At 36.1% G+C, this 65,185-nt stretch overlaps 1 protein-coding gene across 2 annotated transcripts; it reads left to right on the plus strand.

The window, feature by feature from the left end:
- The first annotated feature begins 4,110 nt into the window (after positions 1 to 4,110).
- On the plus strand, positions 4,111 to 48,614 carry Snr1 (SWI/SNF related, matrix associated, actin dependent regulator of chromatin, subfamily b, member 1). 2 transcript variants are annotated; one of them, XM_081768839.1, is made up of 9 exons: positions 4,111 to 4,262; positions 8,315 to 8,420; positions 11,123 to 11,252; positions 26,624 to 26,758; positions 27,308 to 27,435; positions 30,832 to 30,998; positions 37,813 to 38,018; positions 39,928 to 40,059; positions 48,163 to 48,614. In XM_081768839.1, exons 1-9 carry the CDS (start codon positions 4,182 to 4,184, stop codon positions 48,200 to 48,202), a joined length of 1,125 nt encoding a protein of 374 aa, XP_081624965.1. In that variant the 5' UTR covers positions 4,111 to 4,181; the 3' UTR covers positions 48,203 to 48,614. The 2 variants fall into 2 exon arrangements, with proteins under 2 accessions (XP_081624965.1, XP_081624966.1); XM_081768840.1 differs by having other exon boundaries at positions 37,813 to 38,003.
- Positions 48,615 to 65,185: the final 16,571 nt, after the last annotated feature.

Genomic DNA, 65,185 nt, shown 5'->3' on the forward strand with positions numbered 1-65,185 from the left:
TTAAGTCAAAAATTAATGTTTTAGAGAAATCGCATTTGAAAGTTCAGACATAAATCCAAAATTCGGTTTTGGGAAAATGATTAGGTGTTGAAGCTCTTCATGTTAATAAAACTGTTTCTTTCGATTTTTGTCTGAAACCTAAAACCGAGTTTTTGGATTTATATTTGAACTTTCAAATGCAACTTCTCTAAAACACTAACTTTTGACTTAACGCACTTTACATACCCACCCGCCAATATAAGGCATCATTGAAAAGAAAATGCACCTCAACAGGCAATTACATAATAAAAGCAACCACACTTTGTTTATTTATATCGACGCTGTATCTCGCTACAGAAATTCATGTTCATCATCGATACACATCTCGACAACTGGAACATTTTTAATAACTCCATTTGTTGAATTGCTTTTAAGTTCAGTTTTGATGGGTACTTTATTGGTTTAAGATAATATTCCAAATAATCTAAATGTCTGAGCAGTCTATGTGGCCAGACTCTTTTTGATGAAGTCCGGGGTTCGAGTCCGGGCATGAAATGTTTGCGAACTTCAAATAAAAATGTTCTAAAACGGAAAAGGGCTAATAAATTACATCCAGAATTTCTAGTAACTACAATAACCCATAAATATCACAGTTAATAGTCCAATGTAATATATGAATACATTTATATCAGAGTAAATATGTTACTTTGCTGCAACTTTTTCTTTATTTTGAGACAACTTCTGACCAAGATGTACTTTAATAATATATTTCATCTCATGACAGTGTTGGGTAAGTTACTTGTAAAAATGTAACGCGTTACAAGTTACTTTACTTTCTCTTAAAATGTAACGCGTTAGTAACGCGTTACTTGCCCCAAAAAGTAACTGTTACTTTACTTCGAAAGTTACGCCTTACTAACTCGTTATTTTTAGGTCCGAAACTTTAAATATGTGAAAAAATTATTACTGCAATTTTCCGTACTACTATTACTACTATATTATTATTATTATTATTATTATTATTATTATTATTATTATTATTATTATTATTATTATTATTATTATTATTATTATTATAACAACACTGTATATAAACATGAAAGATAGGCGGTTTGTATTTGCATACTAAAAAACTAGTTGATTGCAAACCTCGGTAGTCGTGAAGTCTAGGAGTTAAGAACATTGTTCACGAGATTCTGAATTTGGGTTGAGGGTCTAGGTTGAGTATTCGAGCTCGAGCCAAATACTGTTAAAAGTTATAGGGCACTGGCCAAATATCTTCAAAACTGCTCGGCCCGGGTTTAGAATTGTCGACTACTCGAGCAGCTCGGCTCACAGCTCATCCACTATCGACCCGAACCGAGAAGTGAGCTGAGAAAACAGCTCACCCAACCGACTCGGCTAGAGCCCTCGGCTTGGTTGAGCCGAGCGGAGCTGAGCTTGTTATAAAAAAAATTCATGTGGTCTCGCTATCGAGACGAGACGAGATGCGAGCAGTGTCCCCTCTCGTGAGCAACACTAAAAATATTCCATATTACTGCTTAACTTACATTTCTTATCGCTTTCGCTTTGCAGTGTAATCAAGTCATGATTTCAAGACGAGTTAAAACGAACGAGCCATTTATCAAACTCGATTGGACTCGAAACTCGATGCAAAAAACTGAATCGGCTCGGAACTCGACGCGAGAATATTACATTTGACTTGACTCAAAACTCGACTTAAATTCGAGTCGAGTCGAGTTTTATCTTGACTCGTGCTCATCCTTGTGCGTTAGAAAAAATGGTTGCTTATTATTATTCTGCTAAACTAATAATAACAATGTTGTTATGTAAAATTAAAATACAGAATATAGAGAAACATTACACTACAACTAATAAAATAAGAACACATGAACTGGAGGTGAATCAAAGCTTGCCAGTAACTTTAAAATCAATACATGCTTTTTAAAGCTAGTTTCAAACTCTATAATCAACGGGACTCTAGGATAAGCAAACTGATCTGAAAGAACTCCAATATTACATACCATCATCAAACTATTTTCTAGTAATAAAGTAGGCCTGCTCATCAGAACAGTTTATTCATATTAACCCCTTACTGTATATCGTTAATTATGCACCCTAGTTGTTGATATTTTCCGCCGGGGCACTTCAGACACTTTGGGCCTTATGCAGAGTCGTTTTGACGTATGATTAGCGTCATACTAAAGGCCAGACTACTGCAGGAAACTTGTGTTAATCGAACTCTATAGTATGACACTAATCATTCATCAGAACGACTCTGCATAAGGCCCTTTACTTTTAAACACTGTCCAGCATCATCCTCAGCTCTTAAGAAACAAGTATTCTTTCAAATGTTCGAACGGTAAAATATTTTCGTTCTCCATCTTTATAAAAACAAGACAAATCAAAATAAAATAGACTACCGGTATCATTGCACTCCTAGTTCACTCACTGAATGTATTGATTTGGAGCTGTCAAAATCTTCCAGCTGCTTGCAATCAGTACACGTGATTTCCCTGAGGCTGTCCTCATCTTCCAAAAACAGCAAGTGGCACTACGAACTTATCTGCTTCTCTGTGTGTCGCTGACTATCGGTCACTGACATACGTAGTTCATGTTCGATTGTTTCATCCTGAGAAATTCACTTACAGGAAAGAAACATTTGTGTCCGAAAAAAAAAAAAACATATATTGTAGTTACTCATCCGAAATGTAACGCGAAAAAAGTAACGCAAACTAGGTACGTTACTTAAAAATTTTGTAACGCTTTACAGTTACAGTTACTTTGGGAAAAATGTCACGCGTTACTAGGAAACGTTACTTAAAAAGTAACGCGTTACTTGCGTTACGTTACTTCCCAAGACTGTCTCATGATAATATTTGATGTATTTGCTGAGAGACATTCCCACTATAAATGCAACATGTAGACAGAAAAGCACAAAATTGTACGTCTCGTAAATGTGGCTGGCAGCCATGTTGGATTGACCGCCATATTTGATGAAGCAAGTGTGGGAGAGGCACAATATTTTTATTTGCTGTTATACATATATCTTGGCGACTCTAGGTGTAAGTTTTCTGAAACAACAATTATACTCGGGTTTACCTGCCACCTATACTGGGTTTTAAGTGTGGTTTGCAGCCATTTTGGATTATCCGCCGTTTGGATGAAGCAAGTATCGGAGAGATGGGGACTTTTAAAATGTTGTTATACATACCGTAGGGACTCTGTGTGAAAAGTTTCAGAAATTCAACAATTATGTCCAGGTTCACATCCTAGCTATACTGGGCTAATACTGTTACAGAGAGGTGCACAAGCTGTTTCGTTTCTCTCTACTGGACTGGCAAACGACTGCGGTACCTCAAGGGTTGCGAAATCATCAGTGTCTACGAAAGCGAGAGGGATTGCGTTCTAAGCGTTAACGGCTGCCTTAGTATGTATTCACATTTGCGAAAATATAAACTAGTGCCATGAAAAGAAGATAATAAACTGTAAACGTATTATTTTAAATTTATTTATATGTTATATTAACTTTATTAATGTTGCAGGACTACCACCGCCATAGCCTCGGTTGCCCATAAAATACGCCACTGCTATATGTTGAGTAATGAAATTTTCAGAGCTTACAGATATTAGATGCACCTACATATCGTGCACATTAAATTATTTCATGTTATCTCGTTTTCGTTATATAGTCATATAAACGTTAATCTAACCCCCCCCAAAAAAAAAGTACGACAAAATACGCACTTTTTCATTAATTTCAATTTTTTTTCTCAGTACACAGTACAAAGAAAATTTTTATGTCTTAAGTATTGAAAAGACAACAATTCTAAGGAAATACGACAATGCAATATAAGTTTTAAGTGACCGTCAGGGTAGCACCGCGGACCTATCTTTATGAAATGGATAGTAAAGTCAATCCTCAACCAATAATCCAAGTCCTGCCTTAAGAAACACTATGTAATACACTGAAAATAAAACTGCCATGAAAAAAGTAAATATGTTATGATTCTAATGTGTACCTAAACCAGGACTACATGTTTAGACGTATTTCTGCTTCTATTTCTAGACTAGATGGCGATTTCAAATCGTATGATTCTCTTGCAGTGTTGGTAGAGAAAAGTTTCAAGTACAACTCATATAAGCAACACTGTGGTGGAGTCAAACAACCAGTCACCCATATCCAGACCACAACAACAAAGATGGCCATCAGAACTTATGGTGATAAACCGATTAGCTTTCAAGTTGAAGAAAATGGAGAATATTACTGTATTGGTTCAGAGGTATGAAAATACAGATACGAAAACCAGATATTTTCTCTCTCGAGGTTTGGAAAATAGATAATTAGTATGAACACTACATAAGCGTACTCTAAAGACCGGTTCATTTATTGAGACATTAATAAACATTTGAATAATTTATTTCTGAACATTATTAGGACAATTTTTTGTGCAGATTGATAATTGTTAGCAGGGAAGATTTGACGCAAGAATAGTTTTGTGTGTGAGAAAGTATTTTTACGTACACAATGCTTAACTATCAACGAGTTCATACACCTACTGCAGAAATTAGTACCGGTAGTTTTGCAAAAGTATAATGCCTACATTTTTTTTTTTTTTTTTCAAGAGTGGTAAGAACATAGGAATGCACATTTTATTATCAGTTTTACATTTATACATCCATCGTTCTTCAGTGTCCATATTTCATAGTTTGGGGGACACCTTTAATAAGCTAAATAAACTTAATGATGACTTGTTATTTTAAAGGCAAAATTAGTTCCTAACGCCATCAAATGCATTATATTACTGACTTTGTCTTATAATAAGTATACTTGCACCAAGGGTTTTCTTTTGTACCCTACTGGAAAGTGTAGAAGCCAAAGAAGATTGATGTGTCGAGTAGCTGATGGTTAGAGAAGGAAATAGTGTTCGCAGTTATAGTACAATGTATGGGTTAAGTACCGACGATATGCCGTAAAGACTGAAACTAACCTAACTCAGTAACAGAGGAACATAACGTAAACTAGATGGGCCTACTCAGTAGTATAAAGGCCCGATATAGCAGGGTTCTTAAAAGTTCAGCCCAGTATGTTTTATGGTTAAAATTAGATTTTATTAAGTCTTGTACGTATATTTAAAGCCGTGTATTTAAGCATTCATATACAGGGTCCTAGGACACAAGTCGCTCTTTCTATTTAGCTGTAATAAAGACAGAAAACAACGTGCCCTGCGGGGCTCTAACCCGCCTTCACTCGCTAACGCTCGCTTGGCAATACTATGTGACTTAAATATTGAAGTTTGGTACAGAAACTAAGAACCTAGCTACAAATCAATATAGGGGGACCTGTGTTCTAGAACCTTCCCGCATTTATATTCTGTTGTACGCATGAAAATGGAATACCCTTGTGGGGCCGCGGTGGCTCACATCTGACGCAAGCTTGTGGTTCGATCCTAACTTCCGCCAACTAAGTTTTGTGGTGGACAAACACCGAGTGACAGATTTTCTCGAGATTCTCCCATTTCTTCCCAATTTCGTCATGGCACCATTATTATTCATTATCACCGTGTCGCTTAGCTTCGGTGCATTAAACTTAGAAAAAAGTGACACAAGGGAATCCATGAAGCCCCATCTGCTTTTGGTATAACACGCTTTGCATTATTGATACGCGCTTATATTTCGATTGCTAGAAAGACAATTTTGAAAGTAACAAAGAGGTCGGTAACTCTTTATAACAAAGAGTAAGAATAAAATCCTTTACACTTAGGATTCAAATCCGTGAGTTACCCGTCCTGATTGAAGATTTCTTTAGTTTGCCTCAGACTACACCAGGCAAATAATGGGATAGTACTTCAAGTTAAGAAGCCGGCTTTATTAAATAGACGTTTTTTTTAATAAAAAGTCGCGTTTTTATTTTTTTATTCTTATTTCCAGTTGCTAGTTTGCTTTTTTACAATAGATTTTACGATTAAGAGGTCATTTAATACACGGCAATTGTACTATGCGTCACGTACTCCACACTTCACCAGATAGGCAAGAATAAGTCGAAAGTTTCACGAACTAATTAATTGCCGTTAATATTGAGAAGATACAAGTACATTATGTAGTGTTCTTTTTTTCAGTGAAGCGTTTTCGATTTGTAATTAATTGACATATGGAAAAAGACATATATTATTATTTGTTTGTAGACCTACTAATATGCATGTATGTACTACAAAAACAAAGGGAATATAATCGGCATTGCTTTTTGTGCTAGACTAATTAAAACGCTCGCTCTTTGGACGGAGTGACGGGGCGGGACTCGAAGTTTTGAAGTATATTTTTTTTTATCGGGGGGGGGGGAGTATATTGTGGTAAATGCCGCCGGATTCCACGTTAAGAGTCTTCATCCCGGCGAAATTAAAATACTGCTAATTTTACAGTAATTATGTGAGATCTTCAAATAGATAAAAGATAATCGAAATGTGGAACAAGAGCGCCCTAGACAGTATTATTTTACATGAGAAACCGTTATCACGACTCACTTATCTGCTTTCGATTTCGAGCCATTTTGAAAATCGGCATTTATTTTCGCGTTTGTAGCTAGGTGACATGTGATAACGGTACCTCACACAAAATAATATTGTCTAGGGCGCTCTTGTTCCATATTTCAATCATCTTTTATCTATTTGAAGATATCACATAATTACTGTAAAATTAGCGGTATTTTAATTTCGCCGAGATGAAGACTCTTAAGCTGTAGATCCATGTCTCATATAACCTCGGTGCTACACGGAATGCTAAACTCAAATTAAATAAAGCTTGCGCCAAGTGAACTTTGTGGAGGACAAACACCATGTGCGTGGGTTTTCTCGAAGTTCTCCCACTTTCTTCATTCCATCATTTCATTAATTTATCATCACCACCTTGTCCTCCAGCCTAGCCGGCATAACAATGGGGCGTAAACCGTAAAGATTTCTTTTCATTTTCAAATTAAAAAAAAAAAATCAAACCAAAGAGGGAGGGATTCAAAATTTATGACGAAAATGAGAATACGGTTAAACCTTTTAAAAATGAAATTTTAAACGTGAGTTAACCTGGGTATTTATCATTAGCTCTACACTAGAATTGAAATACGTATTCGGGAGTGGGAAGATAGATTTTTCACAAACAATAAAGGGCGTGGAATTTTTTTTTTTTTTTTTTTTTAAGATAACACTTGAGTCAAGTTGATTTTCTATCTTTTTGTTTCGAGTTAAATACTCATCCTAAGGAAGAGGAAAGGATGATTGAAATATACACGTACATACTTACTGGTTGGTGGTACAGCTCTTGAAGGGCCTGGCCTCTCTAACCACTCTTCTCCATTGTTCCCGATTCTCTGTTTTTCTTCTCCAGCCCCGAATTTATAATTTCTGTACATCCTCTTCTGGGCCTGCTTCTTCTCTTTCGACTGTCTGGTTTCTCTTATCTGTATCTGCATATGCTGTTGTATTTAATATGTTTCTTTCTGGGTTAATAAGGAGTTATTGTATTATGTTTTCTAACGCTATGTTAAAAGTAATAATTATAACCCTCTCTTAACTTCAGATTCTTCGATCAAGTCTTGTTCTATTTTTACTTTACACTTAGTAGTATTTAAATTCGTTTTGATTAGGTGGACTAGTTTCTTTGAAATTCCACATTCTTCCATTATTTCGAATATCTTGTTTCTATACAGACTGTCATATGCTTGCTTAAAATTACGTACTTCTGGTACAGTGGCTTGTCATATTCATAGAATTACTCTAGTATTTGATGTAATGTGAATATTTGTCGGTAGTATCTTGCGAAACAATTCGTATGCTATATTTAATAATGTTATTCCTCTATTATTTCGGTAGTCTGCCTTATCTCGTTTCCTATGTATCAAATACATTATCCCCATTCCATCCATCAGGCATTTTCTATTTTCCCCACCCCTCCATTATTATATCATGTAATTGTTCTTCTCTGCCTCCCTTCAGTAGTTCTGGTCCCGTTCCATCTTCTCTGGGCGCTTTGTTATTTTTTAACTTTAGTATTTCCTTCTGCACTTTTTCTAGTGATGGGTACCTTGGTATGGATTGCGTTTTCATAACCATCCATGTAATATATTGACTCAAAGTACAAGCCAAATGACTGTCAATTCAGCTTCGGTATGTATAAATATAACTCTATGTCATCAAAGATCATTAAATTTTACTTGCGTTTATTATAATATAATAGTACAGAAAACACAAAGAAATTCACCATAAAGTCGGAACTCGGTAGCATTAAAAGAATATGTGTATCCCTGTTTGTTTAACACAGTTTTGTAAGTTGTTTTGCTTTATTTCAGGTGGGGAACTACCTCCGATTATTCCGTGGATCTTTATACAAAAAGTATCCTGGTATGTTCAGACGAAGTATTACAAATGAGGAAAGGAAGAAATTAGTGGAATTAGGTGAGTTCAGTTCACAAGTACTATTATCTTATTCCTGATGCAGGCACTCAGAAAAATTACACTTGGTTAGCTATTTGTTTCTGTACTTTTCCTTGCCTTTTCAGCACATTATTTCAGCTGCTGTAATTTTGGCTGAAATTTTGATGCCCCTTTACTTTCAATATGATGTGCTCTTTAATCAAAGTAACACAATAAATAAATAATAGTAATAAACTATGTTCCAAAATTCATTTCAAACTGTTCAACCGTTTCCCCGTGATGCAATCACAAACAACAGGCAACTTCGCTTTCAATGGAAACAAAAGAATTATGGAAAATCACCTCACCTCCTCCCCCTAAACGCATCCAGAAAAACGTTGCAACACATTCCAACTTATTTTTAATGAGGAGTTTATATACCAAGTTTCATTTTACTAACTTTGCGGACTCGTGTTCGATTCCCGGTGGGGGTACTCGGTCGAAAATGTGTAAAACGCTTTTTCAGGCCAGCCACTCTAAATAAGTTTTTCCTGGGTTTTTCTCTTTCACGCCAGGCAAATGCCGGGTGTTACCTAACTTATAGGTCCCAGGCCGCTTCCTTCACCAAATTTTTCTTCCTTCCCTTTCCCGGGACAGTGTGCTCGCCGAGGAACGTCATCCCTCAAACGGGACTGTTGTATGTTAAAAATTCATTTCAAACTGCTTAACCGTTTCCTCGTGTGATGTGATCAGAAACAACAGACATCATCTCTTTCAAATTATAGAAAATGCTTCCCTTCCCCACTTAAAATGGAAATTCTCAAAAACACTGGGACATGGGTCCACTTTTAATGGGAAGTTTACATAAAAAATGAGATCTTCCTAACTTGACAGAATCAAGAGATATTAAAAGTTTCGCATAGATTTTCACCCCCCCCCCTCCCCCCATAGAACACGCATTTTAATCAAAGTAACCTGATTAAAAACCTAGTCTGAGGTACGTCATAACTATATCCAAAAATTTTCCAAACGTTTGAACCGTTTTCCCCTGTTGCGCGCACAAACAAGATTTTCATTTTTATATAATATATTACAATTGAACAGTGTTACACAGAATTTGATCGAGCGCAAACAAAATTTATTAAGGATGATTGCCAGACCTTTTTTCTGTTTTCAATATTATTTGGTTCTGGTGGTAAGTACTTAATTTAATCCAATTTTGAAACTAGGCATACTCTAAGAAGTACGATTAAAGAAAGAAATGATAATCATATTAAGATGATTCTTTCAATCCAAGTTTTGAAGTACATTCTTGAAGGTGGGCCTCTTTTTGGGTTTTATTGTGGGTTGCCCCCCCCCCCAAAAAAAAACGGGATTTTTGGGCTAGGGAAAATTCCAACAACCCTGTTAATAAGTGTCCATTAATGAAACGCTCTGGGTATTAAATATTTCTAATTATAAGTGACATGCAAAATCTATAATGCCCCCATATCATGACTCGTCTATGGTTTTCATTTGGCAGATCATATGTAAAATATATATATATATATATAACCACCAAGGGTATGACTTTTGCTTATTTTTCTCTTAATCACCAAGCAAGTAAGATGTTTGATTTTACTTGATAGGCTGTGATCACAATGTTTGTAAGCTTGTTCTTTGATAACTTGTGGAGTTTGTTTATCTAAAACTCTATACAGAACATTTAAAGCAGGGTTCGATTTGCATTGGAGACAAAAATTTCCTGTGATGCTATATTTGGTAATATTATTTGCTTTTTGCTGTGTTTTGTTAAAGAAATGTTTTTGGCTCCTCTGCGTAAGCTCTGAGTTAGAAAGTTGAAATAGTTGGGTAAGTTAAAAATAAAATATAAATAAATAAACTATTCTGTAAGAACATTCCATAATATTGTTATTGCTCAACTTATTGTACAATTATTGTTTGATATTGCTTGCGTGATAGGATCACCAGAAAATGCTTATTCTGTAGTCTGAGATAGTTGGTTGATCGAGTGACTTCTGTTTACGTTCTTTGTCTAAACCAGTGTAGTCCGTTCTTTGCTCCCTCACAGGGTATCAAACCCGGAATCTCGTGCACCAGAATCACGCACTCTAGCCACTAGGCTAGCTGAAGGACAGTAGAGCTAAGTATGATTCTAGTTGTGCTTTTGGCGAACTCCGCTGTAACGATATGCGAACTTTTGTAGGTATCACTGACTGTCTAAGATTTGACCATTTTATTTATTTATTTATTGCTGTATCCGCCGGTGTAGTAGCTAGTGCAGGCACCTTTGGTTCATGTGGTCCCGGGTTCAATTTCCGATTGAAGAACATTGAAAATTGTACGTATGATAGTGGTTCGGGTTTTACCATAAAGCTGTAGAATCACGTTCTGGACAGCTTTGGTGCTGAAAAGAGACGCTAAACATAAATAAACAGGGGTCGCAGTGGCTCAGTGATTGAGCTCTCACCTGTGGCGCTTAAAGTCCATAATTCGATCCCACCTCCCGCCAAGTGGGCTGTATGATGGGCAAGCATTGTGGGTATGGGTTTTCTCGGGGTTCTCCCACCTTCACCATTCCACAATATCATCCATCTCATCATCACCGTTTCCCTTATCTTTGGTCCGTAATCATGGGATGTTAAACTACGTAATATATGGATATTTAACTTGCCAGGTTAATTATTGTGAGAGTGTTACGTATATTGGACTCTTAAGCACTTACATCTTTTTGTCACTTTCAGGCTTAAGTCAGCATGTACTCGCTTCTAGTGTATCCCTACTGAAAGCATCCGAAGTCGAAGATATCATTGAAGGCAATGATGATAAATACAAGGCAGTATCTGTACATTCTTCTGAACCTCCTGTTCCCAGGTAAACATTACAGTTAATTCTAATCAAACTTTTAAAGCAGCAGTTCAACTTAGAAATGAATTTTTACAAATTATTTCCATTTGTAGAGTTGAAAATTCTGAAAGGAATGGTGTTTGATCGCGATACGTTCAGTCGTAGTGTGTAACAGAGAAAAAAGATCTTGTGGTGACGTCATCCATGGTCAAGTTGCGAGAGTAGGCTTCCATACACAGTGCAGGCACTTCGTTTGTGAGTGGTGCGATGGCATGTTCTGAAGTGAGATTTCCTTTTCCAGAACTGATTACAAAGACTTAGAAATGTCATCAGCATGTAGAAAATAATATCTGATGGTGAGCTGCACAAAAGTTTTTATAATATTATAAAATGTAGTTTTTCCTGAAAAGCATAAATTCAACGTTTTACAAAAGGAACTAATATTTCGAAACCAAATACCATTTAAATAGATGGCGGACGAGATTGCTACAATATCTAAGTATTTTTCCTTTAATCATAGTTCCGATTCTCAAACATAAATATGTTCATTTTCACCTTTTGTTGCAATTTTTAATGTTGCCCATAATTTTGTGCTTCAAGATGTGTACTGGAGCGCGGTATATGTGGCAAAAATAAAATAACACATGTGAAGTTTGCCAGAATACGAAAAATTCTTAACCGGTTAAATTTGTTTTATTCACATCGCTCTCCGCGGAACAACTCTGGTCACCCGTTTCACCATCATTGTCACTTGCAGGCCAGTCAATGAAGGGTCGAATAGGGAAAAAAAGGGTGGAAAGCTGGAACAAATTTTATTTTCTTTATAAAAGTGTCTGTAACAACATACTAAGTTTGCACCCCTCTACCACCCCGGATTTGCCCCGCCATCTTGGAAAAATGGCGCCAAAAATTAGTTTTTCGTAAATATCTCACATGGAATGCATTTTAGAGCAAAACATGTTATTACAAAATACATCATGATCTTGAAAAATTTCGCTGAATGAAAATTGGCACTCTTCCTTGTTAGCTTCAAGATAGTTGAAAGCATAAGTTATCTGAAACAACATTATCTTTGGGACGATTATGTTTCATTCCAGAAGAAATCTTGTAGAACTTTCTCATGCATGAGAAATGGTATCTGGCTTCAGCAGCAACTTGATCATGACCATTGCCAATCCTAATACCAATTTCTTTGCTCCAGTAGCAGGGTTTGCCCAAGTGGGCCCAGCCCGAAAAAACCCAGAAACCCACTTGGGTTTTTGACCTATTTGTTAGTATATTATTGGTACAACTAAGGTGATCACATTGTAAGTGATTTTTATCAGATTTTAGACTTTCCTTGGGCGAATTAGAGGCTTTCACGTTAAGGTATACAACAACATTCAACATCAAACCTTCATAAAGCTCTGAATGCACTAAATGAATTAAAAAACTTAGCTGGAGATAGTTATAGAACAAATTAATGTATGGATTATGCTTATAGCCTTTTGAAGTAAAATAAGCAATTTTGTACTTTAGAAAATATTTTCCGTGAATAGTGTGCTCGTCGACTCGGCGACACCGAGGGACGTTATCATTCATACGTTTGACAGGTTTAAGGTCATAGGTGCCGGTACTAATAGTACATATGTAAATAAATTAGTAAAACTATTAGTATTATTTCTTACCTTTGATGTAAAACACTAGTTTTTTCAATTAAAATTTGGTTGAACAATAACAGTTTAGTTCAGTCATTTGTTGCTACTCTTCAAATAAGCATTCGGTAGAATCAACACCATCAATAGCGTAAAAAGTCTTGTCAAACTTAAGAAGCTTAATGCTCGGGGTTCCGAAGACTATGTAACGCTTACTATTTCAAGTGCTGAGTTCAAATTTCTGTACTAGTGGAAGTTTTGATGTACACGCCGTGAAAGAAGTGCTCGGGAAATTCCCGAATTAAACGCAGAAGGATCGGAAATGAATACTTCAGCAATAAAACTATTTATTTTACGCTAAAGCCTGCCATACCTTCCGTAAAAAACGGGACAGACCCATTTTTGGGGCTCGAGTGTCCCGTATTTTAACTCCGTTCCATTTCTGCTATCAATATCAGCTTATTCGAAAAGTGAAAAACAAAAAATTCTGACATTAGCTGGGAATCCTGTAATTAGTGAATGAACAGAACGCTGTTGCCTGTAACAGTTTCGAGGAAGTTATTACACCACCCTGTTCGACTTGATAGCGAGCGGAATTTGCAATGCTACTTTTTCCATTGATGGAACTTGATGGAAACTCGGATTATAAAAAATAAAATAAAATTAAATTAAATCTTTTACTTTTAATCTCACGGTTCTGCCTGCTATGCTCAAGGTGACAATGATGATGAGAAATAAATGAAATGACGGAATGAAGAAAGTGGGAGGAAACGTGAAAATCCCGAGAAAACCCACGCACAAGGTGTTTGTCCACCACAAAGCTCACTTGGCGCGAGCTGGGATCGAACTAGGGACCCCAGAGGTGAACGCTCTACCATTGAGCCACCATGGCATATTATACTTTTGTTCATAACCAGACTATAGTTCAATTCATTGTGTTGGAAAGTTGGGGGGGGGGGGGATCTGAGGTGTACCGTATTCTCATGGAGAAAATATGGCAGGTTTATTTACGCTGGAAGATGTTAATTTCATGTAAGATATTTTGAAATATTTATTTATTTCATACAACGTAAATTATATCTTTGTTTTAAATTAATAGACCCCTTTTGGTATTCATATTTGGCGAACGTCAGTCAGGCTTCTGGATGACTTGATTTACATTTGTTCGTTTGTCTGCCCAGCTCCTTCATGGCTAAGCGGTTATTGTACGCGTCTTCGGCGTGGGTGACCCGGGTTTGCTTCCCGGAGGGAGCTCACGTGGTTCGGATTCCACTTTAATCAGTAGGTCCCGTCTCATATAGCTTCGCTGCTGAAGTGGACGTTAAACACAAAATCAACTCAACTCGTTTGTCTGCCTCTACCACACACACTACAGGGTACAACTTTAGGCCTTTTAAGTTAAAATTTTCAGAGTACAAGCACGAGACACTCTAAATTTCCTGAATAGATCTTGGCGGCATACCAACGTAAAATATCAAAATGGCGGCTATTTTGTCAAAACAGCGAGTATGTACGCTACTCGAGTATCTGAGTATCTTTTAAGTTGAAATTTTGACGGTGGAAGCACAAGATATGCTAAATTTACTGTGTAGACTTTCTCGGCGGTCGAATGTAAAATTTTAAAATGGCGGCCATTTTTTCAAAACGGCAGTGAGTAGAAAATTGTTGCAAGTTCTGACAATGACATTGTTGAAATATAAATCACATTTTAACACTTTTACACCAAAGACATTGAAATATTTCGAAAATACCCGAACAAACCCGTATGGGCCCAGGTGGGTTGGGCTTTTTCAAAAAAGCTCGGGTTTTTTCAAACCCTGCCCAGTAGTCATTTCTTATGTCGGCTGATTCCATAATATAATCTTTTATTTGAATTGTCTCGATGCGATGTGCACTCTTACGCTCACTCACAAGTTTTTAATTTTTTTTTTCACTCTGGTTCTTTAAAAATTAATCTGATCTACATTGTTACAAGCAGGCTTCTTGAAAATTAAATCTTAGTACTTCTGATCTAAGGATTACCGGCGTAGGTGATGAAGTACGTCGTTATAGCAAAGCTTTGCTACTTCTTTGCTTTTGTGTAAACTTTTCTACACTTTTCATGAACCGTAACACCTTCCAGTCCTTAAGTTGTCATTCCTTTCCTTCTTTCACTTTAATATTGCAATCTACTAATTTTCAGTCCCTTTTGTTACTATACACTTAACACTCTCACTGAGAAGTCTGTCACAGATAAAACTTTTAGCTGACGATATCTTGAACATAGATGATCCAATAGACCTGATTACTTATCCTTAGACGCACCTGCAATGAATGAAAAATATATTAATTTAGTAATAAAAATCACTAAAACAAAATACTATCAGAAAATTTTCATTAAGAATCTGCTACAAAGCGATGCTGAAAAATAAATGCGTAATTAGCCACGCCTGTAGCATCTAAACGGTGCATCCTAGAGAAAAAAATGAAGAGAACATTTCTTGTAGAGAATTTAATGTAGATCATTTTTTGTAATAACGTTTTGCTCTGAAATGCATTCCATGCGAGATATTTACAAAAAACTAGTTTTTGGCGCCATTTCTCCAAGATGGCGGCCAAATCCGGGGTGGTAGAAGGGTGCAAAATTAGTATGTTGTTACAGACACTTTTATAAAGAAAATAAAATTTGTTCCAGCTTTCCACTATTTTTTTCCTTATTCGACCCTACATCATCCCTTATTGACTGGCCTATTGATACAAAAATAAATAAATAAATAAAATAAAATAATAAAAATAAACGATGAATCAATGTCCTGAAGAACACTGCCATCGTCACTGATTCTTTCTACAAGCCATTATATTTCACTCCCCAATTTACATTTTATAGCATTTGTATTTACATTTATTTCTAAAACAGTGCCTTCCGAATCATGAATGACACCGCCGCTATTACTCTCTAATGCCTCGTTTTGACTACAACCGTCAATTGCGTCTTGTACGACATTTTTATGTGATAACTCGACATACATCGGCGCTTGTACAATGGCTCGGACAATATATTTGGAACAGCATTCTTTCTCAGTTGGCGTGTAAATGATTCTCCTGGCATTAGCTTTTCTTTCAATAATATATTTGGAACAGCATTCTTTCTCAGTTTGCGTGCAAATGATTCTCCTAGCATTAGCTTTTCTTTCAATAAACGTGACTGCTCGAAGTAACACTCTTGAAGATATTTGGAACAAATACGTGTGTTTTTATTTAGCACAAAAATTTTCCTTTTGATTTTCTTGAGCCATAATTTATATCTATCTTGTTATTTCTCACGACGTCGAAACTTAAAAAAATATACTTTATGTTCCTCAGCTTTAATAGCACGAGAATTATAACCGAAAACACAGCAAGTGTTACGCATTTCTACCTCAGCTCACAGGCAGCACGCCCTGTTTTAACACATGTTTTCTACTTCGCACCAGTGGTTCTTTCAGAAAAAATGTTCCGAAGGGTACACTTAGTATTCAAAGGGGCGCACATTATTTCCACACGGTACTAGTATATTATTTTGTTCACTTCCGGAGGCCACAGTCAGATCCCCGGGAGATAGTGCCCCCAAAATAAAGCATGTCTGGAAGAAACACTGATTCGCACAACACTGCGTAATCACTGCTCTCTCTATAAATTTTTTATACTAGTGCTGTAAGAAAAGCAACTAACGAAAACGTCCCTCAAGAATTCCAATACAAGATTAGACTGCTAACGAACCCAAAACAATCTATTAAGTCCACTGCACTATTAAAGGTTTATCAGTTACGCACAAGGGAGTGGTTGCTGACTCACATCGTGTTCGTCGCTAGCCTACGCGTGACGTCAGCGTTTGCGAATCATCAAAAACAAACGCCTATAGAAGCTAAACAAAACGACCTATCAAAATTAAAAAAAAAAAAAAAAAGAAAAAAAAAAGTGTTCCTTGCGTTTCTAAACTCTTTCTGTGGCACCAAACTTGTTTTGAACTCGAACTGCTCCTTTAATTACTTCGTACATTGATTGCCTTAGAAGTACTTTCCGAGGCTGTCTTGTGTGAATATTTACCGTATATCAAGGAACTCGTGCAAAGAAAACATCACCTTGGAAATCTCTGTAAGTGTTGTTGCTGTTTGGGAATATTTGATCCACATGGACTTCAGTGACAGCGAAATGGTGAACTAAAATCCCCACTTCCGATTGAAGTAATTATATATAATTTTAAACGTATATAGTAATGTACCATTTATGAACTGAAAATATTTCCAAACGGTCATATGTTTTGTGTTTGTGTAGTGAAAAATAACGTTTATACTTCTAAAAGTACACAGGTCGCTAATGATAACAGATTTTTTTGGTTGTGTTATCCATGATTTAGAAATGTTTTATTGATGCAGCAAATGAAATGGTTTGTAACTTCAACCCAAGTACTGCTCATCACAGTTTGTAATGGTTAACACATGTAAGTTCTTTGCTTGTTGATAGAACCTGTCACTTGAAGAACGACAGTTATAAACAGTATCTTTGGACAATGATTGTGATGCAGTTGAGGAAACTTTTCTTTCACCTCCAGATGATGTATTTTCAGACGAAGAACTTTACGTGATGACCTGATCTTGATCCGGTGTTTCCTAGAGATATTGCGGAAGCAGTAAAAACTCGTGGTGCAGACAGTAAAACATATTCTAAGGTCGATTAGTTTGGTGGATGAATGAAGGAACGGACCTGAGAGAGATGTGAGATGAAGAATTCACGTTTTTTATCTTTCATTGTTTGTAGTTACATATCAAATTCCGAAGAAATGTTTCAGTATATTGCTGAACGGACTAATGTGTACACTCGTTTAAAGAAAGAAAAAAAAAGTGTTCCTCCTGACCTGATAAGGAATTTTATTGTATTGGTTGGGGTTTAGCGACCAAAAACTATTGGATTAGAAAGGAGATCTAACTTGATTTGTTTTTCTTCTTTTATGTATTTTAAAGTTTTTTAAATATTAATATCTAGCATTCATAATAACCATTCCAAACACCACCAAAGCGAATTCTTCGATAGCATTCTCCTTATAAAGGTAAGAGGTAAGTAAAGTTTCCTCTCTTTCTTAATAAACTGTCCGAAGAACCATACAAAATAGATAGTGAAATTGCCAATAGCAGTATTCACAATTTTGATCATAACTGGAGACAGGGTGGTCCTGGTGATGAGGCAAGTGGGTCGGTCGTGCGCTGTAACATGGAAAAGTAGGCCCTTCAAGAAAAGCAAGAAGTTTATTATTTCAAATTCGTTCTTGAAATTCAAAATATGTGGAGATAATAAACTGTCATTTTGTAAGAAGTTTTTACGTCTGTATACTAGTGTTGTTGTTGCGTGATAGTTAAGTTTAGTGTCCCATTTCTGCACCGAGGCTATATCAGGCATGGACCTACAATTTAAGGTGAATCCGAACCACCGTAATGCATTCAAATTTCCGTGCTCCCCACCGGGAATTGAACTCAGAATCCTGTACACCAAGAGAATGCGCACTGTGGCCGGTACCCAGTTAGAAGTCTAAATATTATTGAAATTTTACTCTTGTAGGAATACCGTAAATTGAAAAATGAAAATGAAATGAAATCGTTGAGTTTTACGTCCCACGGTTATGCCGGTTAGGCTAAAGGAGACGGTGATGATGAGAGATGAGTGAAAATGGTGGAATGAAGAAAGTGGGAGGAAACGGGAGAACCCCGAGAAAACCCACGAGCGCGGTGTTTGTCCACCACAAAGTTCCCTTGGCGGGGGCTGGGATCGAACCCGGGACATCAAGCACCAGAGGTGAACGCTCTACCACTGAGCCACCGCGCCCCCCATTTATATACCGTAAATTGAAAGATCGTCAGTATTGATATTTGGTTGAAGACATAAAATATGTGTTCGATTGGATGCCAAGATTTGCAAATAGTGGACGTTAAATAAAAATGATAGAATGATTAAATTGCGATCTCGCTTTGATATTTTACAGAGAAAATTTCTTAATTTGAAATCTTTCATCGTGATCTTTCTATAGACGAACAGACGGTGAAATATTTTAATCATCATCCATGAAAACAAGTTTATTCGTGGCAAAGCGATTCGTTTTGGGGTTTCAAAGTTAGCACTTCGCAAGACATTAGAGCATTGTTACAACTTTGAAATGTACACTGGTCGTCGGAAGAATAGTAATGAGAAATATTTTCCTTTTAGAACAGAAATGGTAGTAAAGAAAATGAGTAGAGGGTAAGGGGAATGTTAATGTTCGAGGTTCCTATAAATTATTGTTTGACATTTTGTTCACTATTTATATTTTGTATTATTGAAGCATAAATGATACAAAGTATTGGAATTATACAGGAGAATAGATGTAAGGACAAAATAGATGTAAATGTGACAGCTTTAAGGAACTTAACTTATGCATGGTTAGAAATATCAACTTGGACTAATATTAGTATGCTATAGATTATTTATAAAAATTCCAATTAGTGCTTTATGCAGAACAGCTATTGAGAGTATGCCAAAAGATTGTAATAAAAATGGAAGAATGAAACATTAGTTTCGAGATAATTATGACAAGCCAATCAGTAGTAGAAACTGCATCTGCAGTAGAAGTGCATCGTGTTATTCACAAGAGGAAAATTGAAATATTAAGAAAACTTTCATAATAGTGGTTCTATGATCTTTCCTTTCTTTTTTGCTTTTATTAAGAAAGAAAAAAAAAAAATATTAGAGGTGCAGTTTTTGTTGTTGATATCTACTTATTCGTTTACGAGTTCTCATTGAAAATTTCAGTAATTACCAAGTAGTCTAAGTAAATATAGATGCAAGGAGTTTCAATTGTCATAAAACGCAGAAATGAAAAAAAGAATCTAGAAGGGCATTACGAAGCATGGTTTAACGAAACTGAAAATATACTAATTGTAAGATGGATACCAACAGTTTAACCACCTTTGCAACTAACTACGAGCGCGTTGAGCACTAGGTAGTAGTGAATAAGTGTTCTTAGTACAGTTATGCAACCAAACATATTCAATACATATCGGATGTGCGTATGAAATTGATCAGAATATGATAAAATATACCCTCCATTCCAAAAGAAACCGAACGTTTAAAAAAAACAAAAAAGCAATGTACATTTTGGAACAAATCATTTTTATTAATCAATGTATTCCCCTTCTGCATCGATACACATATTTGCACGCTCTAACAAGTTGTCAAACGACTTCTCCATGTCCTTTATTGGAATGGTCTTTAGGACGGCGGTCGTCGCCTTCTCAATGGCATCAATCGATGCGTGCCACTTTCCTTTCATCGCCAAATGCAGTTTCGGGAACAGATAGAAATCGCACGGAGCGAGATCTGGTGAATAGGGCGGATGATGCAAGCGAATAATGTGATTTTTGACCAAAAATTCAGTTACAAGTCGCGAACGATGTGATGGTGCATTATCGTCCAAAAGAGTCCAACTGCCGATTTCGCGATATTCGGGCCGAATACGACGAATTCTTGCCAGCAAACGCTTCATGACGCCCAAGTAAAACTCTCCAGTGACTGTCTGGCCGGGCTGAACAAATTCTTTGTGGATAATTCCTTTTGAATCGTAAAAACAAATCAGCATCACCTTAACTTTTGACTTCACCAAGCGACTTTTTTTGGGTGTTCCTTCATCCGGCGCTCTCCATTCAGCACTTTGCCGCTTTGTTTTGGGCTCATATTCAAAACACCACGTCTCGTCACCAGTTACAATCGATTTCAAGAAGTTTCGATCCTGCCGAGCACTTTTAACGATGTCTTTGCAATGCGCAATTCGATCAACTTTTTGTTCTTCTGTGAGTTTGTGTGGTACAAACCGCGAATTAACCTTCTTAAGGCCCAAAACTTCGGTCAAAATGCGGTATGCGGTTGTTTGAGGAATGCCTAATTCCATTTCAATAACTTTCACCGACGATTTTTTGTTATGTTTGATGAATTCACGCACTTTTTCGATGTTTTCTTCCGATAATCCGGTTCTGGGACGGCCTGATCTTTCGTCATCATCCAGCGTCTCTCTACCCGATTTGAATCGCCTGAACCACTCGTAAACTTGCGTACGGGATAGACACTCATTACCATATGCATTTTGTAGCATTTGATGCGTTTCACTAAAAGTTTTACCCAGTTTAACACAAAACTCAATTGCAGCTCGTTGTTTGAAACTCATTTTCCGACCGATGTACACAACACACTGACAGTTGAAACGTAATAACTTTGTTGCCGTGCATCCAAATGTCATGACATTTATACCAGTTGTCAACGAGGGACTGCGCCATCTACCGGTAAAATATTATAACAGATGGCACTAGTGGTACTATTTGTTTTCAAAAGTTCGGTTTCTTTTGGAATGGAGGGTGTATGAAGTTTCTCCATTTCACAAAGTACAATCATCGTAGTGTGGTCAGTGCTTAGTATATGCCAGGGTGTCTGCTGATGCTGGAAATACTTGAAATACAGGAATTTAATGTTGATACAGGAAATACTGAAAATATAGTGGAATTTTGATCTGTATACTGGAAAAATCATGAAATACACAAATATTATTCTTTGTAATCTACCCGGGATTTTTAAACTCCAGAAGTCCAGGGTAATAACAGTCCTGTAACTAGAATAGAATAATAAACAATTATTATACAAGTTATAATATACTTAATAATACATTTATATAATACAAATAATGCTCTTGGCTCACTGTATCAGGCCTCCGAGAAGGGTGTCTACGGGCCATGAAAGTAATGAATTGAAGTTGTCGGTCAAAGGAAAGTAGTGAAATTGAGCTTCAGATAATGAAAAAAGTGATTTTATAGAACAATACTTATGTAATACAGTATAGTTACTGAAATAATAAATTGTGATTGTCCCTAATGATCCGGCGTTAAGAGGTGACGCCACCTCTCTTGGGGTTGCAGATAGTCACTAACTTCCCCCTTCCTGCTAATACTGTTTTCAGTTTCCACTTTTTTTTTAAAATTTTTTCCCCCAATACCTCACGTATAATAACAATGGATGCATTATATATATGCAATACTTCAAGTACAGTATACAGGGCTGCAAATAAGTCAGCAAAGACAGTAAAAGTTTGCCCAATGATGGGAAATTGAGGGCCAGTAAATGCTTGGTATGGATGTGGTACATTGCTTGTGTAAAGATTTCAGCGCTTTCATGAGCAGTAACTTACACCTAATCATTTGTATTTCAAAGAAATCAAGGCTAACTAAATTTATTTTAAAAAATTAAAAATTTATTTGATGGTGAAACCAGGCCCGTATTTAGGTAAGTGCTATTCTGCACAGGGCGGCAGAATTTAGGAGGCGGCAAAATTTTGGATATATATGATAAAGTAATATTTAAAAGTAGCAACCCGCAGAGTCCCGAGCAAGTTCGAGAAAATATGTTAATGTGTTTAATTCGCTCAAATTACAGTAGTTACTAATTAGCTAGATTATCAGATAATTTGTAAAAAGTCACTCTCTCCCTCCCCACCTGAAGGGGCGAGGATGAATTGATCATTAAAAAAAATTAATGCCGTTAAACTCATTTACCTCGAAAACTATGAATTCAACACTAATATCTGTAGTTTTCGATTATTTTTAAAATTTCACACCCTCTCTGGGGAATGGAGTATGACCTTGAAGTTGAATTGGATTAAAACTGTCCTTTTCATCTCAGCGACCCCCAAAATTATGAATGCAACTCTAATATTGGTAGTTTTCAATTATTTTTAAAATACCACCATGCTATTTTCATGGGTACTTTACACCCCTCATATATCATCTCAGGTGTAATCTAGGGACCTGGAACAGGTCATTTGGTTCATTTTCTGTACCATGGGTTTACCTTGCCCAGGGACCGTCGGGTCAAACACCTAAATTGAACAGAACATCACATGATAATCATCATTAAGAGAATTAGGCCATTTAAGATTGCGTTGTAACTTGTAATATCTAAACTGCTACTCAACAAGAGCTGGTATGTTTGCAAAATCACGGCTTGGTTCCTTATTTGGGACATAAGTGTGTGCGGAAGGGAGGGTGCAAATTATTTAGAGCACAGGGGCGGACAATATATAAATACGGGTAAAATAATTACAAACCTGAAATCATCAAAAGTGTGATTATTCCTAAAGAACTTTTAAAAAAATCATTGTATTAGGTACTCGAATTTGGTGATAGTTATACTGAATATACTGGAAATATACTTGAATTTTGACATTGAAACTCAGTAGACACCCTGTATGCACACATGGCAATGTCGGGACAAAGTTGACGTGCAGAATTTTTTAAAGAATTGTCTCTGGAAAGCAGTTGAAACTAGGTTTCAGTAGTATACGAAAACGTCAAGCAACATACTAAAAGAGTAGTATCAAATTCCCAGCAAAAAATCTAGAAAATATGCAGTGTTTCTGCATGGAAATATACAAATATTGTTTTGTAACCTTCCACACACCTTAAAAAAACAATATAGAACAAAGTTACGTTTGGTATACGAAATTTTCAGCTCCCATTCTTTTTTTTTTTTTTTTCCTCCAAGGGAAATATCAAAAACACTAAAACGTATCTTTAATTCTTTTAAATGGAAAGTCCAAATACCAAATTTCATGCCTCTAACCCTAAGAGATTTCGAGTTATGGTCTCTTATTATAGTAAGTGTAATTCCTGCCCCTTTTTCTCCCTCACCCGCTTTTCTTCTCTTCAAGGTTAAAAAAAGTGTCTAATTATTTTAAATGGAAAATTCGTATACCAAACTTCATGTTCCTGCCCTTCAAAGATTCCGAGATGTGGACATTTTATTATAATAATTCCTACCCCTGTTTCCCCCACATTCCTCATCGAATTTCCGATAATTCTTTGGTAGTTGTACCTTCCTTCACAAATCCTATACCCGTGCCAAATTTGAAGTTTCTAGCTTAAGCGGTTTTACGTGAGCGTTGATCAATCAATCACTGATTCAATGCTTTTTTACTTTTCTATAAGCAAAACGTATAGTAGTACTTTCCTATAAGCGAACTTCCGTAAGCCTTTCTCACTTTAATGTCTGATAAAGACTTCAACACAGTAGTTGAAATTAACGAATAATTTCAAAAATTGAAATACAGATTAGGTCAGTAATTCATTAGTGTGTACTGTTTGAAATTGCAATAGGAATTCTTTATGAAGTGAACTAATAGAACCGTGTTTACAATTAATTGTAATAGTCTGAGTGATAACTATTTTTACTAGCAATGCTTATACAAGAGGATCTGCTTTGTTACTCAGAGGGAATGTACATACCTGAACAAGCCAAGGTGGTGAGGAAAACTGAGTTTCGCGCACTGAAGGCTGAGACTGCGATGTCTCTTATCAAAGACAAGTAGCATAAGGAAAAATAAATAGAGGGAGAGTAGTTTAGAAGTAAATGCAGAGAAAACTACGAGCTCTCCATGGCTATTTCGATAGTGTAAGAGCCTCTGGAATGGGAGACCAGGGTTCGATTCCCGGCGGAAGTTCATATGGTTCAGATCCTACGTTAAACTTTAGGTCCACGTCTAATATAACCTCGCTACTGAAACGGACGCTAAACTAAAATAATAAAAAAAAAATCAAATACAGAGAAAGCTAAATAGCCTACATTCAATAAAGTAGATACGTTCAAATATCTAGACCAAAACCATATCCACGAATAAATTAAACGTTGACTAAATTCTTGTTATTATTCAGTCCAAAATCTTCTGTTTCGGCGAATCCTGTCGAAGAATTTGAAGCTTGAAACATAAAACGATAATTATATTGGTTGTACTGGACGGTTGCGAAACATTGTCGCTTACTTTAAGAGAAGAACGCAGACTAAAATTATTTGAAAAAAAAATCGTGAGGCAAATATTCGGACCCAAAGTGCACAGGAATGGAAAGTGTCGGGATCTTCGTGTATTGGTCAAAAAGGAAATTATTTCCAAAAACAATAAATAAACTTACTTTGTTGTTGTTGTTGTTGTTAGGCTCAAAATATAGTGATCCTTGTATGCACTGAGGTTTCGTTTTCGATACATCTCTCACGGAAATTTGTATATCCTGTCTCGTGCAGGTTAAATTTGAGAATACCACTCGAAATAATTTTCGGACAATTATAATTCTCTCATTAATTATTTCCGTATTGTCATGCAAAATATTTGCGATGCACGACATTACAATACCCCACTTAATGCAGGTGAAATTATAGGTAGCCATCAGAAATAATTGTTGAAAAATTAGAATTATTTCACAAGTTATCCTCATACTTCTATAAGTACGAATTTACGCATCAGCCTGTTCTAGACAGCTACTACAGGCAAGAATTGTATCTAAATTCGAGTTAGGGCAGGGCAAAGCTGGTACTTCTGTAGGGAGGAGGCGCGATGTGATGGTGGGTATATCCAAAAACGATTATTTGTGCGGAAAGCACATACCAATTTGAACTGTTGACTGCCTCAAGTAGCAGTGCGATCGTGTTTGTATGTTGTATCTGCAGGTATTTTACTGTAGTTTTCGCACTGTTTCTACGCATATTACATATAGGAAATAACTCTCATGACAGAAACATATTGCCTGCTCTAAACGTTATTGTAAATACTCACAGTTCAGTTAAATCATTCATTTTTTATTTTCTTCTATTGAATTTCGCGCGAATTCTGCATTCTTAATATGAAAAACTTTGCAATTCGTTTCGCATTTTTTAAGATTTCTAACAATACTTTACTGTTGTGTTCCGATTCTGTCCCAATGCGAAGTTTGTCACACTAGAAACAAATAGATGAGACTACACTACAGTTAGATTTCGGGTAATTTACATGTCACTTCCTAGTTTAATACTTACTATTTATTTCAGACATGCAGAAATTTGTTCCTTATAAATAGGTCTTTCTATGCAGATTGTACAATTGTGTGTAAATTTTGCAAAACAGATCACCTCTCTCTCTCTCTCTCATTATAAGTGGATTATTTCTCCTGTAAACTTCTACGAATTCTGCTAATGTGTTATGCACCAAGATCTTCAGGTAACTAGAAAACAAAAAGCTAACATACAGTAGCTATATTGAAGCAGAATATATATATTGTTTTCTTATAAACTTGATATTAACTATTAAAAAGCTACGTGAAACACTTATGTGGTTGATTGCATCTGGAAGAGTTTTTGTAAAATATTTTTACCAATTATTCTGTGGCCTTGTTCAGCAGTTTAAGTCACTCACATTAAGATAGATCACTTCATAAACGTTTCGCAAATTGAATTGCTTTACTTAATTTTTAAACTCTATTGCAACAATACGTTAAAATAAAATAACCACAATGAGGCATAAAAGTGTGATTGATTTTATTTTAAACCAGTGAAAATACGGAAACAAACGCCAATTATTTATTTAAAATCTGTATTTGTCATTTGTTTCCATAGCTTCCTTTGTTTAAAATATCAGTTATATTTTTATGCCTCAATGTTATTTTATTTTAAAATATTGTTGTAATAGCGCTTAAAAGCCAAGTAAAGTAATTCAAATTTTTCAATAATGATTAATCTTTTCAAAGCAATGCATTGTTATTGTTAAACAGTTATATGTTAACATGGTAATGAATAAACGAGAATTTTTTTTCCATTGAATGTTAAAATGGATTTCAGGTTAGTAATGTTTCATTTGGTCTTTATGGTGATTTATTTTGTAAAGAAATACATTTTTTCTTTAAATCAATCATTAAATAATATGTAATTTTCTTTCTAAAGGGAAGGCAAATCCAGAAAAAGCACTCCGTGGGTTCCGTCATTACCGAATAGTTCTCATTTAGATGCTGTACCACAGGCTACGCCAATCAACAGAAACAGAGTGAACAACAAGAAAATTAGGACATTTCCTCTCTGGTAAGGATTATTTAGTGAAGAGTGTGTGCACTAGAAATGTTGGTTAGTTCGCCATTGAAGTCATATAAGCGGTGCTTTCGTTTTTAGAGGGTTAGTAGATTCATTTTCAGAATTCGTAATTACATATATTTGATTCTTAATAAAGGAATTTGTGTAAGACAGTCCTTGTTTGTCTAGAAACAAACGAGACTAATTTTGTGTGCACTTGCCAATGCCACATTGACCATTAAGAGTAGTTTTTATTCTTAGAAATAGTGCTGAAAGGTTTCAGGTAACGTCCCTTCAGCTAACTAATCTGTTACAACCTATTGAATGTTATCAACAGTTGCAAAATGGCTAGTAAATGAATTTAGACTTCAAACTATGCATATATAAGTGTCGGATGTCGGAATGGCTGTGTTTGTGTGTTCGTCTGTCAACAGGTATCACACGAAAATCGCTAAGATATCGATAATATATAAAATTAAATCGCCTATTTACAGTGTCTTAATTCAATTATTAATCTATGTGCAGATATAGTTATAGAGTAACTCTGTGTTTCTCCATCAGCTTTGATGATACTGACCCGGCTGCAATTCACGAGAATGCATCTCAAATGGAGTTACTTGTGCCAATCAGGTTAGATATGGAAATCGAAGGGCAGAAGCTCAGAGATACTTTCACTTGGAATAAAAACGGTGAGTAATCCGTTTTGTATTTTTACATTTGTCCTTATCTTTCTGATTACGTTCGAGCGACGATAGAAGAGAAGAAAATATTATCATTAAAAAAAATCGAATTCAAGATTTTAGTGAATTTACACATTTAATGCTCTGCAAAAGGCGGAAAAAAAGTTTTATATATATATATATATATATATATATATATATATCTGTCCGTCCGTCGCAATGTAAAATTCTTCATTCACCTAGAGGCCGTACCGTGTAACATATCCGGACCAAATTTTAAGCTTAAGATTTTCATAAGATTCCCCAACGAATTTTCTTACTACCTCCAAAATTAAGGGCAGTTTACTGAAGGATGAAAATAAAAAATTGCTGTTTTCTGGGAAATGGCTCATACGATGTTGTTTATATTTCATTAGCAACCTTAGAGTGTGGTTAAGCCATTCCTCTGTGTAAAATCAAGAAAGGATAATTTACTCTTGAGGGAAAGTTTTTCTCGAACGATTTTTTTCAAAAAAGACTCATGCTCTTCGTATTTCATAAGTAAATGTTTCATTAACAACCTTACAATATGAAATAACTCATTTGTTCCTGAAAAAAATCCTGGGTTGCGGTGGCTCGTGGTAGAGCCTTCACTTCTTGTGCATGGGGTCCCTGGTTCAATCCCAGCTCGTGCCAAGTGAACTTCGTGGTGGACAAACATGTGCGTGGGTTTTCTCGGGGTTCTCTCGTTTCCTTCCAGTTTCTTCATTTCACCATTTCTTTCATTTCTCATCATCACCGGCCCCTTTAACCTAGCCGACATAACGGTGGGACGTAAGATTTCATGTCATTTTCCGAAAAAAAAAATCCACAAGGGATAGCTTATTCTTATAATAATAATTATTATTATTTTCTCGAAAACTACTGATGTTATTTTCTTTATATTTCGTTAACAACCTTAGAATGTAGTATATCATTTGTCCTTTAAAAGAATCGCAAGAGGGTGTTTACTCTTGGAGGCATATTATTATTATTATTATCCGAACGGTATTCTCAAAAAAGACTCAGGCGATTTTCTTCATATATTATAAACAGATATTTAATTAACAACATAACAATTAAGTTTTTTTTGAAGGTGAGTTTTCTTCCAGAATGATTTTTCTCAAGAAGAACTCAGGCATTTTGTTCATATTTCATAAATAAATATTTCATTATTAGCCTTAATACATGGCTTAAGTGCTTTCTTATGAAAATATCCACAAGAGATAGTTTAGCTTTGGGCTGTAAATTTTCTTCGTAGGAATTTTGCCAGAAATGTGTTATAATTGTGTTCGTATTTCACTAATAATTGTTTCAGTAATAACTACAGCTAACATGATTTAGTTCAAGTACTTGAAAATGCATTTCTGTCTTTGAAATTTACAGAAAAGCTGAATGTGAGATTTTTCATAATTGTAATGATTTTAATTGATTGCTGTTTTTGTGTGCTTTTCCTGGTCTTGTGCTGCATAATAATTTGTCATTATCCTGTATGTGTGGATGGTCGATGGGCCTTCTTTCTCCCAACAGGGTTGTTGTCTGGGAGAACCTCTCTCTTCTTCTTTCATCCACTAATCTGCCAACCTATTCTTGGATACTGTCTTTACTAGCACTATCCTCCAGAAACGGTGCTTTGTGAGTATCAGTCATACATCAGTCTATTTTCGCAACAGTACATACTCTTCAGTAAAATTTCATATGAGATTATGTCTATAGATTAGGAAATCACACAACTCCATACTCAGTTGAAAAACAATTAATATAATCCCTTTTTTTTTCAAACTATATCTGTCACACTGTTACGCAATGATGCTATGTACGAAAAATATATTTTTGTTTGTAAATTTGTTCGGTGCACACTTAAAATGCCATGTAGAAAGAATAAAAATACATGTGCTGGATGTGGGTGGATCGGGTGGCTCTAAGGGGAGTTGGGAGACCACCAAAAGAAAAGCAGCACATTACGCTCCACTTTGTGTATTTAATTATTGTGTATTAATACTGTACTTGCATTAATATTCACTATATAAATTACTGTACTTTTCATTTCACTGTTGTGAGTTTTGAACCTACAGTTGCAATCCTGTTATACCTTCCTGTGTCGAAGTCCTGGAAAATTGGTGATTTGTCCTTGAAACGTTCTGGAAATTTTGGGGGCAAAAAGAGTGGGAGCCCTGGATACTGGAACGAGAAAGTTACTTTCTCGCTTACCTGCATGAAGGATTTGGTTTTATGAGTTATTGTGACCCTGTAAGAAAGCAAGAATGCCTTATATCGGAAGAGTATTAATTAGATCTGTAAGTGAGTATTTGTTTAATGCGTTATACTCACTTCTTGTATCCCTGGTCCTACCCATCAATCTATTCTTTCACTTTTCTTTATTAACAGTTGACGCTCTTGCGGCTCGAAAGCTTAGTATTCCTATTCTTTGTTTGCATTGTGTAACTGTAAAGCATAACACAAATACATTGTTTTAGTTTTAGTTTTATATGCCACAATGGAAGTTTCCTTTGTTCTGATCACTTATATTCGGATTCTCTGTACAAGTAATCAGATATAATGAAAGAATTGTAAAATATACTTCTATTATTAGGATTCCGATTTTATATATACATATTAGTTAACGTCCAACGATTATGCACAAGGCTAAGGGAGAGGAGGAGGATGATATGAGTGAATAAAATGGTGGAATAAAGGAAGTGGGAGAAAACGGGAGAACCGACACATATGGTGTTTCTCCAACACAAAACCCACTTAGCGCGAGTTGGGTCCAAAGCCCCACGCACCAGATGTAAGCCCTCTACCAATGAGTCACAGCGGCCCATGATTGAGATATATTTCAACCTATGGGTCTTACTAGTTGGTTAGCACTTCAGTAGACTTTACTGTCGTGCCCCTGACAGTTCCAGTGTTCTTGGTAGATAGGTTCGAAAATGATGGGTATATATTTATAATACATAAATAAAAGGCTACAGCCTAAGTGAGGTTCTGTGTGACAAGGTAGGACGTAAGAAACTGGATGTTGCATAATCAGAGCGTTGTTTCCCATTTTATTTATTTATTTATTTATTTATTCATAATCCACTGTTTGTATACTAGACGGCTTCCCGTTTGTCTTCACAATTTGGCTTATCGCCAATTTAGAAATCTGGACCAGTAAAGAATCAAATCTGAGAATAATTACTGAAGGCGAGTAATAAGAATAGTTAGTCAGACGATTAGTGAACTGAACATGCTGCTTCAGTGTAGTACCGTAGATTTCATTATATGAGCTGAATCGGAAAGCTAATTCGTTCGTATGTTTTGATAATTTACAATGTGGATTGTTGCGTATTTGCTTTCAAATATTTTGCTGTCTCTCTACGATTTATTTTTTAATATTTACAGAGAGTCTTATCACACCGGAACAGTTTGCAGAGGTTCTGTGCGATGATCTCGACTTGAATCCGTTGACGTTTGTTCCTGCAATTGCGCAGGCAATAAGGCAGCAGATTGATGGTTTCCCCACAGATAATATTTTAGAGGAACAAGCTGACCAAAGAGTAATTATTAAGGTAATCCTATGAACTTCAGATCTGAAAAATCTTTTAAGCTAGTTTTCTAAAATACCTTTTTGAAGTAAATATTTTTCAATATAACAACAATATATATATGTAATGTTCGATATATATATATTTCAGTTCTTTGAATATTACAATTAAAGATAAAATAATGTATTAATATGAGACAGAAAGGAAATTTAGTATTATTACAAACATTTGACTGTGCGTTTTTCAAACCGAGTCCTCTCTTGCGATCACGGTGGTTCAGTAGTATCCTCAGATACGAAGGGTCTTGGCTATTTTGGCTTGTGAAAGTTGAGGTACGTAGTTAGTATTTTCGATGTTACTCATACCAGCATTTTTTCTTTCTTTTTTTTTAAAATTAGGAATGAATCCCATCATCATACTATAGACTCGTGGGTCATTACTTTTTCATTTCATATTCTCTTCAGATATTTATCCATACTTTTTAAAAATATGTCAGTGTTAGCAGGACTCATGCTTGTTCAAATAAGTGTCTTCTGATCTCGGCTATGAAAAATCCAGTTTTATTTATTTATTTATTTTTATTTTAAATCACATTGAGTTTTATTGGGCAAAATTGGGTTTTATTAAATTTTGAACGTACATTTAAGGCTAAGATTCGAATAGTTCATAGTTCGTTTAATAATTATTCGAATAATTTTTAATAGCACTAATTTAAAGCCGTATTCCTACTCAAAAAATCATTTAAACATGCGTGTCCTATTGTGTACATTTGGAATGAAACTACGGAATTCCTTTGTCGTAAACAGGGAATTCATGAAAACTCATTCACATTTCGTGGAACACACTGTGCACTTGGCTTTGACTTATATTTTGATTTCTAGAAAGGGTGAAAATAGATAATTTCGGAGAGTAAGAAATATGTGGGTAATTTTGTGTAATATAGAATAGGAACAACATCCTCTGTTACACTGAGGATTCAAGGAGCAGCCATCCTGGCTGAAGATTCTTTTAACTTTCCTCAAAATATGCCAGGCAAATATTAGGTTAGTACCTCAAGTCTGGAGCCAGACAAAAGAAAAGAATGGCTTTATTAACCCTTTCGGCACAAATGCTGTGCCACGCACACATACCATCGGTTATCATCCTCTAGAACCCATAAGGTTGATTTTTTGTCTTATGTCTACAGGGTATAATGCTACAGCAAAATGCATTTTCTGCTCTTTGCATACGACAGTATAGGGTGATGACATCCCTTCAAGTTTGGGCTTGAAGCCACGTGTTTTGGTCAGCATAGATATTTTTCCCTTTGTTGTTTCGCGAAAGTGGAAGGGAAAGAAAGTTTATCAGTATTGCTTCTTCCTACTCTGTTCTTCCTGGAACTTCTTCAATGGACAAAAACAAATGGCAATATCTAGGGGTAGAGCTGGACTGTAAGGGGGATGCTCCATAATCTCCCAAGACCAAGAGTGAAATTTGGCGATTTGAAGTTTGGAGTGTGTTTGACACGTGCGGTTTTGCTTTGTTATGGAGGAAAACTTCATTGTTAACATATCGATTACCCTGACGCCTTTTCCTAATGACTGCTTACAGAAGAGAGAGAGTGCAACAGTAGCGTTCTTCTTTGATAGTTTCACCTCTTGGCAGGAAATACAGTAGAAATGATCCCCAACTGTCTCAGAATACTGTGAGCATCAGTTTACCGGTCGATAGCGTTGTTCGAAATTTCTTCGTTACGGGCGAGCCGATATATTTCCATACCATACTATGCTGTTTTGACGCGGCAGGTGTAATGCAGCTTCCATGTTTCGTTGCCGTGACAGTGAGATCCAGGAAGGTGTTACCCTCCTCGACATAACGCTGAAAGTAGTTCAGCAACATGACACTTTGCGGTGGACAATGCCATAAACATTGCCGTAGGAAATGCCAAACTCCCTTACAGTGAGATGAACACGGCGATGTGCTTTTATCTTTTCGTCAATATGCCTAATATTGCCTGGTGTTAGCGAGGAATGAGGTCGGCCCAATCACTCATTTTCCTGGACAGTTTTTCATTCATTTTCAAACTCCTTTTCCCATCACTGCACACTTCATACTGCTAAACACTTGTTCTCATACACGGGCTCCATTTCCCTACGAATATCTGTGGCTGTGTCCTTTGGACCATAGAAAACGAATAACACTTTGCTTCTTTGGCAAGTGATATCAGCGCCGTCCAATGGTAGTAATAGAAAGTTTTGCTGGAGACGTTTCAAGAAAAGCCTACCGCATCTCGTATACCTCGAGTTTGTATTAAAATGTACTACACTTTTCTAAAGAGCACAGAATATTATATTTTCTCTCGTAGAACAACATTGATGTCCACCTTAAGCTGACTGCCGTATAAAAGTACTGAAAAATGGTTTCCTATCACAAAAGTCGGTGCTTTCTTCTTCGCGTTTTGACTCTTGTTTTGCCACAGTTCAACTTCAGTTAATGGTCACTGCGCCCAGATAACATGTAGAAACAAAATAAAAGTGCTGAAATTATATGATGCTGAGCAGATGTGGCTTTTAGAAAATACGTAATTTTTGTATCATGTGTACTTGGATTAAGGTGAAACTTTAAAATTTTAAGAAATTTTCAGAAAATTTAACTTAATACTTCACTAAAGTATTTCAAATTATCTTTAATAAATTTATTTCACTTTCTCAATATTGTGCTGTTGCATATTGCAAATTTTGATGAAAATGCAAGAAACGAAAAGAGTCTTTCCTAGTAAGATAGTGAAATTGGCCCTTGATCTAAATTGGGTCGCTATTGACCCAAAAGGTTACCCTTGACCTAAAACTACCTATAAAAAAATGCCCCCTACCCCCTCCCCTATCATATCATAATACTCAAAATTGAATATTTTAAAAAAAAAAATTTAATGGTGGTCGTCGAAAAATTTTGAAGTTTCACAGATTGTAGATACTATCTAGATGTAAATGTGCATTTTTTAAACCATCGATGCGTATTTTCTTTTATTTTTTTGCATGTTGAAAATTTCAAAAAATTGTATAAATTTTTTTGGGGGGAACACGTCGCTGATTTTTGGTTAAAAAATTTGTTATACTCTTAAGTACAACATATATTGTTTTCGAGGTCTGAAAGTGATAGCAACATTGTCAAAATAATAATAATAATAATAAAACTGAAAACAAACGTGTTTTTCGAACAGTTCTGCCACCATTTTAGGGCCCTCATTTTGAGGGCCCCTTCAAACAATCCTTTGCCAAAGTTCACAATTTTCATTTCTCTTGCGTCCCTTCCGCTTCTGTCGTTCTTCGGCTGCTTCGATTGTTTCCATTTCGGAATAGAAGCACCAAATAAATCTCTATAACAGTGTTTCCACTTCAACCGACTTTTGCACAACAAAGTTACACAGCTCGCGGTAGAGAGCGCTACTGTGTGCGGCCAGTGAACCTAGCACTGATAGATACAAGGAGCCGACGCGAGGTGTGTGTCACTTACCTGGAAGTGAAAGCACTGTTACGGAGATATATTTGGTGCTTCTATTCCGAAACGGACACAATCGAAGCAGCTGAAGAACGACAGAAGCGAAAGGGACGCAAGAGAAAGGAAAATTGTGAACTCTGGCAAAGGATTGTGAAGGGGCCTTCACATTAAGAGCCCTAAAATAATGAGAAAACTTTGCGAAAAACACGTTTGTTTTCAGCTTTATTTCTTTTTGACAATGTTGCCATCACTTTCAGGCCCCGAAAAAATATATGTTGTACCTAAGGGTATAACAAATTTTCTAACCAAAAAAATCAGCGACGTGTTGTCCCCCCTAAATTTTCTTTATAGATTTTTTTTTTTTTTTAATTTTTCAACATGCAAAAAAAAACAAAAAAAAGGAAAATACGCATCAATGGTTTTGAACAATATTACATATTTACATTTAGATAGTATCTACAATCTGTTAAACTTTCAAAATTTTTCGACCACCCGAACCAAAATTAAAAAGTATTCAATTTTGAGCATGTATAATACGATAATTCGGTAAAGGGAGGGGGTCATTTTTTTTAAAGGTAGTTTTAGGTCAAGGCTAACCTTTTGGGTCAATAGCGACCCAATTTGGATCAAGGGCCGATTTCACTATGTTACTAGGAAAGACCCTTTTTACGTTTAACACTTACAGTGCTTTTTTATGCGGAATGGGGCGCGGTGGCTCAGTGGTAGAGCGTTCAACTCCAGTGCTTGGGGTCCATGGTTCGATCCCATCTCGCGCCGTGTGGACTGTGTGGTGGACAAGCACCGTGCTCGTGGGTTTTCTTGGTCATCTCCCGTTTCCTCCCTTTCTTCATTCCACCATTTCATTCATTTCTCATCATCACCATCCCTTTAGCCTAACCGGCATACGCGTGGGACGTAAAACTTAAAGATTTCACTTACTTTTTATACGGAACTAACTAAAAATGCTGGGCAATTTTAGGTTATTTTGACATTTCAAAAAATGAGAAATTGTTTGCATATAATAAATATATGTACAGGACGCAAAATATGGTCCTTCTAGTTTGGGAAAATAAATTATTTTTGACATGTAACATATAGTATCATATAGTGAAAAAAAATAAACTCTCTTGTTTCATTGGTTGCAAAATTTGAAAAACACTATTTTATTTTACATACACTTTCATATAGTTATTTCAGAGCAAGCGTTTGATAATATTATTACAGTAATACAATAATATATTGATAATATTATTACAGTAAATATGTAAAGTCTTTCACCTGTATGAAAGGTCTCTATTTACGTAATTCAATGTAAATACTGAATTGTAGAACAAATTACAAGTTGTTTGGGTGAAATGTAGATAATTTATGGCAAAGATGAAAAATTGACAACAGAATGGTAAATTTGAAAACATGATGAAATTTGAAAACGCACAAGCCAATATCTCAAACCGTACATTGATAAACATACTATTTTATTTCTCGTACCATCTTTCTGAGTCTCTCTCGCAAAACACAACACACCTCAGTACATTTTTTTTTTATCAGGTTTTGACTGGGAATTGCCTACATGTCAGTCGTACTACCTTCCAAGATCCACCTGGTTGGGAGAACTCATTATTAGGGATGGCCACAAAGTTCCGGTTCCGGCGGAACCGGTTCCGCGAGGAACCGGTTCTTGAAGATCCGGTTTTCAGAACCGGTTCTGGAACCGGTTCCGGACCTGGATCCGAAAACCCGGTTCCAGAACCGGATCTTAGGAACCGGTTCCAGACCTGGATCCGAAAACCCGGTTCCAGAACCGGATCTTAGGAACCGGTTCCAGATCTGGATCTGAAAACCCGGTTCCAGAAACGGATCTTAGGAACCGGTTCCAGATCTGGATCTGAAAACCCGGTTCCAGAACCGGATCTTAGGAACCGGTTCCAGACCTGGATCCGAAAGCCCCCAAAGACCCGTAAAGGAGGCATAAAGTTCACCTTCAAAAATAATGCAAAGAGGACCATGCGCTTCTGCCTTCCTCGCCCAGACCCGCTTGTGCCCCCAGAAAAAAAAATTTGGTTCACCAGTGGGTGTTTAGCCAAATGAGTTGGCCAGTTTGCCTGTTTAACCAATGAGTTTGCCAGTTACCCAGTTTATTTAGCCAAATGAGACAAGCTGCCGCCGCCTGGGCGCCTGCCTGTCGCTTCCACCATTTCATCTAGCATACTGTTCCCAGCCTGCCAGCAGCTCGGGTTTAGCGTAGGGATGGTCACAAAGTTTCGGTTCCAGCGGAACCGGTTCTGAAACAGAACCGGTTCTAGACCTGGATCCGAAGAACCGGTTCTAGACCTGGATCCGAAGAACCGGTTCTAGACCTGGATCCGAAGAACCGGTTCCAGACCTGGATCCGAAAAACCGGTTCCAGACCTGGATCCGAAAAACCGGATCTTCTAGAACCGGATCCGTTCAGACCCGAAAACCGGTTCCACTAGGAACCGGTTCTGGCCATCCCTACTCATTATCACTACTGAACGCGTGACTCATTTCCCGCTAAAACACAGGGAGCAATTCATACACTCCCTCAGGGCCGTAACTTGTGGGGGGCCGGGGGTGCAACTGCCCTTCCAGGGAAGCTCCCCGCCGTTCGAGGTTGCCCATTTTAAGTCAAAATTTTCTTAACTCCATATACGATACGAACATGAAATTATAAATGAAGCATCAAACAGGTTCACTCCATTACATAAACAAAACAGCACACAAAAGGTAAATAAAACGAAAATGAGTCGTGGGCCCATTTCAGTAAAAATTGTCTACTGTTAGGCGCCCTAGAAATAATATTTATTTGTATGGTTTTGAGATTTTTCAATATTGTCCCCATAATTTGTCATGTATGGAACGGGCCCAGGAACGAAACTAACAGCCAAGTAGACCTTGGCGTGCGGGAGGGCCCACAGGCTCCAAGGAACCCATAAAGAGTAAGGGAAAGATGGAAAGAGAGGGCCCAAGAATTAGAAAAACAACTTTTTCTAGGGGGGGGCAAATACGGATATTAGTGCTTCCCCCCCCCCAGAAAAAAATCTAAGTTACGGCGCAGCACTTCCTACACTCTGTTGTTAACAGTTTGAACTACAAGAACCAAGGGGTGGTTAGAGAACAATTTCAGCCGCAAAATTGGCAGCTCAGAGATTTAGAGGCGAGTATACACGGTCATAGCGCTGATGCCAAAAGCAGCGTAGCCGTGTATACACGGTCATAGCGCTTTAAGTATAAAATAATAAATGCCAACTGGCACATATTACACCTTGTATATATGTATTTTTTCAGTCGAATGTTTTTTTTTATTGTTATTTATTTATATATTTTTATATTGTTATTGCAGCTGAATATCCATGTTGGAAATACTTCTCTAGTAGATCAGGTGGAATGGGACATGAGTGAGAAAGAAAATAACCCAGAGGCCTTTGCTATGAAGTTATGTGCCGAACTGGGATTAGGCGGAGAGTTTGTCACAGCGATTGCGTACAGCATAAGAGGGCAATTAAGCTGGCATCAACGAACATACGCATTCAGGTATCGACAGCACGGGTACATGAGATTTATTTGTTTTCGATTTTTTTAAAATTAATATTATTAATCGTTGGTGCGTGGTAAAATGAGAATGAATATTCACCAAACTCAGGTAACATGATCACATAAAAGGTAATAACTGCTGATGAAATAATTTTTAACCGATTTTTTTTAGGGAAGTTTATTACTGAGTTACATTCTACGACTTTAGTAATAGTTTGAAAACATGAATACTCTGTGATGTATGATAGCGCATAACAGGCATACAGATCCATCACCAAAAGTTTACATTTGGACTGATGATGATTGCGTTAGTGGTTGCCGAAGATCCCCCTCCCTTCCTTATCCTTCAATCTTATCAATCGTTGTAGTGCATTGTTGTTTCGTGACCTCTTTCATTTGCTACTCATAGAAGGGTAATGCGTGATACATATATCAATAAAGAAAAAAAGTTATCGAACTCTGTTAAAACTGTTATCAGATCTGTTCTGAAAATATATATTTAGAGAGCGCCTAAAATTAGCAGAGAAATTATTGTACATTTCGTAAGACTTGGTGGTGTACTGTTTGTGTTTTTAGTCTTTTTGTGTACAAAAAATTGATTATTTCCCTTATTTATCATTAGTGATTATAAGTTCCGTAATAGATGTAATTCATGCTGTGAAATCAATTAGAAAAGAGGAGGAAAGGAAAAGAACTATCGCATTTTCACTTTTTTTGATTGAAGTACAGATAATCAGTTAAGTGTCGGAGTAGTAGTTGTTCAGGATAGAATATAAACGCTCGCTGCTAGAAAGAGTGAAATGCTTCTTGCAAGAATTTCGTACAGAAAACTTGGTAGAAATGACAACTGGAGGATAGTCAAATCAAAGAAGAGTTTGGTTAAGAGAAGTATGGCTAATAAAATTTATCAGACATCGTGCGTGGTTAATTCTTGACAGTTCAGTTGATGAAGTTAGTAGCGGTTGTTGTGACGTTCACGCCACGATATGGGCCATGTTAAGAAGTGCAGCAGGCTAGAAACATTAAGTTTTGTCAGAACCAGAGCATTCCGTGATAGAAGCGCGTCAGATGTAAGGAGATGCAAATATGTTGAAGGTGACGTGTTCAGGATGTCCGATCTGTAGGTCAGAACCAGAAGAAAGAAATTCGGTAGTGCAACAGATTGCCATTATTTCAGTCCACTGTCCTTGTATATTATTTATGTTGCTAAATTTTACCTTCACAAAAATAATACAGATCAGATACTTTAGAAAAGAAAGTGAATTCATAATACAAGGAATCAATTAGGTCATTTCACTTATTTTTCACTTCAATTTGTATAGTAATGTATAAACTTTAGAGATGCGATAAATCGTTTGCTGTCTAAAGGCAAAAAGCCGTATCTGCTGATTTTTTTAATTTTATGTGTTTATCTACTTTTGATTTTATTTATTTATTTTTTAAGGAAATTATGATTTTCTGTTTAGCTAAAAGCTGCAAACTTACAGATACGGTAAGTCTTATACTTATGATGCCTCACCAATATTATAGATTCGGTTTTCTGCTTTCGTCTTATGGTTATATGATTTGTCTGCTGTTGATTTCGTTCAAACCTGTCGATACGATCGTTTGACTTTGGACAGGAGATTTCTTTTAGTTTACAGTTTTATATACACACACAGATCAATAAAAATAAAGGAAGAAAGAAGGTGAACTTTGAAATTGAAAACTGTTGTGTATTCCAGAAGCTCTTTATCGATATCTATAGGTAAGATTGCAACAAACAACGATTTTTTCATTTGAATTCTTTCTTGTAAGAAGGTGTATTGAAACTTGCTACAGAGGTATCAGAAGTTTTTTTTTCTTCTTTCTTTCTTTAAGATGATTGGTTCTGCATGGCAATGTTATATAACTTTAGTAAAGAATAAATACAATTATATTACAGTGAGGCCCCGCTGCCGACTGTGGAAGTGCCATTTAGACCGCCATCAGAAGCAGATCAGTGGGCGCCATTTTTAGAAACGCTTACAGATGCTGAAATGGAGAAGAAAATACGTGATCAGGATCGTAACACAAGGTACGTAAAACAAGATAGTTTTAGTCTTACCACTTAAAAGACATCAAACATTTAAAAGAGTATGCGGAGTTTCCAATACCTGGGAACATCATCCGGATAATAAAGTCGAGATGTCTTAAGAGGAGCAGGACATGTCACCCCCAGGGAAGTATACGCTAAATCCGTAGAGTATCGGTCGGAAAAAAAAAAAAAAAAAAAAAATTAAGTACACCAATGTGAGAAGATAACATAAGGTAACATGTGAGGGACATGAGCAATAACGTTTCAAATAGGATATGATCCAGGGACAAATTTTTCTTTCCCTGCGATAACCGAATCTTCGAGTTCCTTCAGCGATAGGATTCATTATTAGTCGGTGTTATGCATAAGTTTTCATCAGTAGGTTTTGCACTGTTAATGGTTTTAGATCTCTGTAGTTATAGGCACAAAATAAGCCACCCATCAAGCTATTCGTTGTGACTAGTCTTGATACACTAATGGCGGACGCGGTGATTCAGTGGTAGAGCGTTCATCTCTGGTGTTTGGGGTCCCTGGTTCAATCACAGCTCGCGCCAGGTAGTCTTTGTGGTGGACAAACACCGTGTGCGGAGTTCTCCCGTTTTCTCCCACTTGATTCATTCCGCCATTGCATTTGTTTCTCATCATCGCCATTAGCCTAGCCGGCATAATTATGGAACGTAAAACTGAAAGTTTTCATTTTTGATACACTAATTTCACTTCAGTCTACCCCCGCTAGTTTAGTGGCTAGCGCCTGTGCCTCTGCTAGACGTGGGCCCAGGTTCAGTTCCTGATGGGAGAACATTGAAACATTTTTAACGCATTACAGTAGTTCAGATTCCACCTTAAACTGTAGGTACACGTTTCATGTAGCCTTGGTGCAGAAAAGGTACGTTAAATTTCAAAGCATAGAAGAAAAAAAGTTCTTCCACAAACAAAAAATGATAAGGCAGGAGCTTAAAATTATCACAGTTTTCACTGGAGCACTAATGATATCTAGTTTCGAAATAATCACTGTGTCCTTTTATCCGACATTTATCCAATCGTTCTCGAGTTCTCTCTCTTTTGTATTTTATTTTTATTTATTTATTTATTTATTTATTTATTTATTTATTTATTAGCAGAATGCTTGTTCTTCACACGGCAAGAATAAAGTTTATGGAACATATTGAAAGCTATGTACATTTTTGTGGTTTCAAATACTTGTCAATACAAGTTTGATTTCGCTGAAATTATGCTCACAAGTACGAACTAAATTACTCGTAAACAAACTTTTCACTACGTCGAGACTGGGTCACGTCGGTTTCTATCATCCGGAAGTAGTGGATTCACCCAATTATATATTTCAAGGGAATTTATTTTGTCAAATATCCTTCTTACCCCCCAATTTGGAAGATTTCTCCATTTCGTACAAATTATTACTCAAAACTTATATCGCTCAAACTGAATTTTCCAAAAATCAACCTTAAGTTTTTTTTTTTTTTTTTTTTTTTTTTTTTTTTTTTTTTTTTTTTTTTTTTAGTGTCGATGATTAGCCAGATTGACTTCTTGTATGCGATATTCATATTGTGTATGTCAAAACAATATATAAAGGAGGTGGGCTGATAAGGGCCATTTTTCGCCCATCAGGCCCGAGATGTGAAATGCATGGTTTCCAATAGTATACCTCATAAAAATAAGAAATCAAATATATTTTGACGGAAAGCGCTGTAAGTGAGAGGTAAAAAAAAAAAAAATAAATAAATAAACAAAGACGTAAGCCGTGTGTTAATGAAGGAACGTAAACACTAATGTCATGAGTTGGAATCCGAGAAAGCAGTAGTAAATAGAACACTAACGGCAAGAATAAGAAGAATGAAGTCTACTACGACTATGAGATCAATATATTACATCGGAAATAATCAGGCATAGATAATAATCAGATAGCTAGAGACACTTGTAGCTAGTTTGCAGATTAGGCATCGTCCTTGCTGTCGTCATCCGAATCGCCACTGGACCATCGTGCAGCTGCGGCATCTTGTAGTGTATGAGTATATTCTAGACTTGGTTTCTTAACTGCGGTGGAATTGTGGCGCCAGTAAGCCAGAAACCATAGTACGGAAGCAACATGCCCACAACATCCGACGACCCGTGCGCCTACTTTACATTGACAATACCACTGAACTCGGAGAACAGAAGCATCGTCATGATGTATGTACAGAGAGTACATACCTTTGTCACTTAAGTGCTCGTGAGTGTAAGGATCGGATACATCAGGATAAGGATCGGAGGATCGGCTATTGTTGGTCGTTGTTTTTAATCTTTCCCTCAGTATTGCAATATAACGTATCAATGACTTCCCATCGGTACTTCATTGACGCGTGGTATGTATGATTCTTCGATATGTATATCTATTACAGAATGTTATGCCATTCTGCGACTGGTTTTTCTGCTCGCACTTTTACTCATATCATACTTTCAGAAATGAAACGCCTTCTCAATACTCCATAACGTGCTGTCTCTATTTTTGCTGCCCTACACACATATCCGCGCAAACAATACATTTTTTATATATTTTATTGACATGCTGAGCATGTATTTTCAGTCACAATCGGTAACTAACATCAGAGCTGGAGTCTCCAGTTGAACTCGTACATTACAGCGTATAAACGGTATTCATCGCTCTATACTCTCGCGCAATACATTTTGATCTCTAATAGGTAGAAGGACACACTGAACCAAAATCAGTTAGTACTCATATCAAAGGTTACACAGCGTTATATTATGACGAGTCAGATTTATTTTGGTTCATCGACTCCTTCTTCCTATAAGCCTCCATCAAAGACAGCAAACATTACCAAAATGTCGCAAAACGCTGAAACGAACTCTTTTTGGGCTCTCATTTCTATGACTTACTATTTTCTTTATCACGTATCTATTATTTTTACATATGCAACAGAACTTCTAGTATACAAATACATTGCAAACTTGTCGGAATCGGACACTTCATTTTTCCGTTGTCTGATGGGCGAAAAATGGCCCTTATCCGCCCACCTCCTTTTATGGCTGTATGCTGAATGTTTCGAAAGAAATTCATAATATAAGACTAATAAGTCTGTGTACACTTCGGAGTAAAATTACTCAAAGCTCTGTCGTACAAAATAGGTCTATCTCCCTTTTCCGCTCTCTTAGATCTGGAATTTCAGGCATTTTTATCTCAGGTATTTTTGTCTTGAGTCTCAGGAAAACATTTTTCTTTTAGTAAATTTCAGTTACCTATACCCAACTATTTTGGTGATCTGGTGCACAGTGAAAAACAGTCCAAGCCCGCTTTGCCCACTTAGGTTAACTTTTCATAGAACTCTATCCTGTCCTTAACCTAGGATTCAGTGAGCAAATCTATTCAAAATTTGAAGTTTCAAAGATCTGATAGAAGATGAAGGAAAGATGTAAGACCCCCTTTTTCCCATAGGAGTGTCATTTCATAATATTTTACATTACCCTCGGCCTATGGTTTAAGAACATTTATACAAAATTTCAATTTTTTTTCTTTTTTCTTCAAGAGTTCCGAAGATCTGGTAAAAATCGAAGAATACACTCAAGGTTACCTTTTGACCCTAGTCCTTCCTTATACTTCCTCAGCCTAGGATACGTGGGAAGTATTTATATACAATATTTGTAGATATTATGTCTAACAGTTTTAGAAATCTGGATAACGGCAAAAAATATTAAAGACTCTCTTTCTCTTCATACTACCACTTTTGAAAAAAAGAAAAAAGGAAAAAAGTCATATTATTTACAGCCTAGAGTGTAAGGAGAACATTTATATAAGATTTTAAGATTATATACCTAATAGTTTCGGAGTTACAGCAAACATCAAAACTCATTCAAGCCTCCCTATCCCTCCTTAGGTGCCACATTCAAAAAAAAAAAAAAAAAAAAAAAAAAAAAAAAAAAAAAATCCCGTCTTATGTACAGTTTAGATTACAAGGGGAATACATACGGAAAATTTCAAAGTTCTACGCCTAATAGTTTTGAAAATGCTGCTAATGGTTTAAGAAAAGTGAAAAAAAAATCAAGCCTCGTTCTCTCTTCATAGCTGCTTCGTGAAAAAAAAAGTTTTAACTGCAGCTTAAGAGGCCTCATCCCGGCGAAATTAAAATACCGCTAATTTTACAGTAATTATGTGATATCTTCCAATAGATAAAAGATAATCGAAATGTGGAACAAGAGCGCCCTAGACAATATTATTTTGCATGAGGTACCGTTATCACAAGTCACCTAGTGGATTTCCGTTTTCAGCAGTTTAGAAACGCAAAAATAAATGCCGATTTTCAAAATATCTCGAAATCGAAAGCAGATAAGTGAGTCGTGATAACGGTATCTCATGTAAAATGATAAAATATAGAGCGCTTTTGTTCCACATTTCCATTATCTTTTATCTAATGGAAGATATCGCATAATCATTGTAAAATTAGCGGTGTTTTAATTTCGCCGGGATGAGGCCTCTTAAACTTCAAGGAAGAAATTTGTTCAAAATTCCAAAAGTGTACGCCTAATAGTTTCGGAGATATGTAATATATTGGCTAAAAATTGTGATACAAGATACACAAACTTATTCTACCTATCTGGAACAAGTAAAAATTTCCACAAGAGTGGAAAGAATCAATCATTGTTCCAATTTACAAGAAAGGCGACAAAACTGATTGTAATAATTATCGAGGCATTTCTCTTCTGTCAGCAAGATTGACCCCACACGGAGATGAAATTATTAGAGATTATCAACGCGAATTTAGACGAAATCGATCAACTATCGACCAAGTATTTTCCATTCGACAAATACTCGAAAATAAGTGGGAATACAATACCGCGGTACATCAGCTATTTATTGATTTTAAAAAGGTTTACATTTAGGAGAGAGACATTGTACAAAAGCTATATTTGGAATATCGAAAAGTCATTATATATACATGCTTATGTCTCTGGTCTCTTTACAATACCTGAAGATGAGTCGATGTCCGCATTCGAAATGTGGGATGTCAATATCTTCAGCTTGCTGATAGCCCGAGAAGATTTATTAAAATCACGTCGCAAGGAAAAATTCAAGTCCTTCTTTAGTTGTAATATTTTGAACTTTAATAATTAATTGAAAGCGATCTGTCTAGTAGGACCCATAGATTCAATTCCATGAACCCCCAGGTAATTTTTCAGTGAAAAAAAAAAAAAAAAAAAAAAAAAAAAAAAAAAAAAAAAACCCTGTCAGGAATATTGATTCTATATTACCGTACCTGTTGGTACATTTTACATACGAGCAGTAAATGAATGTTAAGCTGGCAAGAAATGAATTAATCGATTAAATGTATTTAAACAGACGCAAGTATTACAAAATAATATTCTACAATATTATTAGCGTTTAACGAAAAAAAAAAAAAAAGCCAAAGTAACGATATACAGGATGGCTCGTTTTAATCGTTCCATTGAAATATCTTGAGAATAATACAATATAGAAAAAATATTTAGAGGAAAAGTTCCATATTTCAAAACGGGAAATTAAATTCTACTAAATTTATCCTTCCCGTCTCCCATAAATTTTGCCAGCTACTTTGCCTTCATCGTGCTGCATAATAGCTTAGAGACTGATACACACGTGTGCATACTGTTTTGTTGCTGTGTGAAACCCGATTTGACATGGCTGTGAAACGGAGCAGCCTCTGTATTCTTGCAGTTCATGAAGTTACGAGCTCATTTTAGAGGCAGGCTCATGCTTTATTAGTAACATTGCTAAAAGATCAGTTACACTTGGCTCAAAGTTGATCTCAAATGGTCTTGATTGACGATAATTTACTAAATCCTTTCTAAGTTGAGGTAGCAATCACTGGTAAGGTAATGAAAATTCTCAATGCAATGCAAAATTTAGGAAATACTAAATTCAGTAGATCCGTCTCATCTCCAGTTAGCAGTTGACCATGGAGATCTTACACTTCAGAATATCACCAATGGTACCCGTTCTAACAGTTTGTATAGAACTCGCAGAAACAATTATTTTCTTGTACACAGATATATGTCACACTTTTGAGAGTTTACTTTTGATCTAATGACACATCGTTGTTTATATCTTGATGACGTCATCATGTGAACAAAGAATCATAAATGCTGCCCGGGTCTTGAAATGTGTGTCCTGTCATGGCGTAATAGGTTCATCATCTGCCGATGACTTGCTACTCGTATGTATACAAAGATTCGACAATATTTAGTCAATATGTAATAGTGTTGAGTGTTCCCTGTTCCAGTAAAACCTGATTCCAATAGTTTTCAGCTGTTGTAATGTAGTAAAAATATAAAAATAAAAAAAATCCTTCAAAACACAGATCATGTCCTGGATCAAGTACTTGTATCAGTCGCAGTACCACAGAGTCACCAACAGTCATTGATGATTCAGAATCTGATCTGAGTGAGAATTTACTGTCATAAACAAAGAAATTCACTACTGAACTATCACAATGAGTCCAGTTTCAACCTTTTGAATGATGTTTTCCAGGAACATGTTGTTTGAGGTTTGTCCTACCATAGAATGGAGCCGTTTCCTCATCAACATGTAATTGCTTCGATCGAAGAAATTTTTAACTTGCGTATTGAACTAATTCGAGAAGAGGTCTGAGGCTCCACAACTTGTCACGTCCCTATCTTCATCAGCAATGTCGTCGTATACTTCTTTGATGTTGCATCTGAATGTAAAAGAATCTGGTTCTGGATATGTTTTATGTTGATGTTGCTTTGCTAGTACAGCGGGAGCCTTGGGAGTTGTAATGAAAAAGAATAAACTAAATGTGATTAAAAACATATAATAAAAAAGGAAAGCAAATTGCTTGTATTTTTACAAAATACAAAATCCGAATTTACTATTACAGAATTTAATAATAAATTTCGTTACAATAAATTGAATACCGAATTATGCGATTCAGTACTTTTTTTCAAAATCATTTCCAAATAATTGGTTAGTAGGCGGAGGTGTATAAGGAATCATAATTAAATGGTGGAAAATGAAGAGAATAGGTGATCTTGAAATAAACTACTACATATTTTTATTTTCTTATGCAACCCTAAATTTGGTATTACATTCCGATAATTGATAAAGAATCCATGTATTTACAACCTACCTTCGTATATGTAATTTCAAATATTAGCATTCAAATAACAATGTACAGTTAGTCACGAGGAAATCAAAACAAAGCTAGCACAAAAAGTATATGCTTATAGCAAAGAAATATCAATGTATATTTAATAATACCTACTTCATAATCTTGTTATCACATGCTTCATATGGCGTTCTTCCATTTTTAACTGCATTCTATTGCTTCCTGTTGTCATTCCGTGAACCACCTGATATTAGGAATGATAGTTGAAAAAATAACGGCAGACATAATCATTACGTAGGTTAAAGCAATAAACGTTAATGTTTGCTTAAGCAACCACAGGGAACGAGCAGGTTAACGAAGAAAATCTAAAGATAAGACAATCGAAAGATCTCATTAAGCTGAACAAAATAATATGGGTGAGTGTAAATTCTCATGCGTCATTTTCGAGAATATCGACCAAAAAAAATATTTTTTTCTCATCCTGAAAATTCATGATGTATTGTAATCATTTTACCGACTAAGATGAAATCGATCTTCAAGTGTACCCTCATCAAGATTTTCATTATAACACTAGCAAGAAGACAAGACACACAACATGGTTAATGAGGGGTACCACTAAATTATGATTAATTTTTAATGTTTGTTTAATTACAATATTGTCCAAGTTATATATATATACCAATGGATAGATCATATTTGATATACATCCTAGTATTTCATTAACATTCGCCCGACTGAGACTAGGTCAATTTTCAGTCATCAACGTTGCAGTTAGTCTGGAAATGTAAACACTACAGTATGTTCTGCTGAAAAATCCATCTAAAGTTTTGACGGATCAAAAATAATTTTATGTTCAGCAAGTGCGTTAAGGTATCATCGCCGCACGAGCGTTAAGTAAGTATCGAGTTATATATTTTGATCTCTATAGTTATATAGGTATATTGTATTTTAGTGTTTATATATATCTTACTGCTTTCTTTCTTGTTTCTAGGCGTATGCGGCGTCTTGCTAATACAACTCCAGGATGGTAGTGGTTTCCAGATATTCCAAAATCTCACAGAAGAGGAAGTATCTTGTACATATTTTATATATATACAGTATATATATCTTAATAATAAGTCCATCATGATGTTAAGTGCAAACATGAGTTTTTGTGTGTACGTGTGTGTGTGTGTGTATGTGCGTAAGTCATAAGTGAACGATTGAAAGATTGTAAAATATATTTTTATCTCTCCTATGGTGATACAAAGCAAAAGTATTTCATATATTTTTTTTATGTATAAGTTCGTTTTCATCGTAGATAGCACGAACGTCTCATTAAACCATCAGGAGAATGAAACCATTGACATTTCATTTTTTTTATATTTGTAGTGAATCAGAAGTAGCACTTCGGTCCTCTATCATGTTTACTCTGTATTCTAGAATAAATACTTATAAAAATAATTTTTGTTTTTCTTTTTAATGTGAAAGCCTGTGTGTTACCACAATACTGACCTGAAAGTATTTCTGTAAAGATGAAAAGCTCGCCTATATTTTAAGTGCAATTATCCTGCACTTCGTCAGGATTGTTAAAAACTTAAATCATGTTATGTAGCTGACTAATCACATCCTAAAATATGGTACAGGGTGTCCGAGAAGTCCTTCCCTGATTACAGAAATTGATAACTCAGGCTAGAAATAAGATAGAAATATGAAACTGGTGTTGAATTGTTTACAAACTATAAAAGTTTTTGTCGGTGTTAGGTTTGTTCTGTTTTACCAAGTCTCAATTTTTTTTGTTTTAGGTTTGTAGTACGTAAGTAAGAAGCCCAAGAAGCCATGCCAACCAACCAGGAGAAGGCACAGTGTGTCCTGTGGTACCATGAGACACGATCACCAACCACGGTGCAGAGACAGTTCCAGACAACATTTGGGAGGACTCCACCTGATGTCAAGAGCATTAAAGCCTGGTATGAGAAGTTCAAGAACACAGGGTCGGTTGCTGACCTTCCGAGGTCTGGTCGACCAAGAACCTCAGCAGACACGGTGGAGGCTGTGCGGCAGTCTTTTCTGAAAAGTCCCAAGAATCGGTGCGCAGGGCCTCACGTGAATTACAGATGCCAAAAAGCTCTATCCATGACATTTTACACAAACGTTTATTGTTTCGTGCTTACAAAGTGCAACTCGTTCAGGCCTTGTTGCCCGACGACGGTACACGTCGATATGACTTTGCGGTCGAAATGCTATCACGTATTGAGGGCGATAATGGTTATCTCAGACGAATTGCCTTTTCCGACGAAGCGACATTCTTTGTCAGTGGAGTAGTGAATCGCCATAATGTACGCATTTGGGGTTCAGAACCCCCCAGGGAGGTCAGGGAGTTCACCAGAGGCAGTCCAAAGGTGAATGTTTGGTGCGCGTTATTGCACGATCGAATTATCGGGCCATTCTTCTTCGCTGAGGATACCATGAATATCGCCTAGATGTGCTACCAAGAATGCTCATGTGGAAGTGTACTGATGTGACCAAAACTTTTATAGTTTGTAAACAATTCAACACCAGTTTCATATTTCTATCTTATTTCTAGCCTGAGTTATCAATTTCTGTAATCAGGGAAAGACTTCTCGGACACCCTGTACTTCAATAGTAATAAATTAACTACGGGAGCTTATAAATTCCGATATGAAATACAGTTACAGCAAACACTCTATGCAGTGCTTTTTATACATTTATTTCAAACTCCAATTGTTCTATACAGCCCTAAAGGTTCACAATTTTTAGTCAGTAAATTTTTTATGGACAATTTGTTAAAATTATATACAGTAAAACCTGCCTTCAACGGACCTTTTATTAAACAGAAAACTGTCTTAAAGGGAAATATTTCATGATCCCATGTATTTTGGAGTAAAAGACATGTAAAAGTCCTTTCATTAAGCGGAAACTGTGTTATGCGGACAACGGAAAGCAAAATAAACCTTTAACGGAAAATTCTGAGTTTCAGACTACATCGTTTAGAAAATTTTTAAACATCCTGTGAGAGGGTAAACATATACTGTCTGCGATAAATACTTCGTTGTTTTGTTAAATATTTATGGGCACTGTTGACCTTCGTCAGTCACTACTCATATTCAGCTCCCACAATTTTTCGCTAGTCCTACGTAGCATGTCAACTGTCAGTCTTCTTTGTAGGTGTACTTCTGTTCCGTTTGTGTAGCAACTAGCGACAGCCAACAAAAATGAGAAGAAAATTGACAAAACAAAGTTCTGGAAAAAAGGAATTGAGGTAAAGCAGAAGTTACATATCTCCATCACGGACTTTCAAAATTCCAGAGAAAGCTTTTCTGTGTCCTGAAGTATACCGCAGCCAAGTAGTAGCAATGTATGCTCAAAATCCTGCTTGACTATTGGGAAAAATAAAGGAAAGTTTGCACAGCATATTTTGTGTTTATTTTAAGTTTTTTTTTTTGGGTATTAATCCGTAGAAGGAAAAAGTACTGTAATTGAACAAGTTGCGTACATCAATATATTTTCTCATTATGTCCGTTATAAGCATATATATTTTTTAAGGGAAAGGTCTATCTCCATTAAGCGGAAACCTGTCTTTAACGGAAATTTTTGCGAGTCCCGCTCGATTTCGCTGAAGACAGGTTTCACTGTATATATATCTATATATCTATATCTATCTATCTATCTATCTATCTATCTATCTATCTATCTATATATATATATATATATAATGAAATAAAAATAATCGGCAACAAACGTTAAATCGATCATTGCAGAAAGCGTCTGAATCTATGTATGTTATTTTTAGAGCAAAAAAAAATAACCGTATTTACCCGATTTTAAGCAGACTTTTTCTCTTGCTTCTTCCTTGTTCAGAAAATCCCCCTTGGGTTAGAATCGGTTATTAACAGGACGGTAAAGCAGACGACGTCCTTTAACGATCCAACAGGAGAGTCGCTATACATATCGCCCGAAGTATGTTTTTGCCTTCGTAATGCGTTAGCATTTAGAAAAAAAAAAAAAAAATTCTTTGTGCTTTATGTACCTCATTAATAAGTTTCTATTTTATTTATTGGTTTTTGTTCATGATTTCCGGATATGGAGGAGGGTGAGGATCATCTTATAATCGAATAAACACGAATATCACAACTACTTCCTAGGCTTATTGTGGAAAATAATTAAATATATATATATATTACGCAAGAATTTAATGTGACTAAGATCGGCAAACGAAGCTTAGGAATCAAATAGTATTAAAAGTCTAAACTTTGTGCTTTTAAAATTATTCGTATAATTTTTCCTTCCATTATTCGTTATCCTTATTTGATTAAGCTTTGTTGAATTTCAGTGTCCTTTCTGAACACCGAGGCTGTATGAGACATGTACCATTTATGATTGGATCCGAACCACTGTAATGCGTTCAATGCTTTCCCGCTGGGAATCAAATCAGAGACTACACGCACCAAAGGCACTCGTGCTAAGTACGAGAACAGTGGCGAGGACAATAACTTGTTTATTTGAAGTTGTTGTTTCAGCAATTGAATGGGAGACACGAACAACGTTGTTAGTAGCAAAAGCCAAATTTTACATGAGACCGAAGAAACGATTCCAGTACTTGTGTGAGAGAGGTTGGAAGTAAATTTGATGAAATATGATGAGGTTGGATGAAACTCACGCAGCTGGTTGTTTCCGGTTACTGGATAAGGATGTTTATCCATTGCTGTTATCAAAGGACTGTAGTTTTTCCACGTTGTTCCAACACGATGGAGCTCTGCCTCGTTACATCCGCATTGACATTCCTAGTTGAAATATTTCCCGGGTGATGGATTGAACAGAGAAGACTATGAGAGGCCCCTGAGGTCATCAAACCTAACGTTTTTAGACATTTATATCCTGGGTCTTTTAAAGGACTTATGTATGCAGTCAGAATACAGGATATCAACCATCTCTACAGTCTCTCATTATTGAAGCTGTTGCCATCCTCTACTCTGTCTTGTACAGAGCTTATACGAATGAGAGTACAGAATATAATTAAGAATGGAACATCTCGAGTACATTTTATAGTAGCTCATGTGGTTCGGATTCCACGTTAATCAGTAGGTCCACGTCTCATATAGCCTCGCTGCTGAAAGGGACGCTAAACTAAAATCAACTCAACTACATTTTATAGTAGGTACGAATGCTTCTTTTTCGTTCAATTTACCTGTTAAATCTCGTAAACCATAAGAGCTATGGACAAAATAAAGAAAATGGATTCCGGTGTGTGTGTGTGTGTGAGAGAGAGAGAGAAAAACATTCTGGCCCTGTTAACGTACAAAAAACCCCATTATGGCTTGTGCCCTTGTCTATTCCTGCTTGGGGCCAAATTTACCCTTGCATCCTAAGTCATTGTTCCAGCCCAATTTAGTCTTGCACCTCCAGTTGGCTACAAGAGCAAGTTTCTGTCTACAATGGGATGAATTTTTTTAAATGGTTGCCACCGAAAAGTGCGGGAAACACAACCACACACTCCAATTTCAGAACAGGACAATGACGAGTAACGATTCTACGGATTTCAGTAGAAAGATGTGAAATTATATTACCTTCTGAATATTGTAGCACTGTATTACCAATACTTACGACCACATATTCATATAAAGGTAAATTTTTATAAAAATACATTTTATTACTGTAAAACACTAATGAATTCACTATAATTTTCATAAACATTATAATCAATATTTTTAATGAAATATCAAAAACTAATAAAGTTTCAGTTCTATCCCATGTTTTTACACGTGAGTTGAGATTGGATACACACGACGCGAAGTTTTTGTGAAAAAGAACGAGAAATGGTCACAAATATATAATTTCACATTTTGAAATACTTAGTAATATTGGGCTTGTCTATCCCTCCACAGAATATCGATGAATGTGCAATATTTTAGCGAAATAGATTCGTTATGTAGCATTGTCCTCAAACGTCTCGAAGCTGAAGGTAAGAATCTCCCTCTCTTTCAATAAGCATTTTTTTGTTTGTTTGTTTGTTTGTTCGAGAACATTCTGAGTCGAAGTTAATCACGAACATAATTATGACGTACACGTTACAATGATTAATATGTAAATATTGTTGCTTGAAAACACGAATAGCAAACTATTACTTAAAACACTTCTTCACTTATTAGCGTGTGTGTTTGAGGCTTTTGTCAAGCTTAATGATTTGCATTACAGAAACAGATGTGGGACAAAAGCGCACCTGAGTAAGGATATAAATGGACAAAAAACCACCAGATCTTTAGCATAAGCGGACAAAACCTCACTGAATCTCTCACGAGAAAGGAGAAAAAGCCCACTGTATATAAGAAAACAAAATTTCTTATACGCCAGAAGCGCAAGGAAAACAGTAATTTTCAGAAGCTAATTTTTTAATTGAGTTTAGTTTATTTTTAATTGGGTGAAATGGAAACGAGATTGGAACATATGCTTGCTGGTGTGAAGTTTTACTCGGAGCGGTGGCGGTGTTTATTAGTTATTAGATATATTATTTGGAGACACATGAGACAATTATCCAATTTGACATGGATAGAATCTGCCTGAGCTTTCAGCTTTCATATAAGCGGACAAAACATACAAATGAAAGAAACAAGTGCTTTGGGACAGATACGACATTTTTTGAACATATTTATGAACTAAGTTTACTTAAATCATATACCTAGTCATTACTGCTTCTGTTTCTATAAATAATATACCTGATTATTACTGCCCCCTGCTTTCGTTTCTTCCAGTACTTCCATGATAAATACCACATACACTGGTAGTTCCATCGAAATGCGGTTGACAAGAATTCACAATAAACGTATTAACGCAATAACAAGTTCACCATGAATACCAGTCATCCTTTAATATTCTTAATACATTATATTTTACATGTTAATACTCTCTACACTTATACTAATCACCTTAATAATACATTATACATTCACTAAGTTGTTAGGTTATTTATATCACACACCAAAACGTTATTACAATATTACATTCTCAAAATCTAATAGTGTGAGCAATAGCCTTTAAGAAACTTGGAACGTTACATTTGCCATCTTTTATTTCATTACATAATTCAAAGAAACTCATCCATTTTCACAGTTTTTCTTTTTGTTTTCAAATTTAATTTATGGAATACAATCCTAGCTCCGCTTGAGTAATCTGGATTACCGCAATACAAATGATGTCCAGAAGGAGGGATGATTGTGACCAGTGGTCGAAGTGAGACGGTATGCGGTGGTATGCCATACCGCCTCTGTTCTTCAGTGAGGAAGGCATACCGTCTCTGGTTTTTCAATGATTAAAACATACCGTCATTGGAAAATAGATGCTAAATACCTTTAATACATCCATTTTTATGAATAGTAATTGACGAATAGCTTTGCACGTAAAAAGATTTCATTTCTTTTGTAGAAATAATTTTTAAGCTGACAACACCGACATATTTTTCCAACCTTTTGTTTTTAAAATGAAGTGTCTTCAAAGAAGTTCGTCTTGTTTATATTTTGATGTGTCATATTGAATTGTTTCTTTCTTATGTATGTGCGTGTTTGCTTGCCTTAATATATATAGATGTCGTGTTTTGAGCATTGGCGGATTTAAGGGTTGTCTGCTGTGGGGGGGGGAGATATCCCTTAGTCGAGTGAGGGTCCGGGAGTTTTCCCGCAAGAAATTGTTAAGACAAAAACTCGGTTTTTAAGCATTTTTGTATATAATTCTCTATATTACAACATAAGAGAATATTCTTTTTATTTTTCCACAAAGTTGTTGGCTGGAGATCAAAGTCTCTCCATGTCTCAACCCCCTTCCCCATAACTACAGAGAAGCACACCTTGGTTTTCAATCATTATGTAAGTAGAAATGAATAGATTTGAATATAATCTAAACACTGCTTTTTCACGATTAAGTAGCTGGTTAAGTAGCAATAAATTAGTTTTAAACAATGATAAAACTTCCTTGCTAAATTTTTATTATCCTCTTCAAAATAAATTTATTCCTTACATAATGGTAAATAACAAAAAAGTCGACTTTTCTATTTCAACTAAATTTCTTGGTGTCACCATTAGTTCGAAACTAACTTGGAATGAGCCTATTTCTCAACTCAACAAAAAATTAAGTAGTATTTGTTTCGGCTTCCGTAGACTAAGAGGTAATGTCACAACAGAGGCTTTAGTTTCGGTGTACTATGCAAAATTCCATTCTTTAATAACTTTGATGTTATGTTTTGGGGTTATTCTACTGAATGTATTAGCACGTTTCGCTTACAAAAGAAAGCACTAAGGGTTGTGTTTGGATTGTTATCAAAGTCTTCTTGCAAGCCCATCTTTCGAGACAAAAAATATTACCATTACCTTGTGTGTATCTATATAAAATTATCTTGTTTACCGTAAGTAACAAACACTTATTTATTGAAAACTGTAACGTCCATAACTACAATAATCGATTCGTTAATAATTTGCATGCTATTACCCAAAATTTCTCGTTTTTTCGGAAAAGCGTATATATTAACTGTACAAAAATTTTCAATAAGTTACCTGACTTTCTAAAGCAAAATAAATCATATTCCATGTTTAAATCTGATCTTCACGAGTTCTTAGTAGATAAATGTTACTACTCGGTAAATGAATTTTTTGAAGACAACGTATAAATGTTTTTTTTTTAATTATGAATGTGTAAGCTTATAAAAGTCATAGTTATGTATGTATTACTCTATCTGTAAGTTTTTATAGCATATATGTAATTATTCTGTAATTTTGACAACTGTATGCCTACTCGAGAATACTCTCATTTGTATGCAAAATAGGCAAATAAATAAATAAATGCAATCTTTTAGGCAACATACCCTCACTGCATTTCAATCTTTCCCGAGAGATTAAGATAAATTAGATATAAAAGTTCCCCTAGATATTTTAGTATAATTTATAATAGGCGAGTCTAATTGAGCAAATCTGCTTCTCGATGAGTTAAAGGAAAAGAGATTTCTACAAGAGTAATGATAACGAAGGTAAATTGATTTTATAAATTCATATTGAGAACTAACGGGATAGTACAGTGGAAGGTTAAGGAGGGAGAAGAAGAAGAATTGAGATAATTCATGTGAATAGTTAATTCCCTGATACTTGATATAGTTTAAATTAAATCTCTTTCCTCATTTCATTATGGATTTAAATGTGATTTTCTACAATTGGTAGTTTTTGATGGTTATCGTATTTAGTGGATGTATCCTCGATAAGGATGGGAAGCGTATTTCAAGTTTATAAAGGGCGTCGGTACACAAAAAGGAAGACTGATGTTTGCCGCAACGTGTGGATAGTAAAAATACTTCTTTGCTTCCGTGGAGCAACATACATGTTGTCAATGCCATGTCTTACATACAGACTGTCCAGAAAATCAGACACATTGATGCTTATATCAGAAGAGACTATACATCATGTCACTCACTTTTTTAATGGAGTATCGTCATTTACCAGGAATACTCGATCTCAATTTTACTTTTAATTTACCAAACCCCAAACGGACAACTATATCACTGAACTTGCTTCTACAGCATGAGCAGGATATGCTCCAAGATAAGTTCTGAGATTTCCGTCTACATTCATTATCTCAGTTGCTTCTTATAGCAATCGGGTATGGCGATTCAATGCATTGGCCTGCCCGGTCTCCGGAACTGAATCCACTGGATTTTTATCTGTGGGGACATATCAAAAGTGTGGTATATGTTACTCTCGTCAACGATGTCAACGGCTTGGAACACGACTCAGGTATCTTCGAACGGGTTCGCCTATCCATGATCCGGCGTTGTCAGGTATGCATTACTGTCCATGGCGGACACTTAGAACATCTCTTGTGATGTGTCCGAAAACGCACTTTGTGCCTCTGTACGTCGATATCCACCTCTTCAAACATACTGTTCCCACGTTTTCGGCCCTCGCTAACTCTGCTAGTATACCTAAGGCCCGCCATACACTATAGGATAGATCCTAGAAAATTTCTTACGAGTTGTCCTAGAGTCAAAATCTCAACATATATGGCGTCAGATCAAATGTCATTTTCTGTGTTCTGAGCGATCCTATGAGACTTCTCTTGTTTAGAGCACGCTCTATTTCGAAAAGAAAATTCGTAAGATTTCGATTTAAGCGACATCAGGTTAGAGAAAGTAAAAACAAAACAAGTGAAAACAAGCAGCTGATGCGGTATGTTTTGCTAATGTAACTTCTGACCGTGCAGGTTTATTTTTAGTGCACCACTCGAAATAATTGTTGAAAAATATAATTTGTCATTAATTTCCTTATTATTATTATTTTTTAAGTGATTTGCGCTGGGCGACATAAAAATATCTGGCATGGCATAAATAAAATTCAAGGGGACCAGCAATAGGAATTATTGAAAAACTACAATTATTTTACAATTTGCCTATAAATACGGAATTCGGATGTATAGTACAAAAACTATAATGAAAAAATTACAAATCAACCTGTGCTAGGTGGCCACTGAAAAGCATGAAGGCTATCTAACCGAGTCAGTGTAGGACGAAGCGCGGGCCCGCTAACGCTCGGGGATGCGTTCGAAGGAAGCAGGCGCGTCAGCAAAAGTAGTGCAAGTGCAAATGAGTGGGTTTTGGCAATGAAACGAGTTTGAATAGCACTTGTCATGGTATAATGCTAGTAGCGCTCCACTTGTAAACACAAATTAGTTTTTGTAAATTGTGCAGAACTACACCGATGGTGGAAAATATAGCGGTCATCTTTTATATGCAATCACTTAGTTAAATGTTCCTCAGGAGTCCAGAAGAACGTAAAAAATACAAAATTTACAGGATAAATGGAAGATGCAAGTACTTAGACCAAACACAACCTAACCAAATCTAACCTAATGCAACTAAACTAATCTAATATTAATAGAAAAAAGCGAAATTCTATATTTTTTTTGAAAATTATGCTGGACTCATATACTAATATATAGTAACTTACCCTAATCTAACCGCAATTAACCTGAACTAACCTAAACTAAACTAATGTGAACAGAAACTACCAAAATTGTAACATTTCTTAGAAATAGTAGCTGGACCTCTTCTGCTAAACATTGTTCCTCACTTATTTTATCCGTCGTAAAACACTTATACTCATTTTACACATGTAAACATAAAATATAATTGTATTACTTTGTATTTAATTTTATTGCTTGCAGAAATTTGTTCTTTATAAATATGTCTTTTCATGCAAAGTATTGAATTTTACCTATAAATCTTGTAAAATGTGGTGCGCCAAAAGTACACCAGCACCCTTCTGATTTTTATACTTTTTTTTTTTTAGAGGTATCCAATTTAACAATATAGCGCCTGGTATTAATATTAGTACTATGTGCGGTGTAGTTAGCATAGAAATTCATCAATTTTGTATTTTTTATTAAATAGAACTATTTCATAATGTTGGAAAAAGTCTTTCGGTCAGACAGGAAAACTCCTCATGTGTATGGCGCAAAATGGCAGGGTTTCCTACGAGATATGTCATAACATTTTTCCAAAGATAAATCCTAAGATATTTCCTAGGATTTATTTCGTAGTGTATAGCCGGCCGAATATACTATATGTTCATAGGACCTTTTATTTTTGTTATCTCGGTGTCAGGAATCACCTCTTGATGTTTGTTACATCAGGTTACATCCTGTATAGTGTACAGTCTCTAAAAAATACCATCCCCAGAATGTACATTTAGGTACTATATCAACACAAGTTGATTGACTTAAAGGTTGCATATGTGGAATCATTGGAAATTGGAAAGGCCGCTATACACTATAGAATAGATCCTAGGAAATATCTTAAAATTTGTCCTAGAGTCAAAATTTCAACGTGTGCGACATCAGATCGTATGTCATTTCCCGTATTCTTAACGATCCTATGAGATTTCTCTTGTTTAGAGCACGCTCTATTTCGAAAAGAAAATTCGTCAGATTCTGATTTAAGCGACATTAGACGAGAGGACCTGAAAACAAAACAAGTGTAAACAAACTACTGATGTGATATGTTTTGCTAATTTATCTTCTGATCGTGCAGTTTTACTTTTAGTGCACCACTTTAAATAATCGTTGAAAAATTATAATTTGTCACTCATTTCCTTATTATTATTTCCTAAATGATTTGCGCTGAGCGACATGAAAATATCTCACATGGCACAAATAAAATTCAAGGGGACCATCAAAAGCAATTATTGAAAAACTACAATTCTTTTACGATCTGCCTATAAACATGGCGTCCGGATGTATAGTATAAAAACTATAGTGCAAGAGCACAAACCAGACTGTGCTGGGTGGCCACTGAAAAGCACGAATGCTATCTAACCGAGTCAGTGTAGGGCGAAGCGCGGGCTCGAGCCTTAGCGAGGGGTGAGTCTGAATGAAGCAGGCGCCTAAACGAAAGTAGTGAAAACGAGTGGGTTTTGGCAATGATACGAATTTCAATAGCACTTGTCATGGTATAATGCTAGTAGCGCTCCACTTGTAAACATAAATTAAAGCTTCTGTAAACTGTGCAGAAATACACCTGTAATGGAAAATAGTATCGCCGGTCATCTTTTATATGCACTCACTTAGGTAAATGTTTTGCAGAAGGGGCTCAGGGGAACGTAGAAAATTCAAAATTTACAGGAGAAATGGAAGATGCGAATACTTAGACCTAACACAACCTAACCATATCTAACCTAAGGAAACTAAACTAACCTAATATTAATAGGAAAAAGCGAAATTATATAATTTTCTGAAAATTATGCTGGATCCCTATACAAATGTGGACAGAAACTACCGAAATTGTGACATTTCTTAGAAAAAAAATAGCTGAAACCATTCTACTAAACATTGTCTTTCACTTATTTTACCCGTTGTAAAACACTTATAATGATTTTACACTTGTAAACCTACACTTGTAAATGTAAAATATAGGTGTATTACTTTGCATTTAATTATATTGCTTGCAGAAATTTGTTCTTTATAAATATGTCTTTTCATGCAAGGTATTGAGTTTTATCTATAGATCTTCTAAAATGTGGTGCACCAAAAGTACACCAGCACCAGCACCCTTCTGATTTTTATGTTTTTTTTTTTTTTATAGATATCCAATTTAACAATATAGCGCCTGGTATTATAGGATGTGCAGTGTATTTAGCATAGGGATTCATCAATGTTGTACTTTTCTTAAACAGAACTATTTCATAATACTGAAATACATCATTCGGCCAAACAGAAAGACTTCTCACGTGTATATCACAAAACGGTATGATTTCCTACTAGATATGTCATAAAATTTTTCCTAAGATATTTCCTAGGATTTATCTAGTAGTGTACAGTGGACCTTAGAACCATATATTAGAAGTGGGTAAACGGACGTGGCCAATTTCGTTATTGAATGCTTCCTTTAGTTGATTAATATATAGGTTGAATGTGTGCAGTCGCCCATCTTCGGAAACTGTATTAAGTAAGTGAATGGGGGTGGAGTTGTAACATAAGTATGGGTGTAACGGGTGTAACATCGCAAATATCAACTGACAGATCCCATGTCAACTGTAGACTATCATAACAGGGTGATAAATGTCACTCATTCATTAAGTATAAAGGAATGGTGTACAACGCAGTATGGCTGAACGAGGGAAATAAAACTTTTTGCGAGGTATGCGAATATTTTTTAGCCTTTCATAATAAATACTTGTAGATCGGAAATTACTTTTCATGTTCGCATCACATAGAGTGAGTTTGAACCAGGTAATTCTGAACGTTTATTAAATGCAAGAATACGTATTGCAGTGAAAGTGGAAAGAGAGAAAATAACGGTAGTGACGATAGATGTATAAAAGTGTTACGTCTGTACCCAGCTTATATTAGAATGATACCCAAGTCATGGATTATATTATTGTGATAGAAGTATGCATTTAGATGAAGCTAGAAATAGAAAAAAGGATCTATAAATGCATTTAAAGATCATAGATATATTCTGATAAGGACTTTACCCAGTGTGATATACTATACTAGAAGAGAAATTAATAATATTAATTCAATGAAATAATGCTAATTTGCCTCTATCGGGTTGCCCAGCTGTGCAGAGTTGAAATGTGTGAGGTATGAGGTTCAAGTAATACAATCAAATCATGTATTAGCACTTATCAATGGAAGAGGGGGGGTAGTAGAAATCACTACAAATTTTTCCCCCTGTAAACTCTGATCGATTTATTTAGTGTATCATAGTATTTTGTTCAACTCTTTGTAATGGAGAAATAGATAGCACAATTTACAGGTGTATAGTCACAATGGGGAAATTCAGGTATTCTATTTCTATAGTAACCCAGACTCCTGGCTTGTTTTAAACTTGAAGCTAATAATCTAACTTCGCCATTACTTTAGTCTACATTGATGGAGGGTTCATTGCAAGATAAAAGTTTTACATTTAAGTTTCAAATAAAATGTACCTGTATTGTGAGATCTACAACAACAGAATAGGCCTAGTTCAATCCCGGAGACAGTATGAAGTCAGAATTACAGGGGAAGAAACATCTGAAATGCTCGAAATAAACACTCCATTTTCCTTGCACTTCCTAGAGTTATTTATTTAAATGTCTATGACCATATCATATTTAAATGACCATATCATATTATTCAATCAGATTACTTAACTTTGACCTGCATATCGTCATTCGAGATGCATCAAAACTTAAGTCACAGTAAGATCGAAGAAAGTTTACCAACCTCAGACGAGGATTAGTCTATATATGCCTTGTGTGCTGCGACACCTACAGCAATAGCAAACCAAAAGAAAAGTGGATGCAGTGTAACAACTGCAAGCAATGGACACCTGAAGCCTACCCAGTACATCCTAAAAGTTCTATTTTCGTTTGCTACAACTGAGAGAGTAGCAATATCGATGATACGATGCTATTTTTTTATTTTTTAATAATTTGTGGGACAGTGATTAATAACACTTTTCGCAGTGAATTAATTTTGTTTTTTATGTTTTAATGATAGGCCTACGTCATCACTTCTATTTAGTTCAAGGGAGTCAAAAGAATAACAGCAACGACTTTCATGGATTGAATTATCTTTATCAATTTGCATTATTTTATCCTTATTAAGTAATTCAAGTTTATGATGATGTCTGATAGGAGAAAAAGCTTTTGGTTTTAGTTGATCAATAAATCTACCAGTTTTAATTATATTTAAACTAATAACGATTTTTGACGATTTACAATACCATATTCTGTGTAGGTGTGGGTGCAATTTTGGATACAACATATTGTTTCAAGAATATGTATGTAATGTTACATCCTCCTCACATATTGAAGTGATTGTAACACTTCACATACTTCGCATTTTTGTTTTATAGCTTACTAGATGGTTGCAGTTCAATCGTTCAAACCGTGCCTGTGTACACCTAATGGATGTGTCTAATTAACAGTAGTATTTAAAAAACTTCATTTGTTATCTACCAGCGACAAGATTGAAAAAGCAGTTACAACTATATCCACCTTCTCCCATCGTGTACCAGAAATAACAAATTTCGGTACTGATCGCTTTCTTTCGTCAAGACAAGTTGATTAATATATAGGTTGTATGTGTTGCTAGATTAAGCACATCTTAGAGAAGTAGGGGAGAAGTGCCGATTATCGCACCCCTTCCTAATTCCGTACCCCGTTGGAATTCGGCCGGGGAGTGCTGCACTCTGATGTTAACACGTGTACTATAATCGGCTGAGATATCTACTCCAGTAGACGGAGTTTCGCCGCGCTGTGTGCACGTGGAAGAAAAGCACGAGCTGTTGTAATTTTGGTGGAGGCCAAAATATTTTGCAAGATTGTCGTCAACGATATATTCTGCAGTCAAAGGTATGATATAATCATATAATTAGTGCATAAATGGTATGTGTAACTACCTAGTTAAAGTGTAAAGTGTATATTGCGAAGTGGATACCAAATGTGTTGGTAGAAGTAGGCGCCATGTTAGCATGCCCACTTGTGCCGAATATCGCACCCTGCATATGTTCCAAATACCGCACGGGTGCGATATTACGAATAGCACTTTTCACCTTGGAATGATGTGACATAAGGCTGTGCAGGGCATGTTCCGTGTGGGTTGTGCCGAACAGGATATAGATAAGCTAGTTTCCAATAGGTTAGGGCGAAAACCAACTCTTGGGTACAATCTGGAAAGTGAATTAGTGAGGTATTGTGTAGATATGGAATCTGTGTTTTTTGGTTTAACGGCCAAGCATATCAAACTTTTAGCTTTTCAACTCGCTGAAATCAATTCCGCATCCATTTCCGAAGAACGATTGGTCAGTTGGTGCTAAATGGTTTCGTGGCTTTATGACTAGCAATCTAAAGCTCACTCTAGGAAAACATCAACCGACCACTAGACTTAAGGGGTTCACTAAAGAAAAGGTTAATGCATTTTTTGATATATACGAACCACTGGTTGACATTGTGCATTATGACCCAACAAAAATTTACAACGTTGACGAAACAGGCCTTACCATCGTCCAGCACAAACCAACAAAGATGATTGCTCTTAAAGGGAAAAGGCAAGTTGGTTCAGTTTCGTCCGCGGAACGTGGTTCCCTAGCCACAGTGGTTTCATGCATGAGTGTGTCAGGGCATTTTGTGCCACCCTTTATTGTATATCCTAGAAAGAATATGAAGCAGGAACTTCTGGATAGTGCCCCTTATGGCACCATCGCTCATTGCCACAGCTCAGGCTGGATACAAATTGATAGTTTCCTTAAATGGTTCCAGAAGCAGTTCTTAACGAACGTCAGACCCTCCAAAGATAATCCAGTTATTCTTATTCTGGATGGCCATTACTCACATACGAGCAATGTTAGGTTGCTTCAATTGGCACGCGAGAATGGTGTTCACATTTGTTCTTTGCCACCAGACACGACACATAAATTGCTACCTCTCGACAGAGCTTTTATGCAACCACTGAAGACATATTATGCGCAAGCAATAGAGACATGGCTCAAACATAACAAATACAGAGCAGTTACCCACTACGAAGTTGCAGCATTGTTTGTAGAAGCTTACAAAAAGGCTACCACAATTGAAGTAGCTGCCAATGGATTTCGAGTGACTGGTCTGTATCCCTGCGATCGCAATATATTTCCTGAGCATGAATACATTGCTGAAGGAAACGAAGAAGTCAGCAAGGAAGCAGCAAACGGAGGGACTGTGGCTTCCACACACGTGAGAACACTTAGGCCTACATCACCAACAGAAGACCCCAAGACATCTACAGCATTAGGCCTGCATGAGTCACCTACTGCTCACTTTTCAACGACTTTTGAAGGCAGTTATTTAGGAAACACCGATACGTTCAACCAGTCTTCGCATTCTTCAAATGGATGCACCTCCAGTGCATCGTCGGTCGTCTTACCATCGGTTGTAAGTCCAGTGCCTCATCATGTGCCTAATCCTGGTATGTCTAGAGGAAGACGAGGTGGTTCTGCTACTCTTCTAACAAGTTCACCACACAAAAATAAACTCACTGAATATTTGCAACGCGCATCTCAAAAAGGAACACTCAAACAAAATGAAAAGAAAGCAGCAAAGCGAATTGGAAAGGACACACGTTCGTACAGAGAATAAACAAACGTTAAAGAAGGGGAAGAAAAGAACACGGGAGAGAAGCCCTGGCATAACCAGTGATGAAGATTTGGATATGTCTTTTCATTTAGTGTCAACTGATGAAGACAGTGAAAGTGAAGACTGAGAATGTCCTTATTGTAACGGAACATTTTCACGTGACAAAGGAGGCGAAAAATGGATCCGTTGTATTCAGTGTAGCTCTTGGTGGCATGAGCTATGCACGAGTACTAACGACTACAAGCAGTTTGTGTGTGATTTGTGTTTCGAACATTAGAATAATCACTTTCACATTGAATTTGACGTGAACGCTGAACCGCATTAGCGGCATTGTTTTTTTTTATTTCGCCTCTTCTATAACTACATCTTTTCTAATGTTTTCTCAAAGCATCC

Source organism: Thermobia domestica, chromosome 8 (assembly GCF_964235325.1).
Source record: "Thermobia domestica chromosome 8, izTheDome1.hap1.1, whole genome shotgun sequence".
Classification (NCBI taxonomy): Eukaryota; Metazoa; Arthropoda; class Insecta; order Zygentoma; family Lepismatidae; genus Thermobia; species Thermobia domestica.

Excerpts from the sequence above, each read along its gene's own strand:
- Snr1 (XM_081768839.1), top strand. The coding sequence starts at position 4,182 with ATGGCCATCAGAACTTATGGTGATAAACCGATTAGCTTTCAAGTTGAA. Across the intron at positions 8,421-11,122 it reads GAAGAAATTAGTGGAATTAG|GCTTAAGTCAGCATGTACTC; the intron begins GTGAGTTCAGTT and ends TGTCACTTTCAG. Across the intron at positions 30,999-37,812 it reads ACCAAAGAGTAATTATTAAG|CTGAATATCCATGTTGGAAA; the intron begins GTAATCCTATGA and ends TTGTTATTGCAG.